Below are 72,089 nucleotides of genomic sequence, written 5' to 3'. Positions count from 1 at the left end.
AGTGGAAGTGTGGAACTTTAACCACTGGACTGCCAGGCAGTCCCATATATATTATTTTCCAATATGATTTATCATGGGATAATGAATATAGTTCACTGTGCTCTACAGTGGGAACTTCTCAATCCATTCCATGTACTCTAATTTTTCTCCCTTAAACTCAATCTCTTACTTCATTGCTCCCCCAAATCTATGTGCCTTGGAAGACACAAGTCTGTTCTCTATGTCCCTGAGTGTGTATCTGTTTCTTACATATGTTCATTTGTGTCATATCTTAGATTCCACATTTAAATTATAGCATTTGATATTTGTCTTTCCCTGTGTGCCTCACTTCACTTAGTATGATCATTTCTTGGTCCATGCATGTTGATTCAAATGGCCTTATTGTTGTAACTGTACACATACTTGTATCTTTTTAACCATTCATAGAGGTATTCGTTTGTGGTTGTTTTCCTGTGTAGTACACCACTGTTGGAATAGTACATCCATTTTGGGTCTGTATAAAGATTTATATGTATTTGTCAGTCACTTCAGTTCAATTGCTCATTCATGTCTGACCCTTTGGGAACTCAGGGACTGTAGCAAACCCCACTTCACTGTCAATCACTAACTCCTGGAGCTTGCATCTTCTTCCTTTTCTGTTTTATTGTAGTTCATATTTATTGTTTGATGAAGCTGATGTACAAAGTTGCCTTTGTTGTAGCTGCACCGATTCTTGGTCCCTTACACTGATACACAGAGTCATTCAGAAGTGGTTATTTCCTCTGAGCTGCTCAAAGAAAATTTGTAGTACATCACTTTTGCTACTAAATCCTCTAGATTATGGATTTGACAGGTATTTCTGGGAATTGGTGAATTTCAGCCTTCCAATGTAAGCCTTCCTCTCACCCATGCCCTTTGCTAAGCATCAGGGAGTTCCCATTACTGGGTATCTATTTTACCTAGCTTGGGGAGCGCACTGCCAGCAATATTGTCAGTTCCGTTTGAAAGGTAAATCATATGACCTGTCTCTAATCTGCCCTTCTTCACCGACTCTGATTATCTCTACACACTTATCTGTACCTCTGACAATGACATTGTTTCCTTGTTTCAATTCGAGTCATATCTCATTGTGAACAAGCATTCCATGCCTTGATCCATTCATCTCTCCATCCCTATGTACTTTCTTTACTTCCGTCTCTGGCATAGGTAATGCTGCTGCAAGGCATGGTCTCTTGCGAGTGGTTTTCAATATTGATATATTCCTGAAGCGTCCTAGGAACGGAGGCCCCTGTAATGGAGAGGCCATGTGATACTTTTGGTCTCTCTCTCTCTTTTTTTTTTTTTTCTTTAAAAGCAGTGATTCTTATACTGGTTCCTCCCACTGATATATCTCCACTATCATAAAAAGGATCCTCCTGATTAATGTAAATCTATCATTTCTGGTCTGCTCGTTTTCCATGCTGGCCTTTTCCAGGGCTCAGAGTTGATGTCTTGTGGCAGTTTAGATTTTGTATCTCTGAAAAGAAACACTGTTGAGCACTATTCATGGGCCTTTTGCTTTCTGAAAGCACTTTGAGTTGTATTTACCTGTTGATGTTTTCCTGAGAGTGGCCCAGTTTTGTTTTTTGTGTGTGTTTGTTTTTATTTATGCATTTATTTTATTTTTGGGTGTGTGACCCATGAAGTCTTCAAGGGTAGGTGTCATGTCCAGTACAGTGGCCTTGTGAATATCAAATGTCCATTAGTGATAGTTTCAAAGTTTCAGTTATAGAGAAAAGCCTTCATGTTGCAAGGTTTCTTTATTTCCTCCTCTTTTAGGATAACCCGTGCCACCTGAGAGTTTTTGGCATGCCTGACTGTACCTTAGAGCAGAATGAGCCAAAGGATGCCAGCAACCCTGGTGTCTCCTCACTCTTGGATTATTTTAAGTAAATGTTCCTATTCTATTTTAGTTGATTGACAACAATGCATTTTTTTTATGTGTACATATTCTTGTTCCATGGCACGGAGAGTACTTGATATATTCAGCTGTGCTTATTTTCACCTACATGCTATTAGAACATGTTGCAGTAGGTTTATGTGGATTCTGCATTTTATACATATCTGTTGGAAGAAATTAATGCCAAGCACCAGATGTATCCCTTTCAACCACTAGGATCCTCTGCTATCCATAAGTTTCTTGCCAGGTTGGATGTCCATGCCACCTTTGTGTGGGTGCTCACTGCTCTGGGTTTTTATGTCCCACCTCTCCGTTGCATCCCATGATGATTCTTGAATCGACCCACCCCCACCCGCCCTTCATTCACTGTGATGATATCTGATTTATCTCTCCGTGAAGACGGTCTACTTTCACATTTCAATCCTTGATTCAAAATTCATTCTATACCTACTTCACATTTCTTTATCCATTGCTTTCTCCAAGTATGCTATCTTTACTTTCCTTTCTTCAATATTCTGAATGGTGCCATGGGACCTGGCTTGGGGTGTGTGGTGTTTGGAATCTGTTCATTCTTGAAATACTCCAGGGGAAGACCTGCTTTATCATACAATCTCTAACTCTTTACTAATTTATTTTTCTCTCTTGGGGCTAAACTTTTCTAGGCATGCTCATGATGGCTCTCACTAGGTCCATCCCATCACTACCCTAAAACGTCCACTGTACCAATGTTACTCTACCATTGATGCCATGTCCAGCTTTTGACAGTGGCCTTTTTTCATGCTCAGTCAGAGGTGATAATGTTCTTGCAGCTTACATGTTTGTATCTCTTAAAATTTGTCCTATGTACAAATTGTCATGTGCTTTTCTAAAGAAAATTGAAATAGTGCTTATCTGTTCGATAATATCCTCTTCCTGTCAGCTTCGCCTGTGCTTACTTTAGTGTTTCCCCCCCACCCCCCACCCCCATGTGAGATCTGGCAATTTGTTTAGCATGGGCATCAGTTAGAGCTCAGCACCCTTGCGAATAGTAGTGGAGCCATCAGAAAGTATTTTAAGGTTGCTGTTAGAGTAAACATCCACAAGGAGGCAGCATTTTTTCATTCCCTCCTCTTGTTACTATGGTAACAGCTGCCTGGGCAGTTAGCTCAGGCCTGGTTCTAAATGAGAGTAAAATGAGACACAGGGTGTCACCAAAAGTTTTTGGCTGTTTAGCCCTTGAGGTTTACATTTAAGTCAAACTTTATTTCTTATTTGAGACAATTTATACCGTTGTTGCTGTTGTTGCAGGGAAACAGTTTTTCCTTCCTTTCCACAGATACCTGGAGGCATTAAACTGTGGTTATTTTCAGAGCTATCTTCTAGAATCTGTTCAGCACATGTCTCTTGATACAGGCGTTCCATGTGGATTATGGGTTGCATGGGTATTTGTGGGTACAACTTTATTCCAGCCTTCACATTTCAGCTTCTCACCCACTGATGCCCTTTGTTAACTCTAATTTTCTGATCAGGAGTGTAAGTCCATTTCATTTCTGTTTGGGTCCTTATATATATATATATAAATCTTCTCTGGAAGGTATATGATGTGATATCTCTTTAATCCATCCTTCTTTTCTTACGGTGATACATTCTAGATTTCTGCTTATCCCTGAAAATGGCATTTTTTGCATTTTCATAACGTCAGAGTCATATTTGTTGTGTCTCTTATGTCCCACTTCTTTCTCTTTTCATCAGCAGCCAACAATTCTCTTTCCTTTCATCTTTTGGGCGTTGTGAATGCAGCTGCAGTGCATGTTTGAGGGGGTGGGGCTCTGGGCGTGTGATTTCCACATTCTGTTGACTTCTCAAATACTTTGCGAGTGGAAGTGACATATGATATAAAGTCTCCTTTTGTGATTCCAAGGCCCGTTGACCATCATGCTCATAAAGGTTTCGACCGCTTACGTCCCACCAGTGGCATATAAGGGTCCCCTTTACTAATATTGCCCTACTCTTCCTTGTCTGTAGAGTTTTGGATAGTGGCCTTTTTGGTGTCTCAGTAGTGATATTTTGTTGCAGTTTAACTTTTCCTATCACTGATAAAAAGGCAATGAGGCACATTTCCAGAGGCTTTCTAAGTATTCACTAAGTATTTAGCTGTTGATGTTTCCTTCCTGATTGTGTAGGGATTTTCTTGTTTTGTTTTGTTTTGTTTTGTTTTGGTGTCCCACCCTTGGCCATTTTGTAAGAGTACATGTCATTCAGAGCCTGGCCTCCTTGTGACCGGTCAGTGTCCATTAACCCACAGTTTAAGGTTGCTGTTCCCAAAGGCTGCCACAAGGCGGCAACATTTCTTCAGTTTCTCCTCCTGTTATTATGGTAACTGCATCTTTAGAAGCGTGTGCCATTTCCACTTGTAAAGGACAGTGGTATGAGCTAGAGGAAGTCCCTGAAAGCTTGTGTCTCCTTCCTTCTCAGTTTTATCGTTGTTTCTATTTCTTTTTTGATGAAGCTATTGCACAGAGTTGCCCTTGTTGGGTAACTCTGTACCAACAGAGTTGGCTGTACCAATTCTTGCTCCCTTACACCAATATACAGAGACATTCAGCAGTGGTTATTCCCTCTGACCTGCTCTCAGACAGTGTGCAGTACCTCACTCTTGATAGTCCGCCCCTGTGGATTATATATTTGAACAGATATTTGTGGGAATCCGTGAATTTCACCCTTCTGATGTAAGCCATCCTCTCACCCAACCCCTTTGCTAAGCCACAATGTCTTCTCCACACTAGGTGTCCATTTCACCTTGGCTGGGGCACTCAGTGGCAGAAATATTGTCTGTCCCATTTGAAAGGTAAATCATGTAGCCTCCTCTAGTCTGCCTTTCTTCACTGACTCTGATTATTACCACACTTATCTTTATCACTGACAATGACATTATTTTCTTGTTTCAATGTCTGAGTCATATTCCATTATAAACCCATATCCCACTTGATCCATTCATCTCTCCATCCCTTTGTACTCTCTTTACTTTCATCTCAGGACATTAGGAATGCTGCAGCATTGCATGCTATAGGATCTGTGGTTATCAAAATCTGTGTATTTCTAAAGTATCCTACAAGTGGAGGGGTCTTGTCAAGCTTTCTTTCTTCCTTTCTTTTTTTTTTTCTATAAAGGTACGTGGACCATGATTCTTATACTGGCTCCTCCCACTGATATGCCCCCACTACTATAAAAGGATCCTCCTTACTAATGTTAATCTACCATATCTAGTCTGGTCTGATTTCCATTTTGGCCTTTTCCAGTGCTCAGAGTTGATGTCTTGTGGCAGTCTGGATTTTGTATCTCTGATAAGATACCCTATGACTTACTATTCATGGGCTTTTTTTTCTTTTTGAAAGCACTTCTAGTTGTATTTATTTGTTGATGTTTTCTTCCTGAGAATATCCCAGTTTTCTTTTGTGTGTGTGTGCTTATTTGTGTATGATACCTGATGTGCTCAAGGGTATGTGTCATGTCCAGTCCAGCGGCCTTGTGAATATCAGATGTCCATCAGTGATAGTTTTCATGCTTTAGTTACAGAGAAAAGCCTCCACTCTGCAAGGTCTCTTTATTCTGTCCTTTTTTAGAATGGCCTGTGCCACCAGAGAGTTTTAGTCAGGTCTGATGGTACATTATAGAATGAACCAGAGGATGCCACAAAACCTGGTGTCTGGTCACTCCTGGATTTGAGTTTAAGTAAAAGTTCCTAGTCTATTTAAGTTGATTGACAAGGATGCCTTTGTTTCACACGTGCAGACTCTTGTTCTATGTCACTGAGAATACTAAGTATTCAGCTGTGCTTGTTTCCACCTACAAGTTAAAATGTGTTTTGTCTACCACTCTTTCTGAATTAGGTTTATATGGATTCTGTATTTTATATGTATCTGTGGGAAGAGGACATATTTTATATGCATCTGTGGGAAGAGGACAGTGAAGCCTGAATGCTTCAGTCCATGTGGTTGCAAAGAGTCAGACACAACTGAGCGACTGAACTGAACTAAGGGAAGAAGTTAATACTGATTTCCAGATGTATCCCTTCCAACGACTATAATCCTCTGCTACCCATAAGTTTCTTGCCAGGTTGGATGTCCATGCCACCTTTGTGTGGGTGCCCACTGCTTTGGGATTTTATATCCCACGTCTCCATTGCATCCCATGATGATTCCTGAATCGACCCCCCCCCCTTCACTCAGTGTGATGATATATAGATTTGTCTCTCTCTGTAAAGATGGTCTACTTTCACATTTCAATCCTTGATTCAAAATTCATTCTATACCTATTTCACATTTCTTTATCCATTGCTCTCTCCAGGTATGCTATCTTTACTTTCATCTCTTTGATGTTCTGAATGGTGCCATGGGACCTGGTTTGTGGTGTATGGTGTTTGAAATCTGTTCATTCTTGAACTATTCCAGGAGAGGACCGTCATTATCTGGGTCATGAACATCTTTCTTGTATTGTTCTTCTGCCCATTCTTGCCACCTCCTCTCAATATCTTCTGCTTCTGCTAGGTCCCATAACTGTCCTTTATTGTGTTCATCTTTGCATGAAATGTTCCTTGGCATCTCTAATTTTCTTGAGGAGATCTCTAGTCATTGCCATTCTATCGTTCTATTTATTTGCATTGGTCACGGAGGAAGTGTTTCTTATCTCACTGTGTTATTCTTTGTAAATCTGAGGTATATCTTTCCTTTTTCTCCTGTGCCTTTAGCTTCTCTTCTTTTCTCAGTTATTTGTAAGACCTCTTCAGAGAACCATTCTGCCTTTCTTCATTTGTTTCTCCCAGAGATTGTCTTGATCACTGCCTCCTGTACAATGTTAAGAACCTCATTAGTAATCAAGGGATTATTATCCCAAATATACAAACAGCTCACGTGGGACAGCATAAAAAAATCAACAAATGGGCAGATCTAAATAAACAATTTTTCAAAGAACATACAGATGGCCAAATAAGACATGATAAGATGTTCAGCATCATTAATTATTAAAGAAATAATCATCAGAACTGCAATGAGTTATTACTTCACCCCAGTCAGGATAGGCATCGCCAAAGATTCTACAAAAAATAATTTCTGGAGAGTGTATGGAGAAAAGGGAACCCTCTTGCACTACTGGTGCATGTAAACTGTGGTGAACAGTAAGGCAGTTCCTCAAAATACTTAAATAATAATAATAATAATAATTACCGTATGACCCAGCAACCCCACACGTGGGCATACATCTGGAGAAAACCATAATTCCAAAAGATACACGGACTCCAATGTTCATTGCAGTGCTTTTTTACCATGGCCAAGATAATAATAATAATAATAGTAATAAAAATTAAATCATAGCAAAAATGGAAAAAAGAAAAACAAAATCTTGATGCAAACAGTCTTAAACAGGGGATCAAATTATTAGGTATTTGTAAAAGTGAAGGCTTAAAGGTAAGCAAACAAAGCAAGAATCATGTATCAAAACCAAGTTGTATGTTAGCATTCAAACAGCAGAGAAAATGATTTTATACTAAAAGAAGTAGCCTACCCTCGTCTCCCTGTCCCAGGAATGCAGAATCCTGAGCCAATGGTAAAACGAAATAATGGATTTTTTTTTCTTTCTTTGTATTTTTCTGGCAACTTTACGTTTTCTGCTATGAGCATGTATCAGTTTTTAATTAAAGCTATACAGTATCTTTCCCAACGTGATGAATGCATCTGGATTTTATAAATTACATCCATAAGCATTCTTCTATTGGCCCACTAGAGGGCAGTGAAGCACAATAAATATTTATTCTAGCCTGCTTATACACTAGAGAGTCCTGTTGACAGCAAGGAGCTCAGTTCAGCACATCCTAAAGGAAATCAGTGCTGAATATTCATTAGAAGGACTGATGCTGAAGCTGAAACTCCAATACTTTGGCCACCTGATGCAAAGAAGTGAGTCATTGGAAAAGACCCTGGGAAAAGGTTGGAAAATTCATTGGGAAAGACTGAAGGCAGGAGGAGAAGGGGACGACAGAGGGTGAGATGGTTGGATGGCATCACCACTTGATGGACATGAGTTTGAGCAAGCTCAGGGAATTGGTGAAGGACAGAGAAGTTTGGCGTGCTACAGTCCATGCGGTCACAAAGAGTCAGACACGACTGAGCAATTGAACGGAATGAACTGAATATACATATAACATGCCGATATGCCCTAAAAATGGATATACTACCCCAAGAGTGGTATGCTAAACACATTTTAATAATGTATTCATTAAAATAACAACAGATGAATTCCTCTAGGTATAGTTAAAAGGATCCAAAAATCTGCACAGCTACAATAAGAAAGCCATTTTAGGCAACAGGCATAGACTGAGAGATGATCATACTGAGAAAGACAAACACCAAATATTACTTAAATGTGGAATCAAAGATATGACACAAATTGACATATATATGAAACAGAAACACAGTCATAGACATAGAGAACAGACTTGTGGTTTCCAAGACAGAGGATTGGGGGAGGGGTGTAGTAAGAGATAGGGCTTATGAGACACAAACTAGAAAATATGGAATGAATAGATAAGTTCCTCCTGTAGAGCACAGAGGACTATATTCAGTATCCTAGGGTAAATCATGATGAAAAGAATGCATATGGGCCTTCCCTGGCAGTCCAGTGGTGAAGACTCCACACTTGCACTTGAGGGCACGCAGGTTCAATCCTGGTAAGGGAACTATTCCCACATGCTGCACAGTGTAGCCATATATATGTGTGTATATATATATATATATATATATATAATATATATATATGTTTATATATATAAAAGAATGTACACACACAATGCATATATACACATGTTTGTGCATAACTGAATCACTTTGCTGTGAAGAAGAAATTCAACCAACAATGGAAATCAACTATACATCAGTTAAAAAGGAACATGACTGGGAAAGAGAAACAAAACAACAACAACAACAACAACAACAAACCAACAAAAAAAAGTATATATCCGTGCTTGTAAAGTTTATGTCCAAAGAAAATTGTTGTAAACAAACATGGCTCACTACTTATTGGCAAGCTTGCTGAAATACTTAAAGAGATGCATAGTGAAGTCTCCAAATTACCACAAACTGCACCAAGGAAAAAGATAAATGGTTGGATAGAAGGGTGGGCAATGGGATAGATGGGTGATGAAGTATTGTAAAATGGTTACAAAAACCAGATCCCTACACACGCTGTCTACAAGAGACCCACCTCAAACCAAGAGGCACTTACAGATGAAAGTGAAGTGCTGGGAAAAGATATTTCATGCAAATGGAGACCAAAATAAAGCAGGTGTAACAATACTCATATCAGATAAAATAGACTTTGAAATAAAGATCATGAAAAGAGACAAAGAAGGACACCACATAACGTTCAAATGATCAAAGAAGACGATATAACAATGACAAATATATATGCACCAAACATAGGAGCACCACAGTAGTAAGTCAAATGCTAACAAGTATGAAAGGGGAAATTAATAGTAACAATAACAGTGAGAGATTTTAATGCCCATTTACATCTATACATAGATCAAGCAAACAAAAAATTAATAAGGAAACACAAATTTTAAATGATACAATTGACCAGTTCAGTTCAGTCCTGCAGTCATGTTTGATTATTTGTGACCCCATCAACTGCAGCACGCCAGGCTTCCCTGTCCATCACCAACTTCCAGAGCTTACTCAAACTCATATCTACTGAGTCGGTGATGCCATCCAACCATCTCATCCTCTGTTGTCCCCTTCTCCTCCCGCCTTCAAACTTTCCCATCAGTGACTTTTCCAATGAGTTAGTTCTTCCCTTCAGGTGGCCAAAATCTTGGAGTTTCAGCTTCAGCATCAGTCCTTCAATGAATGTTCAGAACTGATTTCCTTTAGGGTGGACTGGTTGGATCTCCTTGCTACCCTAGGGACTTTAAAGGCTCTTCTCCAATGCCATGGTTCCAAAGCATCAAATCTTTGGTGCTCAGCTTTCTTTATAGTCCAACTCTTGCATCCATACATGACTACTGCAAAAACAGCTTTGACTAGATGGACCTGTGTTGGCAAAGTAATTTCTCTGCTTTTTTAATATGCTGTCTAGGTTGGCCATAACTTTTCTTCCAGGGAGTATTTGTCTTTCCATTTCATGGCTACAGTCACCATCTGATGTGGTTTTGAAGCCCCAAAAATAAAGGTTGTAACAGTTTCCACTGTTTTCCCATCTATTTGTCATGAAGTAATGGGATCAGATGCCAAGGTTTTAGTTTTCTTAGACTCCTATATGAGCTATCCTAATTTGCTCTCCTTAGCATGGTTGAATTTTCCCTAGTGTTGTTCTCCTTAGCGAAGCTCTTCTCAATTAGCTCTCCTTAGCTTAGCTCAGTCCTCCTTTCCTACCATAAGCCTTTCCTTAGGGTAACTCAGCTGTCCTTAGCCCAGCCCCGCTTTTCTAAGCTAACCTTAGCTAAACTCAGGTTAACACTCTTTACTCCCCTTAGTGTGGCTCTCCTTAGCTTACCTCTCTTTAGCTTAGTTCCCCTTATCTTGCCACTTCTTAGACATCCTTAATTAGCTCTCCTGGAGAGCTCTGGAGAGCTAGGGAGAGCTGAGCTGAGGAGGGCTAAGCTAATAGGAGCTGAGTTAAAAAGAGCTACGCTTTGGAGAGCTAGGAGGGCTAAGCTTAGGGAAGGTGAGCTAAAGTGAACTAAGCGAAGAAGTAATTAAGAAAAGCTATCCTAAGGCGGGCTGAGCTACAGAGAGCTATGTAAAGCTGAGCTGAGGAGGGCGGAGATGACCAGAGCTAAGCTAAGGAGAACTACGGAGAGCTAAGCTAAGGAGTTCTAAGCTAAGGAGAGCAGAGCTGAGTTAAGGAAAGCTAAGCTAAGGAGAACTGAGCTAACGATAGCTATCCTAAGGAGAACTGAGCTAAAGAAAGCTGAGTTGCAGAGAGCTGAGCTGAATAGAGCTAACCTAAAGATTGTTGAGCTAAAGAGAGCTAAGCTATGGTGAGCTAAGCTAAGAAGAAGTAGTTAAGGAGGGCTATCCTAAGGAGGGCTGAGCTAAGGTGAACTTAGCTGAAGAGAACTACAGACAACTAAGCTAAGGAGAGCCAGGCTAATGATAGCTCTCCTAAGGAGGCTGAGGTAAGGAAAGCTATGGATGGCCAAGCTAAGAAGAGCTGAGCTGAGAATGAATAAATTATGGAGAGCTACGGACACCTAAGGTAAGGAGAAGTAATTAAGGAAAGCATTCCTAAGGCAGGCTGCTCTAAAGAGAGCTAAGCCAGAGGTCTACGCTAGGGAAGGCTAAGCTAAGTAGAAGTAATTAAGGAGAGCTAAGGTGAGCTCTCAAAGAAACAGAAGAAAACAATAGAATGGGAAAGACTAGAGCTCTCTTCAAAAAAGTTAGAGATGCCAAGGGAACATTTCATGTGAAGATAGGCACAAAAAAGGACAGATATGGCATGGACCTAACAGAAGCAGAAGCTATACAGAAGAGGCAGCAGTAATACACAGAAGAACTACACAAAAAATACCTTCATGACACCAACAAGCTTTAGTTATGGCCTAGATATATAAGATCTTCACGACCCAGATAATCACAATGGTGCAATCACTTACCTAGAGCCAGACATCCTGGAATGTAAAGTCAAGTGAGCCTTAGGAAGTATCACTATGCACAAAGTTAGTGGAGGTGATGGAGTTCCAATTGAGCTATTTCGAATCCTAAAAGATGATGCTGTGACAGTGCTACACTCAATATGCCAGCAAATTTGGAAAACTCAGCCCTGGGCACAGGACTGGACAAGGTCAGTTTTCATTCCAATCCCAAAGAAAGGCAATGCTTAAAAATGCTCAAACTACCACACAATTGCACTCATCTCACAGGTTAGTAAAGTGATGCTCAAAATTCTACAAGCCAGGCTTCAACAGTATGCGAACTGCGAACTTCCAGATGTTCAAGCTGGATTTACAAAAGGCAGAAGAACCGGATGTCAAATTGCCAACATCCACTGGATCATGAAAAAAAGGAAGAGAGTTCCAGAAAAAAAAAAAAATACAATTCTGCTTTACTAACCATGCCAGAACCTTTGACTGTGTATCACAACAAACTGGGAAGATTCTTCAAGAGATGGGAAGACCACATCAACTGACCTGCCTCTTGAGAAATCCATATTCATGTCAGGAAGCAAGTTATAACAGACATGGAAGAACAGACTGGTTACAAATATGGAAAGGAGTACGTTGAGGTTGTATATTGTCACCCAGCTTATTTAACTTATATGCAGAGTACATCATGAGAAACACTGGGCAGAATGAAGAACAAGCTGGAATCAATATTACTGGGAGAAATATCAATAACCTCAGATATGCAGTTGACACCAGCCTTATGGCAGAAAGTGAAGAGGAACTGAAGAGCCTCTTGATGAAAGTGAAACAGGAGAGTGAAAAAGTTGTCTTAAAACACAATATTCAGAAAACTAAGATCATGGCCTTTGGTCCCATAAGTCACTTCAGTTGCTCAGTTATGTCTGACTCTTGTGACCCCATGAACCACAGCATGCCAGGCATCCCTGTCCATCACCAACTCCCAGAGTTTACCCAATCTCATGTTCATTGAATCGGTGATGTCATCCAACCATCTCACTCTGTCATCCCCTCCCCCTCCTGCCCTAAATCTTTCCCAACATCAGGGTCTTTTCAAATGAGTCAACTCTTCGCATGAGGTGGCCAAAGTATTGGAATTTCAGGTTCAACATCTGTCCTTCAATGAACACCCAGGGCTGATCTTCTTTAGGATGGACTGGTTGGATCTCCTTGCAGTTCAGGGGACTCTCAAGAGTCTTCTCTAACACCAAAGTTCAAAAACATCAATTCTTCTGTGCTCAGGTTTCTTCATAGTCCAACTCTCACATCCATATACGACTGATGGAAAAACCACAGCCTTGACTAGATGGGCCTTTGTTGACAAAGTAATGTCTCTTTTTTAATATGCTCTCTAGGTAGGTCGTAACTTTCCTTCCAAGAAGTAAGTGTCTTCTAATTTCATGGCTCCAATCACCATCTGCAGTGATTTTGGATTCCCATCTCCCCCCACCCCGCCCCCCGCCAAAAAAAAAAAAGTCAGCCACAGTTTTCATTGTTTCCCCATCTATTTGCCATGAAGTGACAGGACTGGATGCCACAATCTTCGTTTTCCGATTGTTGAGCTTTAAGTTAACTTTTTCACTCTCCTCTTTCACTTTCGTCAAGAGGCTCTTTAGTTCCTCTTCACTTTCTGCCATAAGGGTGGTGTCATCTGCATATTTGAGGTTATTGATATCTCTCTCAGCAATCTTGATTCCAGCTTGTATTTCATACAGCCCAGCGCTTCTCATGATGTACTCTGCATATAAGTTATATAAGAAGAGTGATAATATACAGCATTGACATACTCCTTTTCCTATTTGGAACCAGAGTGTTCTTCCAGTCCTTCACTTCATGGCAAATAGATGGGAAACAGTGGAGAAAGTGACAGACTTTTTTTTATTTTATTTTTTATTTTTTTTGGTGGGGGGCGGTTCCAAAATCACTGGATGTGGTGACTGCAGCCATTAAAAGAATAGACACTTACCCCTTGGAAGAACGTTATGATCAATCTAGACAGCATATTAAAAAGTAGAGACCTTACTTTGCCAACAAAGTTTTGAGTAGTCAAAGCTATGCTTTTTCCAGTAGTCATATATACAGATGTGAGAGTTGGACCACAAAGAAAGCTGAGTGCCAAAGCACTGATGTTTTTGAACTGTGTTGGAGAATTCTTGAGACTCTTGGGATTCCCTTGCCTGCAAGGGCATCCAACCAGTCCACCCTAAAAGAAACCAGTCCTGAATATTCATTGGAAGGACTGATGCTGAAGCTGGAACTCCAATCGTTTAGCCACCTGATGTGAACAATTGACTGATTTGTAAAGACCCTGATGGGAAGATTGAAGGCGGAAGGGGAAGGGGACAACAGAGAATGATATGGTTGCATGGCATCACCAACTCAGTGGAGATGAGCTTGAGTATACTCTGGGAGTTGCTGATGGACAGGGAGGTCCAGCACACTGCAGTCCATGGGGTCGCAAAGAGTTGGACAAAACTGAAGGAGTGATCGAACTGACTGAAGGAGAGCTGAGCTAATGATAGCTATCCTAAGGAGCTGAGCTATGGAGAGCTAAGTTAAGGAGAGCTCAGCTCATGAGAGGAGAGCTGATTTAAGGAAAGCTAAGCTAAGGCAAGCCAAGCTAATGATAGCTATCCTAAGGAAGGCTGAGCTAATATGAGCTGAGCTAAGGAAAGCTATGGAGAGTTGAGCTAACGATAGCTATCCTAAGGAGAGTTAGGTGGGCTGAGCTTAGGGAACCTGAGCTAAGGAGAGCTAAGCTAAGAAGAGCAACAGACAGGTGCGCTAAGGAGAGCTAAGCTAAAGGGCTAAGCTAAGGAGGGCTGCACTAGGACAGCTACACTAAGGAGAGCTCAGGAGGGCTGAGCTAAGTAGAGTGAGGAGACACCAGGTTTGGTGGCCTCTCTGGCTCATTTTACTCTAATGTACAACTGAGCATGACAAAAACCCTAAGACAACAGTAGCCATTCTAAAAGAGGAGGGAATTAAAAATCTTGCACCATGGGGGCTCTTCTCTGTAACCACAGCCTTCAAACTATTGCTGATGGACATCTGATATTCACAAGGCCACTGGACTCAACATGACACCTACCCCTCAACATGTCAGGGGTCACACATCAAAAAGAAATAATAATAAAAACAAACAAAACCAAAAACAATACCAGGACACCCTCAGGAAGTAAACATCACTCAGGAAGTAAAAATACAACTCAAAGTGCTTTCGAAAAATGAAAACCCCATGAATAGTGCAGGAAGCCCACGAATAGTGCTCTACAGGGTTTCTTATCAGAGATATGAACTCTAAACTGCCAAGAGACATCAACTGTGAGCACTGGAAAATGCCACCACGGAAAATGGCCCAGACAGAAATGGTAGATTAACATTAGTCAGGGGGATCCTTTTATAGTAGTGGGGGCATATCAGTGGGACAAGCCAGTGTAAAAATCACTGTCTACGTGACTTTATAGAAACAAGAGACAGAACGTATAACATGGCCTCTCCATTCCTAGGTGCTTCAGAAATACACACACAAGTGAGCATGCATTGCAGCAGCATTCCCAGTGCCCAGAGGTGAAAGTAAAGAAAGTACACAGGACGCAGTGAAGAGTGGATCAGGCACGGGATATGGCTTCACGATGGAATATGACTCAGGCATTGACACAAGGAAATAATGTCATTGTTAGAGGTACAGCTAAGTGTGGCGATAATCAAGTCAGAGAAGAAGGGCGGATGACAGCTGTGTCATAGGATACACCTTTCAAACAGGACAGACAATACTGCTGAGAGTGAGTATCCCAGTTGAGGTAAAATGGACACCCAGTTCCAGGAACTCCCTGATGCTTACGAAAGGGGATAGGTGAGATGAAGTCTTACATTGGAAGTCTCAAATTCACGGATTCCCACAAATACCTGTCAAATTCAAAATCCAAGAGGACCGATTTAGCAACAGTGAGTTACTACACACTTTCTGAGAGCAGGTTGGAGAAAATAACCGCTGCTGAACGCCTCTGTGTATCAGTGTAAGGGAGTAAGAAATGATATAGCCACAACAAAGTCAACTCTGTACGTCAGCTTTGTGAAGCAAGAAGCATGAGCTACAGTAAAACCGAGAAGCAAGGGGTCACCAGCTTCCGGACGCGGCTTCCTCTAGCTGCTGCCACTCTCATTTACAAGCAGAAATTGCTCATACCTCTAAAAATATAGTAACCACAGTAACAAGAGGAGAACCCAGAGAAATGCTGCCTCCTTGTGGCCACTTTCGGGAACAGCAACCTGCAAACTTCTGATGGACACTGACTATGCATAAGGTGGCCGGACTCTAAATGACAGTCATCCTTATAAAACGTCCAGGGTTTGCACACCGAAATAAAACGGGAGAAAACCAAAAGCTCAGGAAGGAAACATCAACAGGTAAATTCAATGCTTAGAAAGAAGACTCTGAATATGTGCCTCATTTGCTCTATTGCCAGTGATACGAAAAGTTAAAGTGCAAGGGATATCACTACTAAGAAACCACAAAGGCCACTACTGGAAACTCAACAGACAAGAAACAGTAGAGCAATATTAGCAAAGGTGGTGGGAGATAAGCGGTGGTGGGAGATAAGCGGTTGGAGCCTTCAAGAGCATGACGACCAAAGGGTCTTGGAATCACAAAATGAGACAGGTGATGTCATGTAGTGGTTCCACTCCCAGTGTATTTGAGAGACCAACATATCATGGAAAACACACCCCCACACCCGCACCCCCTCTAACATGCAATGCAGCAGCATTCAGCTCATTTCAGTTCAGTTCAGTTGCTCAGTCGTGTCCGACACTTTGCGAACCTGTGAATCGCAGCACGCCAGGCCTCCCTGTCCATCACCAACTCTCAGAGATTACCCACACTCATGTCCATCGAGTCAGTGATGCCATCCCGCCATCTCATCCTCTGTTGTCCTCTTCTCCTCCTGCCCCCAACCCCTCCCAGTATCATGGTATTTTCCAATGAGTCAACTCTTTTCATGAGGTGGCCAAAGTACTGAACTTTCAGCTTCAACATCAGTCCTTCCAATGTACACCCGGGACTGATATCCTTTAGGATGGGCTGGTTGGATCTCTTTGCAGTCCAAGGGACTCTCAAGAGTCTTCTCCAACACCACAATTCAAAAGCATCAATTCTTCTGTGCTCAACTTTCTTCACAGTCCAACTCTCATATCCATACATGACCACTGGAAAAACCATAGCCTTGACTAGACGGATCTTTGTGGGCAAAGGAATGTCTCTGCTTTTTAATATGCTATCTAGGTTGGTCATAACGTTCCTTTCTAGGAGTAAGCATCTTTTAATTTCATGGTTGCAATCGCCATCTGCAGTGATTTTGGAGCCCCCAAAAATAAAGTCTGACACTGCTTCCAATGTTTCCCCATCTTTTTCCCATGAAGTAATGGGACCAGATGCCATGACGTTAGTTTTCTGAATGTTGAACTTTAAGCCAACTTTTCCACTCTCCTCTTTCGCTTTCATCAGGAGACTTTTTATTCTTCTTCACTTTCTGCCATAAGGGTGGTGTCATCTGCATTTCTGAGGTTATTGATATTTCTCCTGGCAATCTTGATTCCAGCTTGTGCTTCCTCCAGCCCAGCATTTCTCATGATGTACTCTGCATAGAAGTTAAATAAGCAGGGTGACAATATACAGCCTTGGCGTACTCCTTTTCCTCTTTGGAACCAGTCTGTTGTTCCATGTCCAGTTCTAACTGTTGCTTCCTGACCTGCATACAGGTTTCTCAAGAGGCAGGTCAGGGGGTCTGTTATGCCCACCTCTTGAAGAATTTTCCACAGTTTATTGTGATCCACACAGTCAAAGGCTTTGGCACAGTCCATAAAGCAGAAATAGATGTTTTTCTATAACACTTTTGCTTTCTTGATGATCCAGCAGATGTTGGCCATTTGATCTCTGGTTTCTCTGCCTTTTCTAAAACCAGCTTGAATATCTGGAAGTTCATGGTTCACATATTGCTGAAGCCTGGCTTGGAGAATTTTGAGCATTACTTTACTAGTGTGTGAGATGAGTGCAATTGTGCAATAGTTTGAGCATTCTTTGGGATTGGAATGAAAACTGACTTTTTCCAGTCCTGTGGCCACTGCTGAGTTTTCCAAATTTGCTGGCATATTGAGTGCAGCACTTTCACAGAATCATCTTTCAGGATTTGAAACAGCTCAACTGGAATTCCATCACCTCCACTAGCTTTGTTTGTAGTGATGCTTCCTAAGGCCCACCTGACTTCACATTCCAGGATGTCTGACTGTAGGAGAGTGATCACACCATCATAATTATCTGGGTCATGAAGATCTTTTTTTGTACAGTTCTTCTGTGTATTTTTGCCACCTCTTCTTAATATCTTCTGTTTCTGTTAGGTCCATACCATTTCTGTCCTTTATCAAACTCATCTTTGCATGAAATGTTCCCTTGGTATCTCTAATTTTCTTGAAGAGATCTCTAGTCTTTCCCATTCTGTTGTTTTCCTCTATTTCTTTGCATTGATCACTGTCTTTCTTATCTCTCCTTGCTATTTTTTGGGACTCTGTATTCAAATAGGAATATCTTTCCTTTTCTCTTTTGCATTTCACTTCTCTTTTTTCACAGCTATTTGTAAGGCCTCATCAGACAACCATTTTGCCTTTTTGCATTTCTTTCCATGGGGATGGTCTTGATCCCTGTCTCCTGTGTAATGCCACGAACCTTCGTCCCTAGTTCATCAGGCACTCCGTCTTTCAGATCTAGTCCCTTAAATCTATTTCTCACTTCCACTATATAGTCATAAGGGATTTGATTTAGGTCATACCTGGATGTGGTTTTCCAAGTGGTTTTCTAGTGGTTTTCCTTACTCTCTTCAACTTAAGTCTGAATTTGGCATTTGATTTAGGTCATACCTGAATGTGGTTTTCCTAGTGATTTTCTAGTGGTTTTCTAGTGGTTTTCCTTACTTTCTTCAACTTAAGTCTGAATTTGGCAATAAGGAGTTCATGATCTGAGCCACAATCAGCTCCTGGTCTTGCTTTTGCTGACTGTATACAGCTTCTCCATCTTTGGCTACAAAAAATATAATCAATCTGATTTCGGTGTTGACCATCTGGTGATATTCATGTGTAGACTCTTCTCTTGTGTTATTGGAAGAGGGTGTTTGCTATGACCAGTGCGTTCTCTTGGCAAAACTCTATTAGCCTTTGCCCTGCTTCATTCCATACTCCAAGGCCAAATTTGCCTGTTACTCTAGGTGTTTCTTAACGTCCTCCTTTTGCAGTCCAGTCCCCTATAATGAATAGGACGTCATTTTTGGGTGTTAGTTCTAAAAGGTCTTGTAGGTCTTCATAGAACCATTCAACTTCAGCTTCTTCAGCGTTACTGGTTGGGACATAGACTTGGATGACCGTGATATTGAATGGTGTGCCTTGGAAATGAACAGAGATCATTATGTCATTTTTGAGACTGCATCCAAGTACTGCATTTCAGATTCTTTTGTTGACTGTGATGGCTACTCCATTTCTTCTAAGGGATTCCTGCCCACAGTAGTAGATATGATGGTCATCTGAGTTAAATTCACCCATTCTAGTCCATTTGAGTTTGCTGATTCCTAGAACATAGGCAATCATTCTTGCCATCTCCTGTTTGACCACTTGATTCATGACTGCCTTGATTCATGGACCTACCATTCCAGGTTCCTATGCAATATTGCTCTTTACAGCATCAGACCTTGCTTCTGTCACGGGTTACATCTACAACTGGGTATTGCTGCTGTAACAACACTCAAAAAGGAAAGAGAATTGTTGGGTGCAGATGAGAAGAGAAAGAAATGTGACAGAGGCAAACAATTACATATGACTCTGACATTATGAAAATGGGAACACTGACATTTTCAGGGATATGCAGAAATCTAGAGTGAATTACGGTATATAAAGAAGGTTGGATTGAAGAGATATCACAACATATCCCTTCCAGAGGGGATTAAGAAACATATTGATGGTGATGCTTACCCAAACAAAAGTGAAATGGACTTACACTCCAGGTAAGTAATTTAAGGTTAGGGGTATTCAAGCCTGAGATGATGAAAGGTGAAGGCTGGAGCAAACTTATTCCCACAAATACTTATGAAATTAGTAATCCACATGACCTCCTGCATCAAGAGACATGTCATCAATATATTTTAAAAACACCTGTGACAGTGAGCACAGCTCAATACCTCCAGATATCTGTGTAAGGGATGGAGAAATTGTTTCCCTGCAGCAACTACAATGGTGTAAATAGTCTTAAATAAGAAATAAAACTTTCACTTAAAGAAAAACCTCAAAGACTAAAAAAGATAAAAGCTTTTGGTGACTTCTGTGTCTCCTTTTACTCTTATTTACAACCAGGCCTGGAATAACAGCCCAGGCAGCTTTTACTTCCAAACAAGAGAAAGGAATGAAGAAATGATTCCCCCTTGTGGACATTTTCTCAAACAGCAATCTTAAAATGCTTTATAAGGGTGCTGAACTCTAAATGATACCCACCCAAATTGACAGGGCTCACATACAGGGAAAAAGTAAACACAGGTGAAGCTAACAGGAAGAGGATATGAACAGGTAAACACAATTCTATGTTTCTTTAAGAAAACAAATGGTGATGTGCACACAGGGCAAATTCTAAGAGATACAGACATCTAAGCTAGTAGGACAATATCACCTCTGCCTGAGCATGGTAAAAGGCCACTGTCAAAAACTGGACATGGCATCAGCGGTAGAGTAACACTAGTACAGTGGATACAGTATGGTACTGGTGACATGGACCTTTTATGAGCCACTATGAGCATGACTAGAAAAGTGAATGTCCATGAGAGTAAAATAAATAGATAAAGAGGTAGAGTATGATAAATCAGATCCTGTCCTGGGATATTTCAACAAGAACAGATGGCAAACACCACACACCCCAAACCGGCTCCTGCCTCACCATTTATAACATCAACTACAGGAACATTAAGATAGCATACCCAGATAGAGGAATGGATAAAGAAATGTGATATACATATAGAATGAATTTTGAGTCAAGGATTGAAATATGAATGTAGGCCATCTCAGAGATAGAGATAAGTCTAGAGATCATCACATTGAGTGAAGGAGGTTCCATTCAAGAAGCATCATGGAATGCAACAGAGAGGTTGGATACAAATATCCATGACAGTGAGCACCCGCACAAAGGTTACATCTAACCTGACAAGAAACTTATGGGTAGCAGAGGCCCCTGGTGGATGGCAGGGATACATCTGGAACTTGGCATTAATGTCTTCAGAAAGATACACATAAAAGACAGAATCCATGCAAACTGACTGCAGTAAGAGTGGTAGACAAAACACATTCTAATATGTAGGTGAAAGCAAGACAGCTGAATACATAGAGTAGTCTCAGTGTCATGGAACAAGAATCTGTACACATAAAAATAACTCATCCTTGTCTTCAACTGAAAGAGAATAGGAACATTTACTTCAAAAATCCAAGAATGAAGTGGCACCAGTTTTGGTGGCATCCTTTGGCTCATTCTACTCTAATGTACAACATCTCTGACAAAAACTGACACAAATGCTCAGGCTGTACAGGCCATCTTAAAGCAGAGGGAATAACAAATCCTTGCAGCATCAAGGATTTTCTCTGTAAGGACAGCCTTAAAACTATCACTGATGGACATCTGATATTCAAAAAGTTGCTGGACTCTACATGACACATATCCTTGAACATGACAAGAGTCATTCATTTGGGGGAAAAAAAAGTGAAAAGGAAAATACAGGACAATATCAGGAAGAAAAGACCAATGGTTAATACAGCCCAAAGTTCTTACCAAAAAAAAAAAAAAAAAAGCAGAAGCACTTAATATTTCCAAGGCTGCTGGGCTTTAAAAGATATCCATGTTTCAAAAATTGCTAGCAATTTCCTGTGAATGAAAAATCTCAAATAGAACACTATATCTGGAAGAAAATATCGACAGATAAATACAATTCTCAGTATTTAATGCATCTAAAGAACCCTTCAAACACATCTGCCATCCTCTTCTCTCTAAGGCAACTCAGATATGTCACATGGCAGGGAGAGTCTGTCTTCTCCAAACCTTGCCTCACAGCTACACAATTCGGGGTTACATTCTGTTCTCTCTCATGTTTCACCATTTTGTTGTTTTTAATATCTTGTCTAAAATCCCTCCACAATAATTAAGATGCATTGAAGTGTTTGTGGAAATGAGAATCATCCCATTTTCTTTCTACAAGTGGTCTTAAGCAGTTTGAAGAACTTTTAATCATGGGCCACCTACCAGGAACCTTTTCCATCCCACCTCCTTTTCTCAGTATTCATGTAGCTCTCCTCAGTTTTCTAGTTTCCATTCTGAAACACCTGCTTCAGGCTGTGAGACTGCACTGAATACACTTGTTGTTGCTCCAGTTGTAGCTGTCTTCTTTCGAGTCTAGGACTCATGGTAACCTCACTATGTGTATTAACCAGGCTTAGGTTTTAACAGGTTAATGGGGATGAGACAAACAAATGAATGTTTTAGATTGTGCTGGTGATCCCCAAGAAGGAAATTACCACCTACAACTATTTAATATCCCCAGGAAGGGGTGTAGCTTGCCAAGAGGTATGTGAGCCTCTGGTGTAAAGTGTTCTCAACATGTGCCTTCAAAAATCTCTTGCAGAGTTCTGAGTTCCTGGGGCGGGGAAATAAGAAAAGATGAGGGTGTGCTAGTGCTTTTAGTACAAAATCATCTTTTCTGGTGGTTGAATGCTAACACAGAACTTGGTTCAGATACATGATTCTTGGTTTGTTTACTTATCTTTAAGCCTCTATTTTTACAAATACCTAGTAATTTGAACCCCTGTTTAGAGCTTTTTTCTTGTTATTGTTTTTGCTATAATTAAAAATTGTTGCATGTCTTGGCTATGGTAAATAGTGCTGCAATGAACATTGGGGTGCATGTATCTTTTAGAATTCAGGCTTTCTCCAGGAACACACTCATATGTGGGGTTGCTGGATCATATGGTAAATCAAATTTAAAATTTTTAAGGTGCTGCCATACTGTTCACCATCATGGCTGTACCAATTCACATGCCCACTGAGAGTGCAAGAGGGTTCCCTTTACTCTACATCCTCTCCAGAAATTATTGTTTGTAGAATTTCTATGTACCACTTCTTCTTTATCCATTCATCTGTCAATGAACATTTAGGATGTTCTTTTTTTTTTTTATGTTTTGACTTGTGTGAATAGTGCTGCTATGAACATCAGAGTGCATGTATATTTTGAGATTATTCTTTTGTCTGGGTTTATTCTCAGGAATGTAATTTCTGGATCATATGATAATTCTACTTTTACTTTTCTGAAGAGCTTCCATACTGTTTTCCACTGTGGCTGCACCAACTTACATTACCACCAACAGTGTTGGAGTGTTCTTTGTTATCCATATCCTCTCCAGCATTTGTTATTTGTAGACATTTTGATGGTGACCATTATGACTGGTGTAACATGATACCTCATTGTTTTGATTTGGATTTCTCAAATAATTAGGCATATCAAGCATCTTTTCAGGTACTTCTTGTCCATTTGTATGACTTCTTTGAAGAAATGTCTTTGTAGGTCTTCTGCCCAATTGCATGTGTGAGGTGTGTGTGTGTGTGTGTTTAATTCTCTTTATTTATTTTTGTCTGCACTGTCTTCCTTGCTATGTGTGGGTGTTTCTCTGGTTGTGGTGAGTGGGGGCTACTCTCCAGTTGTAGTATGAAGAGTTCTCATTGTGGTGGCTTCTCTTATTGCAGAGCAAGGGCTCTAGGGGAGGCAAGTTTCAGCTGTTAGAGTGTGTGGGCTCAGTGGTAGTGGTGTATGTGTATCACTTGTCCCTTGACTTGTGGCATCTTCCCAAACCTGGGATCAAACCCATGTCCCCTGAATTGGCAGTGGGATTCTTAACCACTGAACTGCCATTTTTCTCCATTGTACTCATGTTCTAGCCTTCTTTGTTATAGATTAGGTGACCATAGGTGTAAAGATTTTATCGCGTGATTTTCTTTCTTGTATGATTTACCTATAGTTGTATTTTGTGCCAGTATAATGCCATATATATATATATATATATATACATACATTTTTTTTTCTTTTTTTCAATCAACGTAGAAAATCTCTTTGGGCCCCTTCCTCACACTGCCCTTCCCCCAAGAGACCCCTGTTTTCAGTTCCGTCAGTATAGAACTTCCTATAAATGGAGCTTACAGTAGGTAAATGTGTAGTTGCTTTACAATGTTTTGTTTCATTGTGTTGTACAGCAATGTAAATTGGCTGTGAGTGTGTGTAATATATATATACATACATTATATGTATACATTATATATAATACACACACACACACACACACACACACATATACACATTGAAAAACAACCAACCAACCCTGAATAAAACTCAAAACACAAGTTCTTGTCAAAACTGGATTTTCAAGCCATGGCACAGGTTGGCCCTGGAGAAAGTCCAGGAGCATGACTACAGCACGGTGGAGACAAGAGTCTAGTTGAGGGCACTGGAAGGAAACATCCAGCCTGAGGACAACCCGCCCACTAGAAGACCCAGGCCTAAAACTGCCTGCCTGCAAACAAGGGAAGCAAATTGCCAAGATGCGCCTGCGTGCTCCAGGCCGGACAGACACGTCAGAGACCCAGAGTAGCCAATCCCCGAGCGGTAGGGCGGGACATCCTGTGAGTTCCGCACCCTCCTGGCGGTTATTAGTCCTGCTGCCTGGGTCGCAGCAGAGATTGGTCGCTTGTGCTTTGTGGGGTGTACAAGGCGGCTGCTCGCGGTTCCCTTCGCCTCAGTGCTGGAGGACTAGACGCCACCGAGCTCCGAACGCGCACCAGGTTTGGGTGGTCAGCGCGGGAGGGACAGCGGGGAGACTGACAGGAACGTGCCCTGCACAAACCTCCTAAACCCTTAGCCTGATGGCTTCAGATTCCAGGCTGGGAGGCCATACATCCCGTCAGCATTGAGGAACCTGGGGCCGAACCTTAAGGGTGCTGGTGGGGCTCAGCTTCAGGGACTACAACTCCCTCTGCCCTCAGAAACACCAAATCCCCTAGTGCTGCGAACCCACTTAGAGTAACCCTAGTTCCCCTCAGCCCCGTGGAACCCGCAAAATAGCACCCGCAGAGAAACCAGATTTCCTTGACCTCAGAGACCCTGGATACCTCAAACTGGTAGCTCTTAAAACTCTTCCTTCTCAAGACTCTAACTGTCCTGCCTGTCTGGGGCCTAAAACCCGTTAATGAGAACCCTCCTATTTCCTCAGCCTCATAGATCCCAGGTACTTGCAACCTGCGTGGTCTCCATCAGACACAAGACTCCCACCCCAATCCCAAAATCTGAGAAATCCCAGATCCTTCAGCCCCTGTCACTCAGATCTCCTCATGCTACATGTCACGTAGACGTAGAACCCAAGTTATGCCCAGGTTTTCCCAGAGTCCCTGGGCAGAGATCCTCAAAATCCTGCTTGGAGAAATAGTCCCTCTCCTGTACTGGTACAGCGCCCTGATTTCAGCCTGACCCCACTCTAGCAGTTGGGGGCTTCCAGGTCTCCTGACTCAGGACTCCTTCTGTCACCCACAGACATTGTCCCTCCCAGTGCCTTTCCTCAGAGAGGCCAAATTGTAGGGGAACCAAAGAAACCAAATCTAGTTCACATTAGTCTGGACTGTCACAGCTGTTTGGGGTTGGTCCATCCCAACAACACCCCCAGCCTGACTTTGTTGGCTCCTTCCTGTCCTGGACAGTCCACCAAAAAGGGACAGACCCGACTCTGGACAGTGGTCTGGACTATCTCAGCATCTTCTTGTCCCACAGGCACCTTGGCCTGAGTTGGTTCCATGGCCATGAACCTGAACAGGTTTCTGGAAGACAGCACTGAGGGGGATGTAGGGAGTCCAAAGTAGAAGCCCATGGTGAGAGGTGGAGGCAGCAAAAGCCTCTAAGCGAGCTCTATAGGGAGGACATGGAGCTGGTCCCAGCTCTGCTTGTCCACACAGCTGAATGAACTTCTCTGTGGAAGTACACAGGATGGGAATGCCTGGTCTTGTCTGAAGCAGAAGGGTGGAGTGGGACAAAACAGGACACTAGCATCATCAACTGCTCTGTGTCCAGGGAGAATTAGAAAAATGCTCAGTGTTTGCTCAGTTAAGCAGGATGCAGTTGGGAAGGAAAGTCTTCATCCCTGTCTGACAGAGACCATCCAGTAGCTTCAGGCTACTCCCTACACACAAGGTGGAGGAGAAGGCCCAGCTCTAAGGCCAGACTTATATTCGCAAGTCTCTGATGAAATCTGTTCTTTCCCTTAGGCCAAAGATTGTTTCAAAGGCATTTCCATATACTTCTCTGAGGAAGAATGGGCAGAGATGGGAGAATGGGGGGAAAAAAATCAATATAGGAAAGTGAAAAGGAACTCAGAAGTGCTGACTGCTGTAGATAACAGGAAGTGCTGCAAGCGTGTGAACCTGAGAGATATAAAACAGGTGTTCACCCTAAGTGTTAAGTCGGTCCTCTCTTAAGTGGCTTCATCTGCTCACAGTTCCCTTTTGTGTGGAGACTAACCTGGAGGAAATTTTTATTGTGTTTTTACCAAAGTGGGGTTGGCCCTGGCAGTGCAGAGCTCACCTCATGCCTTGTTCTAGATTCTCCCAGCCTATCCTACTAATTATCGTGACTCTGTGACATTTGGCATTGATTCTGTGCTTTGTTCCTCATTCTTAGAACAAATATTTTGCTTCTTTCCAGGTTTCAGAGCCTCTAGACCAGCTTTCATGCATTGCCGCAGGCAGGTCATCAAACCCCAGGTAGATGATACTGAGCATTCTGATGAGGAATGGACACCAAGGCAGCAAGGTGAGGGGCCAGGAGGATTTAGAGGTGTCTTCCTGAAGCCAGCCTGGGCTTAGATCTCAGCTACATATCAGCCATTAGCAAAGGACATATAGTTTTCAGCATTCTGAAGTTGTTGTGGCAGAACATTGACATAAGCCTGAATGAAGATGCATGTATAGGTTTTCCAGTGTAATTCTCAAAACTTTAATGTTTAAACTTTGTCATTATTTTTAAAAATAATTACTTTTGCTAAGCATTAATGAAAGGGCAATTAAAGAAGTCTTAGACCATACATTTCCCAGAGATTTCTAATACTAATCTCATCATAATTTGGTTATTGGATTAATGTCTTAGAGGAGAAAATGATTAACATATTATGCCATTATTTATATATGTATATATGTATACATTATTGAATATACATTATTTATGTATGGATAAAAATGACAACACATGATCATCTTACCCTAAGGTGAATCTGTCTTTTTTTTTTTTTTTATAAATTTATTCATTTTAATTGGAGGCTAAATACTTTACAATATTGTAGTGGTTTTTCTATACATTGACATGAATCAGCCACGGGTGTACATGTGTTTCCCATCCTGAACCCCATCCCACCTCCTTGCCCATCCCATCCCTCTGGGTCATCCCAGTGCAACAGCCCTGAGCACCCTGTCCCATGCGTCAAACCTAGACTGGCAGTCCATTTCACATATGATAATACACATGTTTCAATGCCATTCTCCCAAATCATCCCACCCTCTCCCTCTCCCACAGCGTCCAAAAGACTGTTTTATACATCTGTGTCTCTTGCTGTCTCGCATATAGGGTTAGTGTTACTATCTTTCTAAATTCCATATATATGCATTAGTATACTGCATTGATGTTTTTCGTTCTGGCTTACTTCACTCTCTATAATAGGCTCCACTTCATCCACCTCATTAGAACTGATTCAAATGTATTCTTTTTAATGGCTGAGTGATATTCCATTGTGTGTTGTGTAGATGTATCACAGCTTCTTTATCCATTCGTCTGCTGATGGACATCTAGGCTGCTTCCATGTCCTGGCTATTGTAAACAGTGCTGCAATGAACACTGGGGTGGATGTGTCTCTTTCAGTTCTGGTTTCCTTAGTGTGTATGCCCAACAGTAGGTTTGCTGGGTCATATGGCAGTTCTATTTACAGTTTTTTAAGGAATCTCCACAGTGTTCTCCATAGTGGCTGTACTAGTTTGCATCCACCAACAGTGTAAGAGGGTTTACTTTTCCCCACACCCTCTCAGCATTTATTGTTTGTAGACTTTTGGATAGCAGCTATTCTGACTGGCATGAAATGGTACCTCGTTGTGGTTTTGATTTGCATTTCTCTGATAATGACTGACGTTGAACATCTTTTCATGTGTTTGTTAGCCATTTGTATGTCTTCTTTGGAGAAATGTCTGTTTAGTTCTTTGGCCCATTTTTTGATTGGGTCGTTTATTTTTCTGGAATTGAGATGCAGGAGTTGCTTGGATCAGTTGCTTCGTTTGCTAACTATTTCTTTGTCTTGATTCTGGGAACCAGTTTGAGAGATCTGTTTATTCTCACTGATCTTTCCCATGTTTCACTAACCAGAGACAGCACCAGATAAATAGAAATAAAGTTCACTCATTATAAGATAGAAGGGAGCAGCTCCCTTCCTCTTCTGCTGCTCAGAGATTAGAAGAATTAATCTGCTTAGACTGGAGAAAACAATTTAGATTAGTTCTATGATTCTCCATCTATGAATTTCTGATCTCCTAGATTATTTTTTATTATGTATGTATGTATTTATTTATTTGGTTGCACTGGGTCTTCGTTGCTATGCATGGGCTTTCCCTGTTTGTGGTAAGTGGTTTCTCTTGTTGCAGAGCACATGCTGGCCTAGTAGTTTGTGACACACAGGCTTAGTTGCCCCAAAGAATGTGGAATCTTCATGGACCAGGGATAGAACCTGTGTCCTCTGCATTGGCAGACAGATTCTCATACTCTGTGCCACCAGAGAAGTCCATCTGTTCCCTTAGGTTGTTAAAACTAGTATACAAGACATGGAAACCAAACATTTGGCTGTCTGCAAAGGTTCTGATATGGAGAGAGATTCTTCATAGGGAACACCTGCCCCATGGCTCTCAGTTCAGTGCAGTTCAGTTGCTCAGTTGTGTCCGACTCTTTGCCACCCCATGAATCGCAGCACGCCAGGCCTCCCTGTCCATCACAAACTCCTGGAGTTTACTCAAACTCATGTCCATCGAGTCGGTGATGCCATCCAACCATCTCATCCTCTATTGTCCTCTTCTCCTCCTGACTTGAATCCCTCCCAGCCATCAGGGGCTTTTCCAATGAGTCAGCTCTTCACATCAGGTGGCCAAAGTATTGGAGTTTCAACTTCAGCGTCAGTGCTTCCAATGAACACCCAGGACTGATCTCCTTTAGGATGGGCTGGTTGGATCTCCTTGCAGTCCAAGGGAGTCTCAAGACTCTTCTCCAACACCACAGTTCAAAAGCATCCATTCTTAGATGCTCAGCTTTCTTCACAGTCCAACTCTCACATCCTTTCACGACCACTGGCAAAACCATAGCCTTGACTAGACGGACCTTTGTTGGCAAAGTAATGTCTCTGCTTTTTAATAGGCTATCTAGGTTGGTCATAACTTTCCTTCCAAGGAGTAAGTGTCTTTTAATTTCATGGCTGCAATCACCATCTGCAGTGATTTTGGAGCCCCCCAAAATAAAGTCTGACAGTTTCCACTGTTTACGCATCTATTTCCCATGAAGTGATAGGACCAGATGCCATGATCTTAGTTTTCTGAATGTTGAGCTTTAAGCCAACTTTTTCCCTCTCCTCTTTCACTTTCGTCAAGAGGCTTTTTATTTCCTCCTCACTTTCTGACATAAGGGTGGTGTCATCTGCATTTCTGAGGTTATTGATATTTCTCCTGGAAATCTTGATTCCAGCTTGTGCTTCTTCCAGCCCAGCGTTTCTCATGATGTACTCTGCATATAAGTTAAATAAGCAGGGTGATAATATACAGCCTTGGCATACTCCTTTTCCTATTTGAAACCAGTCTGTTGTTCCATTTCCAGTTCTAACTCTTGTTCCCTTTTTTCCAGTTCTAACTCTTGTTCCCATGTTCTACACATCTTTATTTTCCTTCTTAATAATTTCTGAGTGTATTCTGTTGCTAACTATATACACACTGGTGTGCAAAAAGCCTGTAGAACTTTTTCATCTTGCATGACTGAAACCATTTACCCACTGAGCAACAATTCTCCAATTCTTCCTCCTCATAGCCCTTAGCAACCACAATTATATTTTGTTTCCATGGATTTGATTAAATTAGATATCTCATAGAAGAGGAATCATGCAATATTTTTCTGTTTTTGATTGGTTCATTTCACTTAGCCTAATATCCTCAAGGCCCATTCTGATGTTGCATATGACAAAATTTCATTCTTTGTTTTTAAGGCTGAAAAAAATTTCCTTGTGTGCATATGTATACAATATGTATGAGATATATTTTATATATAATCCTTATCTGTTTATCCACTGGTGAATATTTATATTGCTTCCGCATCTTACCAATTGTGAATACTGCTGCAATGACCATAGATGTGCACATTATTTATTGAAAATCTCACTTTCAATTTTGTTATGATATACACTCTGGAGCTGGATTACTGGGTCATATAGGAATTCTAATTTTCTGAGGACATTCCATACTGTTTTCTGTAGTGGTTGCAGTATTTTACATTTCCAACAATCGCATGTAAGTGTTCCATTTTCTCTATATCCTTACCAAACTTGCTACTGTGTTTTGTTGTTGTTGTTGTTTTTTCTCTTCTTTTTGTATTAGCCATCACAAGAGGTATGAGAAAATTTCCATTGCAGTTTTAATTTGTATTTCCCTATTGATTAGTAAGATTGAGCATCTTTTTATATGTTTGTTGGCTATTTGTGTATCTTCTTTGTAGAAATGCCTATTCCATCCCTACTCCCACCATGTTAGTCGACTCAGTCTGCTATAACAAAGAAAGACTGCATGGCTTAAACCAGAGAAATTTGTTTTCTTACAATTCTGGAGGATGGAAGTTTGATATCAGGGTGCCATCAAAGTCAATGCAGTTCTCTTCCTGGCTTATAGATAGCCTTGATATTGGTGTATGCTTAAAACCCCTTATCAGATTTGTATTTTACAAATAGTTTCCACTGTCCTGTACGTGGCCTTTTCACTGCTCACTGTGTCCTTTGCTGCACGGAAGTTTAAAATTTAATGTGGTCTTATTTGTCTCTTTTTACTTTGTTGCTAACACTTGTACACTTGCTATCATATCTAAGAATTCATTGCTGATTCAATATCGTGAAGGTTCACCGTTGTTTTCTTCTAAGAGTCTTATCATTTCAAGTGATACATTTAGGCCTTGAATCCATTCTGAGTTGATTTTTCTACATGATATAAGATCTTCATTATTTTTCAGATGGCTATTTTGTCCCCTCAGCTCCTTTCTCTACAGGGCTTAAATTTTCCCCATTGTCTTGACACCCTTGCTAAAGATCACTGGACCGTGTATCCAGGAGTTTATTTCTGTTTATTTCTGACTATCTGTTCTGTTACATTGATTGATATGTCTGTCTTTATGGCAGCATGCTTCCCCAATGGCTTAGCAGATGAAGAATCTGCCTTCAGTGCAGGAGGCACAGGAGATGTAGATTCAATCCATCGGTTAAGAAGATCCCCTGGAGAAGGGAATGGCAACCCCCTCCAGTATCCTTGCCTGGAAAGTCCACTGGAGAAGAAGAGCCTGGTAGACTCCAGTCCAAAAGGTCACAAAGAGTCAACAGGACTTGGTGACCAAGAAGGCACTTTGCTACGCTACGCTCTTTTGGTTACTGTTCCTTTGTAATGTGTTGTGAAACCAGAGGCCTCTCGCTTTGCTGTACTTTCTAAGATTGTTTTGCCTAGTTGGTCTCCTCTGAAATTCCATATTAACTGTGGGATGGATGTTTCTATATCTGAAAAACCTTCCATTGGGATTTCAACAGGAATTGCATCATAGCTTTAAATTCCTTTGGGTAGTATGAACAACTTAATACTATTGTCTCCAAATCCATAAACATGGGGCACCTTTCTGTTTACCTGTGTCAGATTCCTTTCAGCAATTTAGTAGTTTTCAGTGTACAGGTCTTTCATCCCTTTAAACTTGCTCCTAGGTATTTCATTTTTTTTTTTTTTTTTATGCTACTATACCTAAGATTATCAGGACATCCCTGGTGGTCCAGTGGCTAAGACTCCACACTCCCAATGCAGAGAACCTGGGTTCAACCCCTGGTCAGGTAACTAGACCCCCACATGCTGCAAAGAAGGACTGGTACACATAAATAAATAAAAATAGATATTTTTAAAATGTAACCATAGCTCTTGACTACAGCTTAAAAAATAAAAATAAAGACAGTTGTTTACTTAAATTCCTTTTCAGAATGGTCACTGTTCTTGGGTATATTGCAAAGATATTTGAATGTTGATTTTGTACCATGCAAATTTCTGTGAAGGTTTTGTGTATGTGTATGCGTGTGTGTGGAATTGTAAAGATTTTCTGTACATAAAGTCATGTCCTCTGTAAACAGACATAATTTTACTTTTTTCTTTCCAAGTGGAAACCTTTTCTAATACAATGTCCTGGCTAGAATGTCTAATATTATGTTTAATAGAAGTGTTGAGCATGGGCATCCTTGCCTTTTCTTTTTTTTCTTCATCTTAGAAGTCTTCCATTTTTCACTGATGAGTGTGATGTTAGAGGTAGACTTTTCATATATGACCTTTATTATATTGCTATCACTTCCTTCTATTTCTAGTCTGTTGAGGATTTTTTGTCATGAAAGGCTAGTAACTTTATTAAGATAATTTATGAGCATTGGATGAAGCACAGTTGAAGTTTCATATTTTTTTTTTCATTAATTTTAAGAAAATTATGTTATGCTCTCAGTAGAAGCATAGAAGTTGATGCTACAGAAATCATTTTCCATTCCTCCTTTGGTAATTCTTGTCCTTGTCACTCTCTGGCACAGAATTCTGTGTCCTTAATTAGAATTCCTAGAGTTTGGAAACATTTTCCAACCAAAGCACTGGTTCTCATCATCTTTTAGGTAAACCATCTTGGATGGCCATAGAATGGAGCACACTCAACCAGAAGTTGAGTATTTCCCAAATCTTGTTGACAAGAAAATCCTCCTTGTGGATCCAGTCACAGGTAAAAATGATTGAAAACAGATCCTAGAGACTGCCGCCTTCCTTTCCTGAATCTTTAGCACAATGTCTGATATCATCACCATCTTTATGGTGAGTAAGTATAGCAACAATAGTAGGCTGTGTGATTGTTACAGTATTTTCACAATATTTCAGACATTAAGCATGTGTGTGTGTGTGTGTGTGTGTGTGTGTGTGAATAAACTTACTTAAACCTTAGAACAGTCGTACGGTACCTATCAGGAGATATGTAACTATCACCATTATAGAACAAGAAACTGAGGTAAAGGCATGTTTGATTATATGCCTGATATCATAGTAGTGCAATCTAATCAAAAGCACCTTCTCTAAACCCCTTACAAGCTGACTAAAAAAACTTCCATAGTTCTATAAAGTTTACACTGCCTTATTCATATATCTTTATATCATTCATCTGAGAGATGTTGTCAACCTCACTTCTTTTGTGCTGGGCTAAAGTTATGACCATAGAAGACAGCGTATTAAAAAGCAGAGACATTACTTTGTCAACAAAGCTCCATCTAGTCAAGGCTTTGATTTTTTCAGTGGTCATGTGTGGATGTGAGAGTTGGACTATGAAGACATCTGAGCATAGAAGAATTGATGCTTTTGAACTGTGGTGTTGGAGAAGACACTTGAAAGTCCCTTGGACTGCAAGGAGATCCAGCCAGTCCATCCTAAAGGAGATCAGTCCTGGGTGTTTATTGGAAGGACTGATGTTGAAGCTGAAAGTCCAGTACTTTGGCAACCTGATGCAATGAGCTGACTCATTTGAAAAGACCCTGATGTTGGGAAAGATTGAGGGCAGGAGGAGAAGGGGACGGCAGAGGATGAGATGGTTGGATGGCATCACTGACTCAATGGACAAGGGTTTTGGTGGACTCCGGGAGTTGGTGATGGACAGGGAGACCTGGTGTACTGCGGTTCATAGGGTCTCAAAGAGTCAGGTATGACTGACCGAATGAACTGAACTGAACTGAACTGAAAGTGAGGCATATGCTAAGACATCTAACTAAGGTAAGCTTAAGGACATGTTGGGCAGTTTGTTGAGTGGGTGGTCCAAGATGAAGAAAGCATTAGGGTCCCCAAACTCAGAGCCTCCTACTCCAATAAGAGGAAGGAACTCACAACCCTGACAATCCTCAGTTTATGACTGAAAAGCAACACATAAGAAGAGAAGTGAAGGACTTCACATAGATTACCCGCTTTTGAGTAGACACTCCTCATCTGGTCATGATTTCAAATGTTCAACTCCTTCCTCTGAGCTCTGATTAGATGACTCTCATGTTTGAAGTCATTTGTGTCGGCTGCTCCTGCATCGTGATCTTTGAGAGCCTAGCCCATAACCATTAATTCTTAGAAGTCCAGGCCCAGCTCAAAGCCCCTGAGGGTCCCCTGAATGCTTTCTGAATGAGTGACTCCACGTTTAAACATTCATCTAGGAGTAATAAGGTCAAGGGATGCTGAAGATAGATTTGTGAGCTAGACTTCAAATACAGAGACAGGTGAGGGGGTAAGCTGATGGCAGGGGTATATGTTCACACTCATACTGTATTAAATAGCTGACACAATGATTTGTTGACTGTGATTAAATTTCAAGCCCACTATAACATTAAGAATTAGCATGTATACCCATTTATGGATCAGGAAAGTAAGGAGAACCAGCTAGTCATACAGTCTTGTTCAAGCAGTTGATGAGACCAGCTACTTTAATTCCAAACCTTGTCTCTAGAACAGAGCAACCTGCAACTCTCAGCTCATTTTCTTCACCATGTAAATATGTTTCTGCCAATCATCTTTTCTCCTCCCTATCTCACTTCTTTGCCACCTCATTTTCCAGGTGTCTTTTGTCCCTTTTGTACTTTTCCATACATCCTTGTCCATCAAAGGTCCACTAATTAATTGAAAAGCCCCTGGTTTTCTCTCTGAGCCCTTACCGTCTTCTTTGACCGTCAGCTATTCTCCCTGCCCTGTTCTCACCTGTACGGAGAAATTTGGAGGGGAAGAACCCTAAGGTATGAACTTTAGTTTTGACTTACTAACCACTTAGGTCCTTTATTTACACTCCTGTGTCAGACACGCCCCCACCCCCACCCAACCAAGTATTTCCATGAATTATCAAAGTATTAACTAAAGTCATGTATGAAAAAAACACTTCATAATATCCTAAAGAACTAAAGAAAGTCATGTTTTCTTTTACTATGTGACTCTCACACAGAAGGGAATGTCCAGGGTGCCATTAAGTAATGTTTCTGCTTTGAAGGAATTGTCAGGAGCAGTCGAATTGCTGAAGACAGGTGGTTCCAGGCAGGCCCAGAAACAGGAGTCCCTTCCCAGACATGCACATCACCCTGGGCGGCACTCCAGACAAGAAGCGGGTAAGATAAAATAATTTGGGGAGTTCCTCTGATTCCTGTAGAAAGGATAGTAAGCATGGACTCTGTGTGTGGGTTGGATAATGGATCGGCGTGGGTTTAAGCCAGTCTGATTTGAGACCTGAAGTTAGTGCTGGGGCCTTGGGAAAATCTTATACATTTTCTGAGGTCCTAATTGCTTGTCTGTCAAGTGAAGATGAAGATATTTAACTCATACAGTGTTTGAAAGCATTACATTAAATACAAAAGTGCTGAAACATGCAAGTAGTTTAATAAATGCAGCTGTGATAAGAGGGACAATGCTTTGTTAGTGTTTATGCCCAGACCTCTGCTTGAGCAGAGATACCTTACATGTCATGTGCTCTCAACATGTAATTTCTGAGTAGATGTGTCAGTGAACTGTTTTCTAAGTAAGAAGGTTGGGAGGTTAAAGCTACTGACGGCAAGTACAGGATGCCTACACGGAACTGGGCATGTCTGGTCAGTGTGTGTTGCCTCAGTCCCCTGAACCAATAGTGAAAGAGAAGAAACAAAGTATAGAGAGGAGGGACCTCTAGTGGTTAAGTGGTTAAGACTCTGTGCTTCCACTGCAGGAGGTGTGGGTTCCATTCCTGGTCAGGGAACTAAGCTCCCACAAGCCATGTCGCACAGGCAATAAATAAATAATGTAACATTAAAACATAAGAATGCAAAAGTAAAAATCTTAAAAATAAATGTAAAACATATTAGCGAAATGTATAGATGAACAAGTGGGAGAGCACACACTTCCTGATAAAACAGAGACTAACTCTCCGGCCTTGCTTAGCTTTGCTTCTCCATCTTAGAACTCAGAAGAAAGGAGACTGAAGTGAAGAAGTGCAACCTCCGAGAAAGAAAGGGTCATGTGTACCAAGAGGTTGGTGAGCCCCAGGATGCCGACTACGTCTGAGTGGCCCCGCTGGCCCTTTCAGAAAGAGGGGTTATGAAGCCTCACCCTTTGGTCCCCCAATCATCCTTTTCCTCCATGAGTTGGGGTATAGGATCGAGGCCAAATGCTGTGAAGGCCCTGGTTCTTTGTGAGGGTTTTTAAGACAAGCAGCATCACCATACATCCCCTCATCCCTGTTGATCTCACCTCCAGATTGGGAGAAGTGTCAGAATTTCTTCATTGACAGCTGTGCTGCTGATGGGCCTCTGACCTTTCTAAAGCACTCTGCAGTGGAAAAGGCTAATGTCAACTGTGCATCCCTCACTCTGCCCGCTGGGTTAAGTATTAGACTGTCAGGCCTCCCTGAGGCTGGGCTTGGCATGTGGAACATGGTGTCCGATCTGCTGCTTGGCCTGCACTTTGGCCCCTACGAGGGCCGGATCACAGATGATGAAGAGGCTGCCAAGAGTGGATAATCCTGGCTGGTGAGAAACACCCCTCATCACCTGTACTGTGGTCTCAAATCACTTGTTTGTTGGGGGACTGAGTGGGGGAACTCCAACTCTGCAGGCAAGGAAAAGGATGGTGATGCCATGTTCAGGGATGGCAGTCAGCCCTGTGTACTGTTTACACTGTGCATGAACACAGACTTCTATCTAAAGGTCAGAGAGGAGGAGGCATGGAAATACAGACACAGGAGTTCAACCTAATGATAAGAGGACAGGTGGGAGCACCATAATGCAGGCAAGCAGAACTTCTACCTAAAATTCAGAGGACAGGTAGGGGCACAGTGGTACAGAGAACCAGAACTTCTATCTGTAGATCAGAGGAGAGGTGGGATCGTAGTGGTAAAGGCACACCGGATTTCTATGTAAAGATCAGAGAAATGGGACGACAGTGCTCCCCATACACAGGACTTCTTTGGAAAGATCAGAGGGACCTAGATACTACAGTGGTACAGGCACACGGAAGTGGCTCTTCTCTCTAAAGATCAGAGGAGAGGCAGGAACAGAGTGATACACGCACACAGAAGTGGCTCCTCCCTTGTGGAGCCCTGCCTTCAGTGCACCAGTTGACTCGGACGTGCAGGTGGTGATTAAGGAGCTTACCATGTAAGGTCATGACCGGCAATTGAATCCATGTATGCTGAAGAGCACCAATGCCAGCAGAGGGAAACAGTTCTTCATAAACTCCCACAAAAGAAAAATAAAAAGAGAAGGAATCTTGTAATCTTCTTCTAAGACCCAGGTCACCAAAGGGAGTATGTGGATGGAGAGGACACTTCTTGTGCCAGCCGGGTGAGGTAAGCACTGTGAGTCTGCTGGTTGTAGACATTGCTCTTCCCTCACCCCATACCCCTTTCCTTCTCATCCCATCTCCCTTAATAGTTTTAACATCTTCTTTCCTGTTTTCCCTCCATACCATGCTCTTTCATTTCAGACAACATTAGAAAGAAAGAGACAAGAACTTGGTATGGCCCTCAGTATATAAGTCTATATGCTCAACAAAACTGAGGTACTTGAAAACAGCTTGAGGAGTCTAGATTCACCAGGGACATTTTAGCTCACCTAACTGACACTTAACTTGGCACTTTCTATGTTCCAGTTTAGACAGCAGAGTTCGTTACTGAAGAGGATCATGCAATGGATGTCCTTTTGGAGAACATACTGCAGACAGACATTAAGCAACTGATTTTAGGAATATGCAACCTTAGTTTTTCTATTTTTGACTAACTGCACAGCACCAGGATACCAAATAGGACAAGGAGTACTTTAAGGGTGTATACTGTCACCCAGCTTGTTTAACTTCTATGCAGATTACATCATGAGAAAGGCTGGGCTGGAGGAAGCACAAGTTGGAATGAAGTTTGCCAGGAGAAATAGCAATAACCTCAGATATGCAGATGATACCCACCCATATAGAAGAAAGTGAACTAAAGATCCTCTTGATGAAAGTGAGAGAGGGTGAAAACATTGACTTAAAGCTCAACATTCAGAAAACTAAGATCATGGCATCTGGTCCTATCATTTCATGGCAAATCAATGGAGAAACAGTGGGCGACTTTAAGTTTTTGGGCTTCAAAATCACTGCAGATGGTGATTGCGGCCATGAAATTTAAAGACACTTAACTCCTTGGAAGGAAAGTTATTCCCAACCTAGACAGCATATTAAAAAGCAGAGATGTTATTTGTCAACAAAGATCCATCTAATCACGGCTATTATTTTTCCAGTAGTCATGTGTGGATGGGAGCATTGGAGTATAAAGAAAGCTGAGCACAGAAGAATTGATGCTTTTGAACTGTGGTGTTGGAGAAGACTCTTGAGAGTTCCTTGGACTGCAATGAGATCCAACCAGTCCATCCAAAGGAAGATAAGTCCTGGGTGTTCATTGCAAGGACTGATGTTGAAGCTGAAACTCCAGTACTTATGGCCTTCTGATGCGAAGAGCTGACTCATTCGAAACGACCCTGATGTTTGGAAAGATTGAAGGTGGGAGGAGAAGGGGATGTCAGAGGACAGAGGAAGGTTGGATGGCATCACGGACTCAATGGACATGAGTTTGAGTAAGCTCTGGGAGTTGGTGGTGGACAGAGAGGCCTGGCATGCTGAGGTTCATGTGACCGCAAAGAATTGGACACGACTGTGCGACTGAACTGAACTGAACTGAACTGAGGATAACCTAGCATGGAGGACCTTGGGTTTGTGAGGTCAGCGACATCCCCAGGCTCGGTTCCAGTGAGAATTGGTCCCTGAGGCCTGGGCCCTGAAGGAATGGGGAGTAGGATGGCCTTGAGCATGGCCTTTCTCTGGGCACCTCTCCTTTCATCAAGGGAGGCAGAAAGTGGAGAAACTATTACTGTTTTGTGCTGCAAGCTAAGTCAGAGCACTCTCCAGGTTTCCATGGGACAGAGTAGGCAAGTGAAATGGAACCTGCATACATGTGGGGAGATTGAAGACAAGTCTCAGGAGAGAAGGCAGGCTGGGGTGAGTGCAGAGGTGTGCAAGCTAGCCTAGGAACACCAAGTCCTATGGAATTAAAAAAGAACTTAAGTTAGAGTTTAGAGGAGCTGGATGTCACCAGGCTTACAGACAGTCTGGGTGGAGAGAAGTCTGGAATTCTAGAAAATGACTCTAGAAAATGAGCTCTAGAAAATGACTAATTAGGTAAGGAGAGCTCCTGGGGAGCTTCCCTGATAGAATTCTGAAGCGGAGTAGAATCCAGTCTAAAGTCAGTCCGTCACAATTACAATGCCTCCGAAATTGATTCCTAGTCATATGACTGTTAGGAAACAATTTTCTATTACAAATATTAGTTCTAATTTTCAATATTTCATGCCAAAAATGTGTGACATCACGTTCTGCTGGAAGGCTTAGAGGCCAAAAGCAAGTTTCCTAGCGCCTACCACCTTTCTTACCTTTACCTGTCTCTTCCTTATTTCCTCCACATTTCTAAGTTACATGTGTACATGCATTCAGTTACTATTTCAGTTTGTTGTCCTGTGTGTTCATACTCTGTGCCAGACAGGCCTCCATGCACTGGAACAGTCATAACCACTGCCCTAGGGGCAGCATGGCCTTCATACCAGATAGGTGCTGGTGCTCTGAGGAAAACCAGTGCAGAAAAAGTGCCTAAGATCAGAATGAGCAGAGGATTGGGAGTTGCAGAGGATGGTGGGCAAGTTCACTGCAGAGATAACACCTGTGGGAAAGGATTCCAGGCAGAGTCACAGCCCCAGGGCAGGGAAGAGCGGTCATGCCAGTGTTCGGAGGAGGAAGCACAGAGGGAGAGGAAGGAAGCGGGGTGGAACACGAAAGCCTCTGGGCCCCTGTCCATGTTCAGGCACCGGGGGTCTTGCTGGGTGATACAGAGCAATGATGCGATTTTCAGCTGCAAGTGGCATGTTCCCTGTTTTACGATGATGGTTCAGTTCGTTTTGGGGAGTGCCTTGGGGAGTGCCCTCAGTTGTCACTTCATTGTCAGACATGAGGGGGGAGTGGGCTGGCTGAAGATTCATGGAAGTGAGGGTGTTAAGGGGCTGGCTGCAGATGTATTTTTAAACAGCATTTCCTAGTGCCTGTTAAATGGACTGGAATGGAGTGAAATAAATGAGGTCTGAATACTGGTGAGGCTTGAGAAAGGGCATGTCTTTCTTTTATGATGTATAGGAAACAGAGAGTAGCAATTTGTGAACCAATTGGGGCAGCAGGAGCCACAACCTGTAGTCAGTGGGGCCTGGGCCACTTGATCTTGTCCAGTCTGAAACTCACTTCCTGCAGACATCAACACCAAGGGTGCTCTTTGAACAAGGAGCCTCAAATTCAGCTGCTTTACTCACACCTGCTCTCACCACCCCCTGTGTTGCCTCCCATATGCAGAGAGCTGCAGGCCAGGTGCTTAATAGACTTAGTAGACTCATTCCCCTTACAGGGAGCTTCTCAGGATGATTCCACTTAAGTCATCAAGTCTTATCTCTTAGTAGGGTAAAATACCTGCAGCCACTGTGACATGACTTTTCAGATACTTATATGCAGGGAAAAGTCCCTGCAGACTCACCTCTACCAGGAGAGATGCTGCCTCCGATTCTACTGTAAGGTCCCTACCCTGGGCAATATGCAGAAGAGACCCTTGACACAGGCTTCCTGGATTTCTGTAGATGTAGAGAATAAGAATGGAATGGACGTGAACTCCAAAGGCAAAATTGATGGGAGACAGATTGCAAAAAGCTTCCTCTTTCAGCAGAACCAAAGCCCAGGATCCACCCATGTGCCTCCTGTTCTATGGCCTCTCCAGTCAGCAGTTCCTCAGCCAATACGTACAGTGCAATACCCCTCTCAGATCCTCCTGAGACCATCTACAAGAGACCACCTCCAACCAGGGGATCCCTGCCCAGGCATTCAAAAGCAGCAGCAGCAATATTTGGATCCACACAGGCAAAATATTCATGGGGGCAGGGGTCTCAGGAATTAAGAGTCAGTTATGGAGAATGCGGTCAAGATGCCAAGGATAGGACAAGTCTCACCACACACCAGAGGACACACACAGGGAAGAAGCCCTATGTTTGCAGGGAGTGTGGGCAAAGCTTTAGTAAAAAGTCCCATCTCATCAAGCACCAGAGGACACACCAGGGGAGTAGTCCGATGTGTGCAGGGAGTGTGGGTGAGCCATGACTAACTAACCACGTCTTAGACACAGGAAGATCACTACAGCCACCCCATGCCTCAGCTCTAAGGGCGCCTCAGAGGAGTTCTATGACCCGTTATATTCACTAAAAGTATGATGAGACTTTCCATGTGGTTCAGTGGCTAAGACGTCAATGCTGAGACCCATGTCCAATACTTGATTGGGAAACTAGCTCCCACATGCTGCAACTAGACCCAGCACAGCCAAATAAATAAATCCATAAATATTTTAAAGAAAGAGTGTGATGGGCCCAGAATTACTTGATTAAATAGACATTCCAGTTTCATGAGAGGAGAGGGGGTAAATAAACAGCAGAGGGTTTCATAAGTGTTCTGAAGATGTCCATGAGAATTACTTTTTTTTTTTTTTGTATTCCTAATAAATTTTGTCTCAAAACAGATCTGAAGCTGACTGCCTACTTATTCATCCCGTATTACTGACAGCAGTGGGGTTCAGTGGTAGCTGAAACCCTGGGGGCATAAATCTGGAGGTTAGGTCACTGAACAGTCAGCTCCTGGGTCCAGGGAGAAGAATCTAGGGTTTCAGAGAGGCTCAACAGGGAAGAGAATTCCCTTGCCTCCTGGGCAGTGTGGCCTCTCCTTCTTATAGATCTTGACTCTCCTTTTGCCTCTTCTGGTTGCCACCTGTTTTCCTCTGATTTCTGTAGCCTCAAAGGTGAAGGCCACATGCACGTATACGTGTGTGTGTGTGTGTGTGTGTATGCCTGGCTCAGTCTGGGACAACTGGTCTCCCTCACTCTGTCTCTGTTACTCCCTCAGTATCATCATAGCATCTGGACGCCAGATTCGACCACAGGTCCAGTCCTCAACCATGTCCTCAGTAGCTGTGTGAGCTGGGGCATGATGCTCAACCTCTCTGTGTCTCTATTCCCATCTGTGATACAGAATGGGAGCACCAAGATTTTGGCCTGATGCATAAGCACAGGGAGAATCTGGCAGAGGCTGGCTGAGAATGCAAGCCTTTGCTCTTCCTCGTGTTTTTTTTTTTTTTTGTTGTTAGTTTTTTTTTTAATCTTTTCAAATAATAATAATAATTGAAGGATAATTGCTTTATAGAATTGTGTTTTCTGCATGTCCTTCAGCTCCCACATATTTCAGGTATTCAGAGCTAGATGAGGAAGGGGGACGTTTAGGCCTTCAGCTGTCCTGATGAGGAGGTCTGAGGTCAGGGATGCTAAGAAAGGGTGACCTCGCTTCCCACCACTACCATTCCTGCTGAACTGGGCAGCCCCAGAGCCCCTCCACAGATAGGCAGTGGCGACAGTCATCACCCTGCCAAGAACAGAGTCCGGAGCCACATATGCAGGAAACTCTCTGTCAGCCCCCATCCCACCCCACCCCACCCCCACTCCCCCAGCCCCCCACCATGGAGGTCCTCAAAGCCCACACAGTGACTTATCTAATGCATGGCCTGGTACCTGTGCCTTGTATGTGTTTTGGTCAATGCTCTCATGACCTTGAAATCCTTAACTATGGAATAGTTCATTCTTACACTTCCCTTTTATGAGTGAAGTCTGGTGCACCATGGGGTGTGCTGTGAACAGAGCAGATGTGCACAGCACAGGTCCCAGGGATGACCGGGCTGCACATGGGAACAAGTTGGACACAAAGTCCTCCCCCGGTGAGTGAAGGTGGTGAATGTGCCAGGAAGCCCTGTTTGATTAGACCCAGAACTGAGTTCTGACAGAGTGGAGGCAATGGTGTTCTTAAGAGTCAACCACAGCCTCCCTTCTGTTTGACCTCTGTGCTGGCCTAATCCTTCCAGGATGTGTTCAGGAGGCTGAAGTCCACCCAGTCGCCAGAGGCAACCAAGGGGAGAATGGGCCATGGGGCGGTCTGGGCAGGGCAGTGTGAAAACTCCAGAACTACAATCAATGGCTCTCGGTTCCCTCCCTATGCCAGGCTTGTGAAGTGTCTCTACATGAACCTTGTCAGAATAACCACCCACTATTATTTTCTCCTCTTTCATGCTTTCTTAAAGGAACACGTTTACCTGTGGCTTGGTTTCCCTACAGGAAGGGAAGCCGCATAAACTCTCCATCTTCTGTGGCTTGTGACTGGGGCCACAGGAAGGAGAGAGTTAGGGGCGGTGCAGGCAGAGCGGTTTCAACTGAAAAAATGTTGGGGACCCAGGGTCTTCTTCCAGGGGCTTCTCACCTGCACCTCCCACCAGAGCTGGGCCTGGAATACCCTGGAAGCCTGAGCAGGTCAAAGTTTCTCCTTCCCCTCCCCTCCCCTCCCCTCAAAAAGCTGACTCCTGGGCCAGCCCACAACACCCCCAAGTACCCCATCACCCACAGCCTGACACAGGTCCTCTCTCAAAGAAGTGGGGCAACCTGGATGACAGCAGGGATGGTGTGTGACCCCAGAGCTTGGGGTCTCAGCTGACCTCGAGTAAGGGGGCTTGTGCTTTCCACAACCTCCCAGCCCTGGGGAGCTCCTAGCAGCCACAAGCCAGGATCTGAAGCAAAGTTCGAGGGGGAAGGAGCAGGGAGTGGGGATGTGAGTTGCCTGAGGCCCCATCCTGTCCCCATGATAGTGGCCAGGCCTCACCTGACATCGTGACTTCCTAACAGGACAGCCAACTGCCTCCACCGCAGGCTCCACTCTGACTGCAGAGGCTCCATAGCTGTACCCAGCAACTTGCTGCTCTGCTTGGCTGCCATGGTTCGGGGGCCTTGGTTGAGTAGGTGATGGCAGACAACCAGAGGCCAAGCCTTTTTTCAGCCTCCAGATCTACCCTAGTCACCAGACTCATGAGCCCAACCAGTGTCTGAAGCTAAGATGCCTTTAGGAGAATGGCGCCACAAACACTGACCTCAAAGCTCAGACTCCTGAACATTCACTAAACAGGTTGCCTTTAGTGGTTTTTTTTTTTTTTTTTTTTTAAATAGGAGGTTGGCAGGAAACAGGGGAGGAGAATGACTTCCTTGGTGATGCAGTGGTTAAGAATCCACCTGCCAATGCAGTAGACACAGGTTCAATTCCCTATCTGGGAAGATCCCACATACCATGGAGCAACTAAGCCCATGCACAGCTACTGAAGCCCATGTGCCTAGAACCCCGCCCCCCCCCCACCCAAGACCAGAGAAAAGTCCGCACAGCAATGAAGCAATGAAGGCCCTGCACAGTCAAAAGTAAATGAATGTTTGATTTTTTTTCATTCTTTTTCATTTCTTTATTTTTTTCTTTTTCTTTTTTTTTTTTAAGGTAGGCAGTTTCAGCATTTGCTACTGATCCAGAGGCTAGGATTCTGAGTTCCCAACACAGGGTGGCCATTTCTAGTCCCTGGTAAGGGCACTAGATCCCACATGCTGCAACTGATTAAATTTAAAAGCTTTTGTACAGCAAAGGAAACCATAAGCAAGATGAAAAGACAACCCTTAGAGTGAGAGAAATAATAGCAAATGAAACACTGACAAAACATTAATTTCCAAAAAATACAAGCAGTTCATTCAACTCAATACCATAAAAGCAAACAATCCAATCAAAAAGTGGGAAAAAGACCTAAAGAGACATTTCTCCAAAGAAGACATACAGATGGCTAACAAACAGTTGAAAAGAATCTCACATCACTCATTATTAGAGAAATGTAAATCAAAACTGTAATGAGATATCATCTTACACCTGTTAGAATAGCCATCATGGAAAAGTCTACAAACAATAAATGCTGGACAGCATGTGCGGAAAAGGGAATGCTCTTGCACTGTGGGTGGGAATGTAAATTCATACAGCCACTACAGGAGATTGTATGGAGATTCCTTTAAAAACTAGGAATAAAATCACCATATGACCCAGCAATCACAATCCTAGTCATATACCCTAAGGAAACTGAAAGTGAGAAAGACACATGTATCCCATTGTTCATTGTTCACTTACAATACTAGAATATGGAAGCAACCTACATGTCCATCAACCAATATAAAGGGATAAAGAAGTTGTGGTACATACACCCAAAGGACTATTACTCAGCCATAAAATTGAATACATTTGAGTCAGTCGTAACGAGGTGAATTAACCTAGAACCTATTATACAGAGTGAAGTAACTCAGAAAGAGAAAAATAAATATCATATTCTAACGCATATGTAAGGAATATAGAAAACTGGTACAGAATAATTTATAGGGGCAACAATAGAGAAACATAGAGAATAGACTTATGGACCTGGGGAGAAGGGAGGAGAGGTTGAGACGTACGGAAGGAGTAATGTGGAAACTTAACATTACCATGTGCACAATAGATAGCCACCGGGACTTTTCTGTATGGCTTAAGAAACTCAAACAGGCTCTGTATCAACCTAGAGGGGTGGGATGTGGAGGGAGATGGGGTAGGTTCAAGAGGGAGGGGATATAGGCATACCTATGGCTGATTCATGGTGAGGTTTGACAGAAAACAACAAAATTCCATAAAGCAAATATCCTTCAGTTAAAATAATACTGTAAATGTTCAGGGAATACCGATTACTACATCATCTGGCTACCACACACAGGAACTCACATGTGAGTTTTTCTTCTACAAGAAAAGCTTTGAGTCTCCACCCACCTTCCCACCAGCCTCTGTTTTGCTCACCAAGAAGACTGTGTTTTGGCTTTGTAACCAGGAGGTTTCTATTCAACTGAGAGGGAGGCAGGGGAGGAGGACTGTGAGTTTGTGGGGCACCAATCGGCCTATAGTGAGTAGAGAACTGTAAGTGCTCTCCCTCTGGGTCAAGTAAATTTGGGAGGAACCTCAGGAAAGACGCCGAGGAAGAAGCCTCTCAAACAAATTCGCTGCAATTTCCACTGATAAAATGTGTCCCATGTCTCGGGGTCAGGCTGTGTGTTAGCAAATCTCTTTCAGGACATGAAGTGTTTCCACAGTGAATATGTATGGATTTTTGCATAGATTGGATCTCTTACTAGACATGAAAAGTGTTTGCACAATGAACCTGTCCAGAGTCTGTCTTAGGTTGGTTCTCTTCTTGGACATGAAATGTGCTTCCACAGTGAACCTGTCCAGAGGATGGACACAAAAAGGGTCTCCACAGAGAATCCACCCAGATCCTGGCCTAGTCTGGTTCTCCGTTGCACATGAACTGTGCTTCCACAGTGAACCTGTCAAGATCTCGGCATAGGTTGGTTCTCTTGTTGGACATGAAAAGTGTTTCCACAGAGAACCTGTCCAGATCTTGGCCTAGTTTTGTTTTCTTGGACACAAAGCATTTGGACAATGGATCTGTCCATATCTTGGCCTAGGTTGGTCCTCTTGTTGGACATGAAAAATATTTCCACAGAGAGTCTGCCTGAATCTTGGTCTTAAGTTGGTCCTATTGTTGGACATGAAAAGTGTTTCCCCAGAGAATCTGTCCAGATCTCAGACTAGGTTGGTACAGATTTAACACACAGTATGTTCGGGGCTCCAGAAAGTTAGTTCTCAAGCTTCCTGGGTTTAGAGATACAGCACCACCTCACCTACACTTCTCCTCTGGTCATGGAGCCTTCTCTTCCAGAGGAAGGTATTTGGCAACATCAGCCACAAAGACACATGCTAAAGAGGAGAAAGGCTGTGGCAGGAAGGGCTGGGTGTCCTTCGGGGAGCAGAGGGGCCTTGGACACTCCATGATGCACCCCTGCCCCACTGGCTTCTCCTCCTTCTTGCTGGGCATGCAGCTGTCACCACCTGGGTGCCTGCCAGCGAGCAGCTCCCAAGACACTTCAAGCTGGGGTCAGCAATGGGTTAGCTGTATGCCAGGGAACCCAAGGTCTTATAGCAGGTCAGTGCAGTATGGACAAAGGCTGGCCTCCCTGAACGGTTAGGCCCTGTCCATTAAGGACACACTCTCTGGACCCCAGGTGGAAGTACTGCTACTCCCAATGCCCACCTGGGTCACAGGAGGTAGGAGAGAGGCTGAGTTTCCCTTCCCACCTCTTGCCAAGGGAATGACAAAGGCCAGTCTCTAAAATAGGTGCCAGGTGAGCAGAGCTAGTGCTTGGGTCTCGCAGGGACCCTGTGAAGAGGCATTTACTGTTGGCCAGACCCTTCTTGACTGGTTCTCTTTCAGTGATGTCTTCACATCAATCTCAAAAGGACAAGGCAATTCGGGTGCCCATGACATCACTGGCCCAGGTGCTTACAACCCCCCTTATGATCTGTTTATTATGGGCAAGGAGACAAGGTGGCTGGTGTGACACCCCCCGGGGCCAGAGAAGAGACACCCTAGGTTGTGCCTCTTCTACCTCCTGAGACCCAGGCAGACATGCATGATTGCAACATGGCAGGGAGGGTCTGTCCCTGCGTCTGGGGCATGGCTGTGGCTCTCCCTTTCAAGTGCTGCATCCCTCCTGACAGTTTGGCCAGAACAGCCTCCTCTACCCTCTAACCCTACTCTCTAAACTTCTCCTCCCCACCCCTCTGACACTGTCCTCACCTCTAACCCTACTCTCTAACCTTCTCCATCTTCTAGCCCTCCTGTCCCTCCCCTTTAACCCTCTTGTCCCCACTAATCCCCTCTCCCCAGCCTCTAGCCCTCCCCTCCCCTCTCACCTCCTCCTCTTCTCTAACCTACCTCCCCCCTACTCTCTAACCCTCCCCTCACCCTCTCCAGTCCTGCATCCCCTCTGCCCAGAAGAGCAGCCTCCTGTCTTCTCCCCTTCCCTTTCCTCCCTTCTATGATCCTCTGTCCACCTTCCTGACAATCCACCCAGAAGAACAGATCTTCGTTTCAAGCAAATGCACATTTGGGTGCTTTCTGGAAATTTTCATGTGGCCAGGAAGCAGGAAGTCATCCAAGCCTGGGGGCATGTGGGCCAGGACCCTGGGCAGGGCTGACCTGGCTGTACATGGCCCTCATCCTGGCCTGTCTCTCTCCTAAGCTGAGTGGCAGGTGGTGGAGGCCCAAGAGCTCCCTTCTAGAATGGCGCGAGCTCAACCATCCCTCTGGGCCTCATGGAACTTGGATCAGGTGGCAAAAACCAGTGTGCCTGCATCAGCAGCATTCCAATGAGATTCCAGCCCCCCAGACAAGACTGCCACCCCTGTCAGTGTCCTGGGGTGTGTTCCTGCATGTGACCCTTGCCACTCTGTGGACCCCAGTTTCCCCGCCCTAAACCAACATCTGGTTCTCAGCTCAGAGCAAGTGATATGAAAAAGTGATGCCTCATCTCCTGTATGTGTAACTCTGAGTACACTCAGTCACTTCCCTGCGGGTTCACCAGACCCCTGTGTGTTTATGAGACCTTATTGTTGTTCAGTCTCTCAGTGGTATCCAAGTCTTTGTGACCCCATGGACTGCAGCCCATCAGGCTCCCCTGACCTTCACCATCTCCCTCAGTTTGCTCAAACCCATGTCCATGGAGTCAGTGATGCCATTCAACCATCTCATGCTCTGCAGCTTCTCCTCCTGACCTCAATATTTCTCAGCATCAGGGTCTTTTACAATGAGTTGGCTCTTGCATCAGCTGTCCAAAATACTGGAGCTTCAGCTTCAGCAGCTGTGATACCTACATTCCCAGAGATGGACCGTGGTCTGGTCCTCCCTGACCCATGCTCCAAGCTCCCTGAATATGGTGCTCAGAGATGCAGTGAAAGTCCAGGGGACACGGCAATTAAAAAAAAAAATAAAAGTTCAGGGTCACTCCCCAGACATATGTTGTATGCTCACTGAGTCTCTGACTAGCGTTTCTGTTTGCCTAGAGAGGATAAGAGGGTCAAAGAATAACTTGGTTATATTCACACACACACACACACACACACACACACACATATATATATTTCTTGTTTCCAAGTCACACACACACACACAGAGACATATATATATATATATATATGTTCACACATATATATGTTATGTTCACACACACACACATATATTTATATATATGTATACATATATATGTATATATGTGTGTGACACACACATGTATATGTGTATATATGTATACATATGTGTGTGTGTGTGTGTGTGTGTGTGACTTGATAACATGACATTTTTCTCCTTTCTCCTGTTTACCCTTTCTTGATCTTTAAGAGATCTGGCCCATAGAACTTTGGGATGTGAAGTAAACCTCAACACCAGAGCAGACTGTCAAGTGAAGAGTAAAGAATACAAATCTCAAAAATTACATGACTCCACCCCCCCCCCCAAATAAGCACAGAAGAATATCACTATTAATATAGAGATACTACCTGGTTGATAGAAGGCTTTCAAATGAAATGCGCACTTAGACATGTGAAGGCTGAAAATACACTCTCTCCACTAGTTTCAGGGAATAAAAACAGAGTTATGATCATCCACATTATACCTTGTTTAACATGTTCTATCTTGTAATCTCAAACTATGAAGATACTGGAAAGGCAGAAGACTCCAACAGTCCAAAATAACTGCTCAGTAATGTACATATGGCATGGTACTGAGGAGTAGAGGTAGTTGCTGTAGTAAAATTCTCAATGTGGCCATATATTTGAGTGTAGCTGCGATTTGAGTGTCGTTGAAAAATGGTCACCTGATTTAAAACAGCAGATTGGTCTATTACAATTTGCTCAGGTGGTCTAACTGACATTAATGATGGAAAAGAAAATTAACTTCAAGTTGTGGCACTTAGAAACTCTCTGGCTGGTAGAAGGCTTTCGTATGAAAGGCACACTTAAACTTCCATTTAGACATATGGTATCCTGACATGAAAACCTTACCCCATAGGCCACTTGGATCTACATCCTTGGTCTTAGGAAGAAGAAGGGGATAAGAGGTAATACCAAAATTAAACCTCCTCCATCAAGCTCTGTAATCCTGAGACTTGGGATCAGCATCTTTGTTTTTTGCATCCTAGTAGCCCCAGGAATACTTTCTAGGGGTTACATCACTGAGCAGGGAAGGAGGTGGCCTACTGTCTCCATTTTGACTTTGCCACTTCCCTGCTTTTAAATAAGACATTCCTCTTTTTAGTGTCACAGTTTTTGCCTTCAGATGATGTTCAATGATTGCAGAAGTGAGTGAATGCATATAAAAGTGCCATAATACTGACAACAGGGATTACAAAATGTTCCACTTTGAGTCAGCTCACAAGACGTGTAGCCTTTTTTAGATATAACCTATCAAAGCATTTCCAAAAAATTATACTGGTAAAATTCTTATTGGCTGATGTCTACACAGAGTTGAAACCAGGAATTCTGTATAGTCAGCAGATTAGCAGTGTGGTGAGGCTTGGACGTTGAGGTATTAGGTAAGAAGAACATGGACCATGTTATAATTTCCTTCTATTTTAAATTTGTCTGATACATTTGGGCAAGTGGAAGGCATACCTCCATGTGGGAAGAGAATTCTAGATTGCATCCTAAGTTTCACTTGATTCTCAAGAGTGTTCTTCATTATTGGTGAGTGTGTAGCCTCCCTGCTCCACAATAATTCTTACCAGTATATTAGTGGCTATGAAGAGAGGGAGTTTTCCATTAGAGGAAGGCCTGTTTGTAACTCCAGGCATCTTCTTAGCCTTCCTGCTGGTACTGTATTAGAGGATGGGAATTTTGTTATTGCCAAATATAGTGGAAAACTAAGGTCCCACTCACATTTTGCTAGGTTGCCTGGGAGAGTACCACATTTTTTCGCTGTGTTTGTATGAAGTATGTTTATTATTTTCTAAATGTGTTCAATCTTTGTAACTCACCCCTTTGTCTTGCACTTTGATTATAGAAAGTCACTCTTTTCTGGATAAGAGATGATAAAGGGATCAGACTCCAAAATTCAGTTCCTGAAAATATCTACCTATTTCTAGATCTGTCCAGAGATTTTCTCAGATCACAGAGGCCTCATTTCTGCTCTCTAATCTTAACTTTTTTCAGTAAGTGTCAAAGATCAAAGACTATCATGGGCAAAATTTAATTATTGTAGAAGTAGATGACATGTCCCCAGGAATGTACCAGTTCATAGTTGACTACTTGAAAAGGTGATTAAAAAAAAAAAAAAAGTAGGCCTGTGTAGTTAATGATTTAAGTGTAATTGGAAACCTGAATTAGTGTTTGGATCACCAAAAGATTAAGGGAATTCAATAAGTTCATCTATATCTGCTTCTTGTCTCTTCCAATGTCTTGGGCTGTGTAGATCACAAAAAGTTGTGGAAAAGTCTTAAAGAGATAGGTATACCAGATTACCTTACCTGACTCCTCAGAAACATGTATTCAGGTCAAGATGCAATAGTTAGAATCAGACACAGAACAATTAAATGGTTAAAAACTGAGAAAAGAATACATCAAGTCTATATATTATCACCATGGTATTTTAATTTCTGAGCAGAATGCTGGATGAATCTCAAACTGGAAACAAAATAACTGTGAGAAATATGAATAAGCTTAAGAATTCAGATGAAACCACAGATATGACAGAAAAACAATAGGAACTAAAGACCCTGTTGAAGAGGAGGAGGGGAGTGGAAAAGATGGTCAAAACACAGTATTAAAAGAACTATGATCATAGAATTTGCTCCCATCACACCAAGACATAATTATGGAGATACAAATGAATCAGTGACTTTTTTTTCTTCTGAATTCCAATATCACTGTGGGCAATGAATGCAGCCGTGTAAATAAAAGGCACTTGCCCCTTGGATGAAATCTATGACCTATCTAGACACAATATTCAAAAGCAGAGACATTATTGAAAATTTTATGAATACTCAAACTATGGTTTTTCCAGTAGTTGTGTTTGGAGGTGAGAGCAGGACTATAAGAACTGAATGCCAAAGCACAGATGCTTTGCAACTTGAAGTTCCATGGACAGCAGGGAAATTAAACTAGTCAGTCCTTAAGGAAATCACCATTGACTATTCACAAAAGGACCGACAGTGGACCTGAATAGCCAATACTTTGCCACCTGAGGCCAAGAGCGAAATCAATGGGAAAGACCCTGATGCTGATAAAGATTAAGGGTAGGAGGAGAAGGAATGGCAGATGATGAGATCATTGCAAAATATCATTGACTCAATGCACATGGATTTGAGCAAACTTTGGGCAGCTTGAAGGGCAGGGAATACGGTACGCTACTGTACAAGCAGTTGCAGACAGTCAAAAAAAAAAAAAAATTAAGTGACTGAATAACACCAAAAAATTGGTGTTTGCAAGGGTTGTGGGGCAGTTCATAAAGCATGCTATCCCTGTCATTGTTCATGGGATAATAAGTGAGATCGAGCACCCAACTCTTGTTAGTATCCTTCTTTTCCTTGTTCAAAATTTACTTGTCAGCATATCTTTTGAAAGCTCTCCAGTGAGGGACAATTTCTGCAAGGTCATGTGGTATCCTGAGAAGGAAACCTTACACAATTGGCCTCTTGGATTTAAATGTCTTGTCTTTCAATATCCTCTAGAGCTGCCCATCTTCTGAGGTGTTAACAGGACTGGTATGTGATGTGAGGACAGGGAGGCAGGGGGAAATATTAAAGTTTATCAATCAAGATCTGAAATCCTGGGAGCAATATCTTTGACTTGTACATCCTCATAGCCCTTAGGAATACTTACAAGGGTTTACATTGCTGAGCATGGAAGGAGGTAGGCTACTGGTGCCAAGTAACGTTGCCACTTGCCTTCTCTGAGAATAGGTTATTCCTTGCCTTATAATGTCAGAGCTTTTGTCTTTGGATGAAGTTTTATATTTGGGGAAGTGAGTGAATGCACATGAAAACCCCATAAAATTGATGACAAGCATTTACAGAATTTTCCACTTTGAATCAGCTTTCAAGACTTGTGGCCTTTTTTAGAGATATGCACTATTGATGCATTTTAAGGGGAAAAAGTCTGATTATACTGTTAAAATTGTCACTGGCTGCTTGCCATACAGAGTTCAAGCCAGAAGTCCTGCATAGTCAGTAGCTTAGCAGTGGGGCGGGCTTGGACATTGAAGTTATTTGTTATGGAGTGTACCGTGTTATAAGCTTCTTCTGTTTTAAGTGTCTATCTGAAACACTGGAGCAAAGGGAAGGGGTGCTCCACCATGTGGGAACAGAATTCCAGGTTTCATCCCTGCTTCCCATTGATTATTGCCAGTATCTTTTTCTATAGGAAGGGAGGGAATATCCCATTACAGGAAGGACTGATTCAAACTCCAAGCATCTACTAAGCCTTCTCAGTTACTGCCATATTAGAGCATGGGTGTTTTGTTATTGCCAGATACAGTGGAGATCTAAGACCCCACTCACCTTTTGCTGGGCTTGACTTGGAGAATATCAGCTCTGCTTGGGTGTATTTAGATGTGTTTGGATGAAGTAGCTTGGTTATTATCAAAATGTTCTCAAACTTCTCAACTCTGTCTTACAATTTGATTAGAGCATGTAGACTTTTATAAGAACACTTTAATGTGTGCCTCTCTGTATTTCCACATTAACCATTTATTCAGGCTGAAATAGGTAATATATAAGGCAAAAAGAAAGGCCAGAATACACTCACAAACACATTCTTACTCTGATGCACACGCACAAGTACAATCACAAACTTATTTGCCCAAATCTCAATAAGAAAAGAGAAAAAAAAAAAAAAAGCCAGGATACTCACTCAGGGAAACTTATTAACTTCACTGAAGTTCTCTGGTAATTTTTTCCTAGGCAAAATATTGAAAATTGTTTTTGTAATTGAATGCTTTCACTCTAGTTACATCCTAAATAAGACTGCTTTAAATGATATACCTTTGTTCTGCATCTCAATGGATTTTAGAATTTTTGTATGTCAACTACTTTTTTACTTTGTTAAATTAAAATAATGTTTTAGGGAAACAAAACTGAAGTCATACTGACCTCTTTATGTTCTTCATTTACCAATTTGCTTGTTACACTTTAAGCATCTGATTCCATCCTCTGACCTTATACCATCATGTTTTCTTTCTTTTTGCCCCAATCTTCTACATTTACCTCCCTTAAATATTCTTTTTCACTTTTGCTATTTTAGGGACTGAAGTAAAAAGAAAAAAAAAAAATGAACTCATTAAATGCTTAACTGGAGAAGACTGTTTAAAGTCCCTTGTATTTGTAAAGAGATGCAACCTGTCCATCTAAAATAAATCAGTACTGAATATTCATTGGAATGACTGACGCTGAAGCTGAAATTTCACTACTTTACCTACCTAATGCAAAACACCCTTATTTGAAAAGACCCTGCTTCTGGGACAGATTGAAGGTGGAATAAGAAGGGACAACAAATGGTGAGATGGTTGGATGGCATCACCGACTAGATGGATATGAGTTTTAGTAAACTCCAGGAGATGGTGATGGACAGGGAGGGCTGGGTTGCTACCCTCCATGGGATCCACGGGGCCACCAAAAATTAGACATGACAGAGCGACTGAATTGAAGTGAGCAATGACAAACTAATGTGTTGAGCTACATTCTATATACCCTTTTGAGAATTAAAAGTACTGATATGTTAAAGACTTATGGGAATAGATCACTGTTACAATGTGTCATACAACTAGGGTTCACTGGGTAGGGTGACTGAGGTGTAATTTGATTATTTGCATTCAGGAGGGATTAGAAACTGTCTTTTTTCAACATGAGATATCTGGATGTCCATATCCATACCCTTTCCCAGTTGTCTCAGAGGACTAAATGGATCAATTCTGTTCTCCTTTCAAAGATGTGCAGTAAAACAGAGGATGAAAAGAAGCTAAAATGTAGTGAAAAGGAATAATCAGTACATGGCAAAGAAATAGCAGGTGTAATTGCCTTTAAGGTGATATTGCTCAAAGCATTCAAATTTGATGACACAGCAAGATGCCTGAAATCTAAACCAAGGCCCTTGAACTTAACTGCTTGAAATGATAACCAAGGGCACCAATTTCAGTAAATCTTAGAATTGCTGTAAAATGCTTACCTCTGTAATGGATAGTATACTGACCTATATTTTAAAGACAGTTTTCCATGGGGGAAAAAAAATGTGATTCTGTGGGCACCTCCCTTATTTACAAAAAGTTTCCACAGATTCGACTGTCCATTAGCGGCAAGAATGAGAATGGTGACCTTAAATTGGTGTTGCCCTATGTGGAGTACCACACGAACACATGGACATGACTCGACTTTGTCACCACTGTTTATATGAATGGCCGCAAATTTGTGATTGCCCAGATTTCTGGGTAGAGTTCATGACAGTCTGGATAGCTTTCATGACAGTCTGGATAGCATGAGCTGGTAAGCAGATACTCTGCCCAGAGTATTTCATTGTACAATATTTTAAGGAGCAACCATTTATTTTGATGTCTGGTCTCTCCATGGCTCTGGTAGATGATTAAATAGAATGTGTGTTTTTCTTTTTAATATCTTTATAACTATTATTTAATTTTAGGGAACTGAAAGCTGAAACACATGTTTAGAATGGTTTCTAATAGACTGCAAACTTCTAGAGCAGCAGTCATTTTATAATTTGAATTACCCCATTTTCCCTTCATGTAATTAGAATAAATATTTATTGGCTGAAAAAAATACTCAGTAAATAGGAAAGGGCAATTATCATAATAGTAGAAAGTATGGGATGTTGTTGAATAACACATGTAGCTGCTGAATGGTTATTATATGTATTTATTGCTCTTTCAGTAAATACTTAAAATATGTCATTTGGCAGGCATTAAGTCTTAGGTGATGGTCAAGACATAAGGAAATGTGGGCAGACATGGAACACATAAAATATCTGATATCTATGCTTACCTTGATAGGCAGTCAAACAGGTGTTCGTTCCAACCCCAAAATTGAGTTGAGTCAAAGTTGTGAGATGGGGCTTAGCATGACTGAAATAAGTTTGCCGGGTTGTAGCTCCAGAAGAAGAGTTAAATAGTAAGGTACTGAAACTACTCAGGGAAACAGATATCATGTTTTCAAAGAACTTGTTAACCATGCTGAGGTGTTGCATTCACCACAAGGACTTCAGTATGTCTGTGTGGAAACTGGAATGAAAAATCAAAATATGCATTAGGAAATATAAGGTGGTGATTTAGTGTGAGGAAATAAAGGCATGCCTTAAGGACAGCAGAGCACAAATGGACATTTATAATACCACTTGTAAAATACCTTTCTTGTGCTGACCATGGCACAGTCTCTAATTAGGTCTTTTTAAGTAACATATCCCAGTGATCGTATGTTGCTGATCATGATTATTGAGCTGGCTACAACATCCATATTTTCAAATGTGAAACATACTTTCTCATAAGGATAGTTTGTTGTCTAACTCTAACTCTCTTTCCAATATCTGATAGAATTTTATATAACTGAGGAAGCACTAAGGTAAATTCTGTGAATTTATTTTTCTCGATTTGACTTGAATCTGTTCCTTCTCCCATAGCATCCTAATTTAGACTCCCATTCAATTCAGCCTGCATGCTTTCAGAAATCTCTTTACTCCCATTATCTTTTCTCACTTTGATCTCACTTTCTTTTTTTCAAACATTTGATTAAGTGTCATTTATCTAGCATGCAGAGCAAAAGTTTCCTTGAACTGAAGAGTTTATATTAAAGCACTGAAAAATAACCACACATTGAAATAAAGCCTCATTCTACTCTTAATTTTTTGAAAATTGAAAATTAAACCATGAAGATGGCAGGGAAATTTATTGTTCAAATAAGAGAATTGTAGGAATTTGTTCACATCTGCCAATACAAATTTTAATTTTCTTTATCCTATATAACCTAACACTTATTTGGTAGATCAGTTGCAATTAGGATTATTTTGATATAATGAAGATGGCTGATGAGTTGACCTTGAAAGAGAGGCAACATATGTATCAGGGATTGTTGGGGCTGGGAATCATGAATTGCCTGCTTGTTGCAGTTTAGGAAAATCCCTCATGGTCTGACATATCACCGTACCTAACTGGAAAGGTACAAGGCTTTACTATCAGTCCAAAATAATTTCTCTGTAATGGAGATTCTATGTGGTACTGAGATGTAGAAGTAGTCATAATAGCACAGTCCTCAATTTGACCATTTGCTTGATTGTAGCTGCTCTGTGAGTGCGGATGTAAAAAGGTCAACTGATTTTAAACATCAGTTTGATCTATCTCAATTTGCTCTTTTGGTCTAACTGACATTGATGATGAAGAAAAATAACTTAAAGTTGGGGCACATGCATTAGCTACTATCTGGCTGATTGAAGGCTTCTTTTATGAAAGGCACACTTGTAGAGGCTAAAAATACACTCTCTCTTCTAGTTTCAGGAGCAAACCAAGAGTTATGATCGTCCACATTACTCCTTGCTATAGCAAACTTCATTTTGTAATCTTGAACTAATGAAGGTACTGGAGAGACATTTTTAATCCCAACTCTTCTTTTCATTCTTACTAAAAGTTGGGGATGGCATCTCTTAGCATTTAGATTATGATACAATGGCAACTAAAACCAAAGATGAAAATTATTTAGTGACTTTTGAAACCAGGGTAAAATAGAGAAACAAAGCAAAGCTCTAAATATTTATCATTTTAAGCATACAAAGTTAATAGCATCAAATAATACACCTGCATTAGTAGTTTTAAATAGCTGCCTATTAGAATGTACTTGGCATACAGTATATTATATATTTACACTAAATACCACTTTAAGTGGCTTCAGGATTTGTATCTGTTTCCAAGTTGCTAGGGAACATTTTATACTATTAATTTTAAAATATTTAGCTTTATACTAAACTTCTTGTACTATGAATTAAAAAAAATACTGCATGGGACACTTGTCCCTAGACTTTTTTCTTGAAGAATTATTCATTATTCACTATAGAAGTGTCACTCTCATCCCACCAAATAGATTTAAGTTGATCACTTTCAATTATATTCCTAAGTTTCTGAGGAAAGGTGAGTGAAATAAAGTCATTCAATTCATCTGGTTTGGAGAAAGAAAATTTGTAATTTTTTTTTTTTTTTTTTTTTTTTTAATCACAGATTCTGTAGACAAACCCTGTAAAGCATCATCTTGAATCATAGATCTCAAGACCAGTTCCCTAGGTAGTGTGTCATGTCAAAAAGGAGTTCTTATGGAGATTTCTGAACTGGTTGATTCATCTTCAGGGACATATCTTGAATTTCTAAAGAAATAGGTGTCATTGCAAATAAATCTGTCTTCTGTGATTTTTCTTGTTTGCTGGATTTTACATACTGCAACTTCAAGTGCTGCTTGGCTGGCCTACACAGATAAACTCTGTAAACCGTCACAATGGTTCTCAAACTGATTAGCTGTGACATCACACAATCATTGGTCTCCTCACAATTAAAGGGTAATGTTCAGCCAGTGTTTATTTCCATATGAAGTAAGCTGCTTCAACTTAAAATGTAGGCTTCTCGTAAATAATAGCCAAATATATGAAGCCTGCAAAGTCTCATTCCTAAAGAATAGCTCACACAAATAAATCCCATCAGTAAATCTACTTGGTTCCTGAAATAATATTGTCCTCCCTGATCTGCACACTCTTAGTTGTCAGTACTCCTACCAAATCAAACTTGAGTCTGCTTGCTTGTGTACGGAAATCAGTCAATTGATTGTGGATTGTGATGAAGGCAAGTGTAGTATTTTGTGCAGGAGGAAGCAAGGAATCCAAGCAGCTAGTGCTTAGAAGACCCACATTCCACAAAGGCTTTCAGGGAAAGACTTTTAAAGACAGAGTGGGGGTGGGCCATGGGGTGTGTGTGACCAGTTTTAGGACATTGTTCTAATGTGCTGTTACTGGATAAATTCACAGACAACATAATCACTCATCTGGTTCCAATGATCCTGGCTCTGTGTACTTCAGTTTTTCAGTATGCAGGATTTCAGCATCTATAAGACTGCTCACAAGATATGGCTCAGAATATTATCTATAGCCCTTGTGGAGGAACTAAAAGTCCTTGATTTTGCATAATGGCTATGTCATTGTTATTTTGTGTTGCTTGACTATTTTCCTTTGTTTCTCTCCTTTTTCCCTTTTCTGATTACAGCTACTCTTGGAACTCAGCGAAGTCTGAAATCCCCTACCTCTCTCTCTTTTTTTCATACTTCTCATTCTTGAGTAGGAACAGCTTAAAATGAGAAAAGACATATAGTTTTGGACTGAGAGATTGATAATAAATGTAGCATACAATCTCAGTTGTAGATTCAATTTCTGTGTCACTTATCCCCAGGTCTTAACAGGGATTCGTTCAACAACAATTGTGGATATTTCCTGTTGAAATTTACCAGAGTTGGAAATAATCCTGAGATCTAAGCTTAACATCAATATTTTGCGTTAGACAAACATTATAGATCTCTTTTTCATAAAACCAGAAAAACATGTGAAAATTAGTAGATATTTATAAAATGGAAAGATGCGTGATACAAAAGAGACCTCATATTTTAGATGCAACCAAGAAAATAAGCTTTCAAGTATTTCCTCTTTCAGTTCAGTTTAGTTCAGTCTCTCAGTCGTGTCCGACTCTTTGCGACCCCATGAATCGCAGCGTTCCAGGCCTCCCTGTCCATCACAAACTCCCAGAGTTTACTCAAACTCATGTCCATCGAATTGGTGATGCCATCCAGCTATCTCATCCTCTGTCATTCCCTTCTCCTCCTGCCCCCAATCCCTCCCAGCATCAGGGTCTTTTCCAATGAGTCAACTCTTCGCATCAGGTGGCCAAAGTATTGGAGTTTCAGCTTCAGCATCAGTCCTTCTAATGAACACCCAGGACATATCTCCTTCAGGATGGACTGCTTGGATCTCCTTGCAGTCCAAGGGACCCTCAAGAGTATTCTCCAATACCACAGTTCAAAAGCATCCATTTTTTGGCACTCAGCTTTCTTCTCATTTCAACTATCTTTACCTATGCTCAAAAACCAAATAGGCTTTTGAAACATTTTATACTTGCATCTTACTTTATTTTTCATTGCTGTTAAACATAACAAGAATTATAAGCCAGTATACATGTTTTTATACATATATATGTAAATATATTATACATATACATACATATACATATATATACATATACATAAACACACATATATGGATATAGTAATGTATATATTTCCCTGCCTGTGGAATCCTAGTTTCCTGACTGGGGATCAAGCTCATAGATCTTGCACTGCAAGCTGGGTTGTAACCACTAGACTGCCAGGGAAGTCCTCCAAATTTCTTCTAGAAGAAGATACATACATCTTGCCTTCACTTTCCTGTCTTCCCAACAAGAACCACAGCAGCATCTTTTGTCTTTCCCATGTTAGTGAAACTTTGCAGACTCCCTTGGCCTCCTTGAAGAGACGGCGTGGGCTGCAGAAAGCTGAGCTGGTTGTCACAGTGTTGAGTGCATTTATTTATCCACTCACTTAACTTAAGTGAATATGGCTGTCCTGCAGTCAACAGGGAGTGTGCATGTGTGTCTGTGTGTGTCTGTGTTATTCACTCAGTTGTATCTGACTCTTTGCAAACCCATGGACTGTAGCCTGCCAGACTCCTCTGGCCATGGGGTTGGTGTGTGTGTATGTGTGTATGTGTCTTTGTTAGTCACTCAGCTGTATCTGACTCTTTGCAACCCCATGGACTGTAGCCCTCCAGGATCCTTTTTACATGGGATTCTCCAGGCAAGAATACTGGAGTGGGTTGCCATTCCCTTCTCCAGGAGATCTTTCTGACCCAGGGCTTGAACCCAGGTATCTTGCATTGCAGGCAGATTCTTTAACATCTGAGCTAGCTGGGACCAATGGACACCTATTGCTCTGAGCCTGTCAGAGTTCAGTGGGGACTCTGTGTGTGTATGTGTGTGTGTGTGTGTGTGTGTGTGTGTGTGTGTGTAAGTAATTCAGTCATATCCAAATCTTTGCAAACCCAAGCTATTCTGTCCATGGGATTGGGGTGTGTGTGTGTGTGTGTGTGTGTGTGTGTGTTAGTCACTCAGTTCTAGCTCACTCTTTGCAACACTGTAGACTGTAGCCCACCAGGCTCCTCTCATTCCATGGGATTCTCCAGGCAAGGATACTGGAGTGGGTTGCCATTCCCTTCTCCATGAGATCTTCCTGAACCAGGAATTGATCCCCAGTCTCTTGCATTGCAGGCAGATTCTTTGCCATCTGAGCCACCAGGGAAGACCTAATGGGGACCGGTGAATGCTAAATAACATTTAGGATGTAATAAATTGACATGGGTTTGGCCAGACTCTTGGAGTTGGTGATGGGCAGGGAGGCAAGATGTGCTGCAGTTCATGGAGCTGCAAAGATTTGGACACAGCTGAGCAACTGAACTGAACTGTACTGAAAGATTATTCTAGGTTAAGTGATATATTCGTGTAAGCCAGGGGTTTTTTCCTGTATCTTGAATTTTTTGAAACTGATCTCATTTTGTTGTTCTTTTCTTTAATTTGGCTCATACTGGACATTGAGAAAGGCACATGAACCCAGGTAGGGCCCTATGGGCCCTCTACCTATCTGAGAGGAAATGTGATTGTTTTGGGTCCTGGCGAATGAAAAGGGGGTGGAAATATCTTTTGGGGTTTTAGAGTCATGCCTTTCTGTTTTGGAGGAGAAAGGTCTAGAGGATGAGGTCTCTTCTCGTCTGGAAAATTTTTTTTCTGGGGCAATAAAGAGGAGGCTCATCCATCTGATCAAAATTGGGGGCTAAGGGTTTTAGGGGGCTTCTTATAGGCTTTAGATTTGGACTTTTGGAATGGAGGGGGAGAGACAGCAGAGGGGCATTTGATAGGCAGAACAGTCTTTGTAGAGAGGATAGCTTTAAAGGTCTCAGAAGGCTCGACTATAGATCTCCTTTGACTATTTCCCATTCCATTAGAGGAAGTTAGTGATATCTGATCAAATACTGAAATGGAAAGTCCCAAACTCAGGCTAACGGTTTCAATTGTCTAACTGGTATTGAGGCCAGATCTGTATAGAGGTATTTTAAGCGGATAGTTTTGAGTTCAATGAGTGAGTTGTTTGATATTTTTGAGAACACATGCCAGAGGGGACTCTTTTGGGACAGATTGGCCAGAGCTCATAATTGAAAGGCAAACAGAGGCTCCTATTGGTAGCTCTAGTCATAAAACTTAGTTTCAATAGGAGCTCTGAGACAAGAGCTCTGTGTTGAGATGGAGCATCCCCAACCATCATGCACCAAGTGACCCTAGGCCTGCATTCCCTGGGACCTGGATAGGACTGAGTTCTAGGTCGCCTCTAGAATATCGTCGGGATCTTACCTTAACCTATGGGCTGGCTTGAGTGGAGTGTTGCATGTAAAACGGTCAAATAGCAAAATGCCTCTGTCCTGGAGTTGGTCCATCTCATGGAAATGAAAGTGTAGAGAGAAGTGGAAGAGAGAGACATCAATAGTTCTCGGGTTACAAGGATAACCAATAAAGCCCTTACATGGCACTTGCACTGCTCAAGAAGGCTCAGTGCATCCTCTCAAGGAGGTCTTGAAAGCCTGGGTGGGAAACTGACCTTGGCAGGCTTCTATGCTCCAAAGAGCTGTCTATGGAGAAACAGAAGGAATCTCAACCTCCTGGGTTTTGTCACCACAAATGTAGGGTAAGTGAGATAGACAAGGTGAGTTTCCGAAAAAGAAAGAGACTAGTACTTTACAAGAACAAATCACCTTTAATGAGGTAAGATGTGGTAGCAGTCAGCTGAGTGAGCTGCTGCACTTACCCAGGAAAATTATAAGTATTCATAGGCATGCATGTGGAGAGTTACTGTCTTAAGGGTGCCTGTTCATCTCCAATGTCGTCCGGAGTAGTTATCTCTTAAATGGCTGGGGAAAGGAGTTTTGAAGATTGACAAGAAGCTGGGCCACCTGGGAGCTGGGAATAACAAACCTTAACGTCCACGTTTTTCTTCTGGTGAGAGAGTTCTTTCTTTTGCATAGAATGGTGGGGAGGACATGGAGGGGAGTTTCAACTCCAGGCTATTTTGAGCCTTGTAACATTCCTCCATATATTATGCATAGGCCAAAGCTGCTACCAAGTGTGCCTATGTGATAGCAGCCCTCAAATACACAGTAACTGATGGCAAGGAGGAGCCCTTATGCCCCCCTGAAACACTTGGGTGGGGAGCTCTCCTCCTCTGGGAAGTGCATTCACAGCGACATAGGTAGGCAGCCTGGTCCCTGCCCTAAGCAGTGGGCATGGGAAAAGTCTGGAGCTGGCAGACCTAGGGCCAGGAGCTCCAGCATGCTTTGATTTGGGGGTGCAGCTTTGGGGGGACAGACAGGAAGCTGAGGGAAGTAGTGTGCACTTTCTCAGAGGATGGCCGTGTTCCAAAGACTGCTGTAACCTAAGATTTGAGGTGGACACTGCAGCAGATGAGTGAAGGTGAGATCATGTGTCCTCTCCCCATCCACCAAATACCTCAACCTCCACCTAACAACCCACTCACCACCCCCTTTGCCTCTCTGTCCTACACAGGACTTGCAGATTGGATCTGAGCCGAACACCTCTGTCCCCGAGGTACCCTGGAACCTTGTCTCACCTGTGTGAACTCTTTAGCTCATGCAGTCTCCTGCTGACTCAGAAGCAGATTCAAGTTTGAGGAGTATTGTAGCATCAGGGACAGGTTCCTTGCCTTTACCACACAACTGGCAGGGCTTGTTGTCCAGTACATTTGACATGTTGCTCAAGCAAATGGCATCAAAGGAGAATGAGACGTCCAGAGCTTTGTCTTGAGCAGAGATTGGCAGCTGGATCATGGCTGCCAGAGTGCCCAGAATTCCAAGGGGCATGTCTCTGTAAGGAAGGACTTTAGGCTCCATTTGATTGATACCTGATGGGGTTTGGAGATCAGGCTGTGGAAGTCAGTCAATACCTGCAAGCCTACTGTGCTTATGTGATGGAACAAACTCCAGGCACATACGTGTCTTAGCTTTCCAGTTGAGAGGCTATGGACCAGCAACGAATTTGGATGAAGACTTGAGCTGTTGCAAGGATTTTGCCAGTCAACAAGTGTGCTCTGCTGTTCAGGTCCTTCACAGGTCTGTGCCATAGACAGGGCCACATGGAGACTGAGAACAGAGGAAGGCGGGAGCACCCGGGGACAAACCTGGATATTTGTTGGTGTGAGCCGAGGTATTCAGGGTGCAGGGGCCCTGAGAATAGCCAGCGCTGTGAGGTCATCGTGGATGTTGCAGGAAACAGGTGGCTCAGCAGGTGTGGAGTCTGCCCTCTTCAGCGGTGAGGCAGTTGAGGAAGGCACGGCCCTGGAGGAGGGAGAGGCATTGGGAATCATGCAAGTGTTCCAGCAGCTGGTGTAAGACATCATTGTGGAGGTGGCAGTGGTGGTGGAGGAGGAGCAAGAGGAGGTGTCATCACAGGAGCAGGAGGAGAAGCCGGAGGACCAGGCCAGGAACATCCAAGGCCTGGGGACTGGAGTGAGAGGCCCACACTGGAGGTGCTGAAAACGTTGGTGGCCCTCCAGGAGAAGGTGAGTTCTGCGAATGACAAAGACCCCAGTTCTTACATTTGCCTCAAGTGGAAGGACCATCAGAGTAGAAAGGGTTCCTTGGCTAGGAGAGTGCCATCATTCAGGGCAACTCAGGCTTCTGGGACAAAATCATATCCTTACTGCTGTTTCTTGGGGGTCGTCTACTCTGGAAAAGGAGAAGGAACAGAAACAGAAGGAAGGGTGGCCGTGAGGACACCTGCCAGTTCAGGGGGGCTGAGGATAGGGGGCAATTGAATGGGGCCGGGGGGAGTCACATGATCCAACAGCACTGTGCCAGAAGAGCCTGGGTATGTCTACACCTGTGTGGGTGTCAGCAATGGCTTTGTGTGACTACTTTGTTTTGCATATGATCAGAAGCTCTAACCAGGAACAGGAAGTGTAGGTCACAAGTGACCAGAGAATGTGTGCCATAGTAGGATTCCCCGATAGTTATTATTGACATTGTGGGTTATCAGGTAAAGTAGCAGAGATTTCTGGAGGCCCACAACCCATCCCGGTCAGTCTGAGACCCTTGGTTGTTTCTTCTAGTACAGTGTAAAAGCAGGAGGTTGTCCACATGCCAAGTGGAGGTGGAAGGTGTGGTGTCCTCCTTAGAAATTGGTGCCAGGTCACTTCAAAGCACCCATGCCACCCCCTTGTAAAGCAGGGAACAGGTCAGAGACCCAGGGTTCTCTTGTTAAAAACAGACACAGGCACTTACTCACTTAGAAGGTGTGCCACAGGAACTGCAGATCCAGAAGTTTTAAGTAACTGACATGCCACTACCCAGGACCCATATGTCAGATATACATCAGCAGTGATCAAACACAGATCTTCCCTTGGGAGATGCAGACAAGGATCCCTGAGCTTCACTGTGTACCCAAAGTGAGAAGGATGACTGATGGTGTGGCAGGGACTGGGGGATACGATGGGGCACTTTGGGAAGCGGGGATAATTAGAGCCCTTGAAGATGCCTGATCCAAGGTCTCTGTTCTGCCCTAGGCTGACCTTGTTACTCAAGACTCTTTGTTGTTCTGCAAGTTGTATGACTGGCTCCTTAACCTTAAGCAGAGACTGAACCATCCCCAGATGTCCATCATGATCAATGAATAAGATGAAATTTTGCCCATCTACTTGACAGATTTGAAACTCAGTAAGCGAGACTGAAGACAGGTGGGTGGAGGAGCTGGGCAGACAAGGGTGATTGTGTGGATCCTATTGCCCAGGTGTCTGCTATTGTTGTGAGACTTTGGAGAAGAAAAGCAGACTCCATTTATGCCTTTCTGGAAGGTAAGCTGAGGAACCTAAAAGCTTCTAACTTCACCTTTTCCATACTCCTGGTCTTAGTAGGTGCAGGAACTAGGTCATCACCTGCCCTGTTACAAGCTTATATTTTCTTTTCAGGAAAGCTCATCTTTCAGGAACAGAGAGATGGTTAAGGAATACCACCTTGGCATCACTGGTACAAGCTGACTCCCAGGACAGGGTGGGTGGGTGGGGGAGGGAGTGGATTCTCTTCCTTCATGAATCTTCTCTGTCTGTGTCCTCCTCCAGGAAATAGGGCGTTGTGCTTCCTCTCCAGTCAACTGGTTCTGTGATGAAGGATTGGACATTCTCAGCCTCAGGCTGGACACCAGCATCCCAAACTTCCTTATATGGTTGTCAGATGACAACTGTCCAGGATCAAAAGGATTGCTGAGGTGGTATCTCTCTGAGACTCCCCAGAATGGGCAACTGATATCGGGTTCTTGGCTGCTCATAGGGTGCTGAGTGCCTGGTCAGCCCCATGCTGACCCCACTCATGTGGCCAGCAGATCACAGGTCGAGACCTGTGTGTCAGTCCCCTGTAGTACTACACCTGGGAGGAAGGTGCTGCCATGAGAGGTAAGGGACAACACCAGAGGTTGTGAGGGGATCAAGAGATGAGCCTTGAAGGCACACCCATGTAGAGGCCAAGACCCTCTTGTTTTCCCAGTGGGGAGGCTCAGGTCATGCAGCCCACAGGTGGAGCCTGGATTCAGGTAATGCACATAGCAGGGGGCAGGCTGAGATGGTAGGCTTGGATTTAACATGTCCACAGAGCATCTTTGGGTACAGAGTTTGAGAGCCAAGTTCTTCCAATGGAGGCAGTGTAATTAAGCACATTTGTCAGAATCATCCTTACCTGGGTCTTGCCACCCCCTTGGTCTCCTGCTGCTCATGGAGATGAGATGGCCTGAGCTCTTCACACCTACACTTCCTCTTGGGAGGGCTTACCCATTGCAAGGTCTTTTTCTCCAGTGCCCACTGCACTTTTGTGCTGACATTGAGGTCATCTCTGATTTCCCTATCCAACTCTTGACCTCTCACCACCACCACAGAGGCAGTGTTGAAAAAAGATTTCAGGTGGGCTGGGGATAATATGGAAGAGCTGGGGGAGGAAATGAACAGGGATACCAAAGGGGCAGGACAGGAGCCTAGTGATGTCATCTCTCCCACATTGAGTAACACAGAACTCTTCAGCTACTGAATCACCCGTGTTCTCTCTTTTCTGTTGTAGCCCTGTGTTTTGCAAGTGTTTGTGTATATACATGTGTTCTTCTGTTGACTGTGGCTCTGTGTGTTTCTGTGTGTGTTTGCGTGTGTGTGTGTGTGTATGCATGCATGTTGTGTCTCCTCCCCACTGCAGATGAACAGATGAAGGCAACAGGATAGGAACTGTGGAGCAATTGGAAGGGTATGCATGAGGCTTCCAGTGATTGGAGGAGTCTGTTCACCATTTCTCCAAAGTGCTACTGTCTAGGAAAGGAGTGAGGAAAAGATTTCCAGTGAAAACTCAGGACAGTGGGTCCACAAATCAGGGATTACATCAAGAAAAATAAAGTAGGTCACAATTCTGCTGTGTTGTTGAGTATGTTTATACCGCGATTCATGTGTGGAGAGTTTGATGAGTCACCTAGAGAAAATGAAGTAGTGTGGGGCTCTCAAAGGACCCCCTCTGGATCCCAAGGGTCCTACCCTGTGAGGAAGTATAAGATCCATCAGAAGAGGAAGATCTGTGCGGAACAAAAATGCTCCATCATCTATTGAATCCACCAGTTCTGGGTCAAAGTTGTGGGCCTCAGGTGTTTGTGGAATCCATTTTATCTGGTCTATGACAGAAAGAGTTTGCAGATCTGGCAATTTGGGTACAAAATATATTTACTGGATTATGGGTATTGCCTATGGTCCTGCAAATCTATTCCTGATTTCATGGGTGATGTCCTTGTTGTTCCGATGAGCACACATTGATACTCCCTCTTTCCTCACTGTAATAGTAATGTGAATTGTCTTTAGCACCAAGGACGGTCTCTTCAGAAAAATGGGTGGTCTGCTACGCAGGTCCGGTCCAAACGCTAAGTGAATATTCAGGTGTGAAGGTAGAATTTCTTTTTTTTTTTTTTGAAGGTAGAATTTCTAAGTGCTCATGTTTGTCTTCTCTAGGAGCCTGTGATTTCCAGGAATAATCTAATATTCTGGAGCCCGAGATTGAGCTTAGGGCCTTCCCCCATAGGAACAGCTCCTCATTGTGTGAGCACATTTACATGCTCAGCCTTTTTTGGGGGGCGCTGGGGGGTGGGGCTTCACACAGTCTGACTTGGCAGAAAGAAACTTGTTGCAAGACGCCAATTGAATTCAGACGATGTTGGATGACTCTAGGTCAGATTTTGTCTTCCAGCCCTGTCACCTCTATCACCTAGGGCCTCCTTGAGTCTAAGCAGTTTGTGAACCCTTCCTGGATGAAAGCTGTGATGAGTGACCATGAAGAAGACATGCTTCACTGCTACATATTGAACTGGAGGGTCAGACTGGGGACAATGACAGGTGAATGGGAGGTGAGTGTGAATGAGAGGGGACATAATTGTCCATGTAAAGAGGAAAGGACAGCTCTCCTGTAATGAGTTTATATACTCCGCCTACAATAACTTTGTCCTCACAAGGGAGGAACTCAGGAAACCCACTGATGGCTGCAAGAGCACATTTTTCTTTTGCAAGAATCTGCGATTCCAGAATGTACTAATTGGGAAGGAGTAGATAGCATCACTGGTATGAGGGAGCTCCCGAATTTGGAGAGTGGGGACAGAAAAGGATATGTTGATCTTGGCAGGTGATTTACATCCTCCTATCATACTCTTTCTTTCCTGGATGATCCTCAACCAGAAACTCATCCCCCTACAACACAGTGGTACCAGGAATTGGAACATAAGACATACAACCCCACAGGCACCACAATCCGAGCTACAGCATGAACTTCAACTGGTTCTCTTAGCACAACATTGCAGGATCTCGCAGGATTGCAGATGTGGGTTCCCTCTGAGCCTGCACAGAATTGGCAATTGACTCTGAGTCCTTGGAGGGCTCATCACCTGATCACCATGTAATGACTTATCTTGTTTCCCTGACAGATCATCATTCCGTTTCTGGGTCAGAAACGGTCCTAGTTGATGAAGAAGTCTCCACCACAAGAAATAAGTGGGAGGAGGCCAAGTGAGAAGACTTGGGTCTGCACACTGACAGGAATGTTCCCAGGAACCTTGGACCTTTATTTCCTCTGTGTAGGAACTGAGCAATCGTGGAACACAGAAGGACATCATGACATGAGGGCAGTCAGATGAGAGAGCATGTGTGTTGAAGCAGTGGAAAACAGGCTCTCACTAGGGAAACTTGAGCTAGATGAAAGAGGCTGACCATCCAAAAGCCACTATTCAGATTTACAGACGACTTCACCACACTGAACCTCTGAACATTCATTCCATGTCCTACAAGCCCAACCACAGATTTTTCTTTAATTTGGGTGTAACTTATATTCATTTTGAAAGCCCCTTTCTGAAAAATATCAATGAGTCTCTTTACACAGAGATGTGCTGCAATAGCCATTGTTTTTTTCTCTTTTCATTACACTTGCCTAGTGAGTTCTTCAGCATCTATCTCACCTCCCACAATCCTACAGAGATTCCCAGCCATTGTCCAATAACATGCTGAATAATATTTTTATTCATTTATTCTTTGTATTCAATGGGGAATTACTTTACAGTATTCTGATATTTTTTGCCATACATCAAGATGAATCAGCCCAAAGTATACATGTGTTCCCCAAACACACTTTTCTGGATCCCCCTCACAACTTTCTCGCCACTTGCTCCTTCTAGGTTTTCCCAGAGCACAACTTCGGGTGTCCTGCTTCCTGTACCAAACTCATACTGGTCATTTACTTTGCATATACACGGTAATGTATACGTTTCAGTGCTATTCTCTCAAATATCCTATGCTAGCTTATCCCACTCAGTACAGAAGTCTGTTTTTTATGTCCCTGTCTTTTTTGATATCCTGTGTGTAGGATTGTCAGTACTATGTTTATCAATGCCATATGCATGTGTTAATCTTTAATATTTGTCTTTCTCTTTATAACTTTACTCTGTAGAAGAGGTTCCATGTTCATCCACCTCATTCGAGTTGATTCAAATGCATCCCCTTTAGAGCTCAGTGATAAAGCTGGCTTGTGTATAGGACCCACCAATTCCATTTCCATTCATATGCATCTATGCACAGGTTTATTACATGAAGTTTTAGAATTTTGTAGAAAACCAGGGAGCCCATTTTCCTACACTGAAAAGGAAATTATCAGTGCTTCCAAGATCTAACTCTGAACGCAGACTATTTGACATATGATATGTCATTATATCCATTTCCATTATGACAGCCTGTGTACAGATACTTCCACACGAAATATGGAACCTCTGTAATTCATTCATGAAACGGTGCAGATCATCTCCTCTGAATGTTGCCAATGTCTAAATTTCACATATAAAAAGCAAGGCACATATTTTTCTTGGACTACATACAGTATGTTTTATGTTTCATATTTTTCCACCAAGGTGTGGAAGTTTCTAACAGAAATATTCAATCCTCTATATCTCACATACTTATATCTGCAAGCAGAGTTTTCCACATGCAATGTGGAATTCTCTATATGGCACATATTCTCTTTCAATCACCTGATGAGTGAGGTGCTGTACTTATCTACGAAAGAGTAAGTATATATAGACATGTATGTGGAAAGTTCATGTCTTAAGGGGACCTGTTCTCTGAGGTTTTTCAGAGTATTTATCTCTTATATGGCTGGGGCAAGATGTTTTGGAGATCGGTCAGAGGCTGGACCTGCTGGGAGCAGGGTGGAATCAACCTAATTGTCTTTGTTTTCCCCCTTTGAGTGAGAAAGTCCTTTTTTTTTTTTTTTTCATAGAATAGTGGGGAGGACCTGGATTGGACTTTTAACTCCAGGCTATTTTGAGGTGTGTAGCTTTCCTTCATATATTACACATAGGTCAAAACTGTTACCATGTGTGCCCACGTGAAAGGCAGGGAGCAAGAACACAGTAACTGATGGCTAGGAGGAGCATATTTGCTCCCTGAAACACTTTGGGTGAGGAACTCTCCTCCTCTGAGAAGTGTATCCATAGCAACAAAGGTAGGCAGCATTGTCCCTGTCCTAAGCTGTGGGTATGGGAAAAGCCTGGAGCTGACAAACCTAGGGTCAGGGGCTACCACATGGTTTGGTTGAGGGGTGTGTCTGTCGGGGACCGGACAGGGAGCCGAGGGAAGTAGTGTGCCCTTCCTCAAAGGATGGCTGTGTTACCAAGACTGCTGTAGCCTAAGTAATAAGTTTCAAGATGGATTCTGTAGCAACCGAGTGATAGTGAGATCATTGTGTGCTCTCCCACCACCACCCAATACCTCAAAACAGATTCAACCAACAAACCACACCCTTCAACCCTCTGGTCAGCAAGGGCTTTCAGATCAGATGCCAGCTGAGCACCTCTGCCCCTGAGGTACCCCTGTCTTACCCATGTGGACTCGTTAGCACATGTAGTTGTCCCCTGACCAGATGCAGTTTCATGCTTGGGGAGGATTGCAGCCTCAGGGTCAGATTACTCACCGTTACCTCCCAATTGGCCAGCTGTCACACTTGGTTCTCTGGCATATTCGCCCTGTTGTTCACTTCATATCCACTTCAGTGGATATGCCCACCATTTTGTCTTGAGCTAAGGTTAGCAAGTGGATCACTGCTGCCAGAGAGCCCAGAATTCCAAGGAAAGTGTCCCTGTAAGGAAAGGCATTCAAGCTGTATTTGACTGGTTCCTGATGGTGTTTGAAGGTCAGGCGGTGGAAATCAGCCCCCACCGGCCAGGCTACTGCCTTTGTGTGACACCACAAGGTTCCCAGTGCACGCATGTCTCAGCTTCCCTGTTGATAGGCTGTGGCTGATAGGCTGTGTCAATTTGGAAGCAGAGACTGAGCCTTTGCAAGGATTTTGCTGGTCACCTAGTGTGCTCTGATGTTCAGTCCCTTCACAGGTCTGTGCCATGGACAGGCCCACATGGCAAATGAGATCGGAGGGAGGCCTGAGCACCCTGGGACCACTCTCCATCTTCTTCAGTGTGAGCTGGGGTATTCAGGGCACTATGGGACCATCAGTATGCTGCAGTCAATAGGTGGTCCAGCAGGAGAGAAGGTGTC

The 72,089-nt window shown here is 42.6% G+C and overlaps 1 long non-coding RNA gene across 1 annotated transcript; it reads left to right on the top strand.

Annotated features, from left to right (window-relative positions):
• Nucleotides 1–24,358: 24,358 nt before the first annotated feature.
• LOC122436446 lies at nucleotides 24,359–35,117 on the top strand. Its single transcript, XR_006268012.1, has 4 exons — nucleotides 24,359–24,468; nucleotides 26,375–26,482; nucleotides 32,622–32,725; nucleotides 35,003–35,117. It is a non-coding gene; the product is annotated as an uncharacterized LOC122436446 (long non-coding RNA).
• The last annotated feature ends 36,972 nt before the right edge of the window (nucleotides 35,118–72,089 follow it).

The sequence above is a fragment of the Cervus canadensis genome, chromosome Y (assembly GCF_019320065.1).
Source record: "Cervus canadensis isolate Bull #8, Minnesota chromosome Y, ASM1932006v1, whole genome shotgun sequence".
NCBI lineage: Eukaryota > Metazoa > Chordata > Mammalia > Artiodactyla > Cervidae > Cervus > Cervus canadensis.
Note: the sequence above shows the minus strand (reverse complement) of the source record. Positions and strands in the feature narration are given on the sequence as shown.